The 72089-nt window shown below is 40.1% G+C and overlaps 1 long non-coding RNA gene and 2 pseudogenes across 1 annotated transcript; all 3 read left to right on the plus strand.

The window, feature by feature from the left end:
• The first annotated feature begins 5490 nt into the window (after positions 1 to 5490).
• On the plus strand, positions 5491 to 30652 carry LOC147915833 (uncharacterized). The gene is made up of 4 exons (XR_015553742.1): positions 5491 to 5672; positions 6604 to 6674; positions 26464 to 26553; positions 30554 to 30652. It is a non-coding gene; the product is annotated as an uncharacterized LOC147915833 (long non-coding RNA).
• A 29160-nt stretch (positions 30653 to 59812) lies between these two features.
• Positions 59813 to 60951, plus strand: LOC101391628 (oocyte-expressed protein homolog; annotated as a pseudogene).
• Positions 60952 to 70056: 9105 nt separating this feature from the next.
• Positions 70057 to 70486, plus strand: LOC101395554 (small ribosomal subunit protein uS12 pseudogene; annotated as a pseudogene).
• Positions 70487 to 72089: the final 1603 nt, after the last annotated feature.

A 72089-nucleotide genomic window follows, 5' to 3' on the forward strand; every position in this document is an offset into this window, starting at 1 on the left:
GTGCAGGACAGTGGTCAGAGTGAACAGATAAGCCCGGCTCTCCAGGGGTTCCAACAAAATAAAGGGAGTGGTTCTGTCACACTTTTCTTTATTTTGTGGGAGAATAATGATTGGCTTGATTGGGGCAAGAGAAAAATATGAGAAAGAGAAGATTAAAAGGGCTGTGTTAGCAATGTAATGCTCAGCCAGGATCCATTCCTGGATCCTTCTCTACTTGTTTCCATGAGATCCATGGTGTAGGGAATTTGGGAACTTTCTGGAATACAGCCACGAGAAACCCCTCTCCCAGATGCTTTTCAGAGAATCCATGAAACTGTCTTCAGAAGAACATTCTTTCGAATCAGATTCATAAATCTGAAGTGTCTATTCCAGATGCTGGTAGGAAACTATTCCATCCATCTTTCCCAGGCTCTCGGGTGACACTCAGCGTCTTATGGAAACTCCCATGGGCCATGTTCCACTACTTCTGTGGCTTGAGAATTAGTGATTCTGGCAACTCAGGCTGTGGGTGTTGAAACGTCTTTGGGATAAACGAAAATCCTTCTGATAAGATTTATATTTTACATCTTAAGAACAAATCGAGTGCCTCTCTCCTGAGGCCTCATGGGAGACAGTGTGTGGCGGCCATGAGAATCTGCCTGGCTGACCTCGAACTCCAGGCCCATCTGCTGCTCTCTGGACCCCATCGCTGCTTTTCTACGGAGGCCACGCTGCCACGGCTGCTCCCAGCCAATGACTGACTAAAGCAGACCTGCTCCTGTGTGACAGGGGACTCCTCTGAAAGCTGACTTTAACTCGGGAACTCCCTAAACTTCTCCAGACCATGTAATAGTCTAAGACCTTCCAACTGATCCCTCTCTCGCCTTCACTCGGGTTCAGACTTGCATCTGGATGGCTCTCCCAGCCTCTCTGGCTCTCTCCCCATTTTCACTCATTTAGGCATTTTCTCTGGAAAAAAAAAAATCCTTGCACGTTTGATAGCGTCTTAGTATCTACTTCTTGGAAGAGCTAGACTAAAACATATTGTATTTAAGAGGATAAGAGGGTAAGTGTTAAATAATTGGTCCTATCTCCAGAAAATATTAGAGAAATCCAAGTTAGATGTGACCAATTTCCATGAAAAAAATTCCAATTTACACTGTATATCTCTTTTTTTTTGCTGGGGAAGTTTCACCTTGAGCTAATATATTTTGCCAATCTTCCTTTTTTTGTTGTTTATGTGAGCCACTGCCACAGCATGGCCACTGACAGACGGGTGATGTAGGTTACACCTGGGAACTGAACCTAGGCCACCGAAGTGGAGCACGCTGAACCTAACCACTAGGCCACGGGTGAGGGGGGGGGGCTGGCCGTACAAACATTTTTAAAATCTTCATTTCAATATTAATTATGGAATATATAGTCAACAATGATATGATGGAAGAATTTAGAATGGATTACTGAGTTGTCAAAAACCTGTACCAAAAGCGATGTAAAGAATATTAAAGTATGGACAAATCATTATAATGCTAATGATGATGGTGATGAATGACAATGATGCATAAACTCATTAGCATTCGCTATGTATCTGGCCTTGTTATAAGTGTTTTACATAAATTCTTTACCTTGTTAGTGGGTGCAAACCTTATACAGAGACAACTAGCTTCTAATTTTTTCCTAGATGATGAGTGTCTACATTAATGCAATAAGTTAATAGATGAATATAAGTATGTACATATGCCCACAAATGCCATTTTACTGAAGTTCTAATGCCTGTGAGGAGATGAACTGAGTGGAAATTAAAGAGTAAGGATTTTTATATATGTACGTGAAATGGTATTCAGTACAGAGCACAATGCTGGCATATAATTTATTGGATGAATGAAATCTCTCAATGAAAGGAACAGCTATTAAAATAAGCATGTTTTTCCTGTCATTAAAACCAGAAAAAATACGTTCTCTAAGACAATGTTTCACAGACTAGTCTATTAGATTCTCTTCATGGTGATTACCTGAATTTTGAGAATTCAGCTTAATGAGAATACAGACCTCCTGAGAATCACTTTCCCAATAGTCTGTTTCAGCTGTCTCAGGTGGGGCACAGGAATTTGCATTGTACCAAGCTGACTTAGATGATTCCAATACACACTAAAATTTGAGTCACTGCTAAGAGTTAGGAAGCAGCAATTGTGACTTTTGAAAATGATGGCTGTTTTTTAAATTTAGATTTAGAGTTCAGTTATCTATGGGTTTACATTCACATCATTCACAAGAAAGGAAATTTCTTTTAGCGTGGGGGAGGAGGGCCCATCAGGATCATGACGAATCCGCAGTAGACATTCGTAGCAATGGGCTTCCATTCCTCTGGGGGTCAGAGAGGTGGACGCAGGGAAAGGTCCCTCAACCCAGCAGCTGGGCCCATTTAGTCTATTGTTTCTGTTTGTACCTTAATTAAACCACAGTTGTGGGGCAAAAATGTTCAATCTGTTCTCAGCTGTAAGCTAAAGGACATCGCCCAGACAGAACTAATATCATAAACAAACACGGTTGGCTGTAGAAGACAGTGCAGCCCAAAGACTCACTCACCATGGAAGTCATTTGGGAGAATTTGAGGGTTCATGAAGAAAGATCATGAGAGCAGTTGTCCTGACATGACATTCTGAAGAAACATCAGAAAATGTATGTGCTCTTACAACCATGGTTTCTAAAGAGAGATCAATGACTCAGGTAGAAAATGAAAACAAGGGGCCTGTTACTTGTTCAGACATCTCTTCATTGTTGGGGTCTTTAGTGGGGAGTAACACCGCTGATAAAACAAAGGACGTAAAAGCGTGTATTTTTTAAAGGAGTTGAAAAAAAGTACAAAGTGAGAAAAACAAAGGGAGATAAGGATTAGGAAAATGAGAGAACAAGGAAGAAAATCTGGTTGCTTTGAGATTTTTGTTTTTTAGATGCATCATTATTAGCAGTTTTCCGTAAAGAATTGTGATCCTATGTTTTAATTAAATAATTTTCCATCCATTTTTTCCTTGAATATAAGGAAACAATCCTAAGACATCTGATTAAATTATAAGCATCTTCCTGCATCTTGTATAGCTGATGGTTTAAGCTGAAAATCTAGGTCACAGAGGAAAAATTTTAGAAAGGAGTCTCCTGATGCACTTAACATGTTTCTATTGAGACATTTCCCTTTCTAGGGCCTTCTGAAGATAAATTATTACAATCATGGAATTTACAGCTCTGGCTACAACCCTGAAGGTAAATTTACATGACTCTAGGAAGCAGTGCAGCATTTGCAGGGACATATAGGATAAATGGCACTTTTCTAGGGCTGGAGGAAGTGCCCAAAGAGGCTACTGTCCCTGGAAATTACCTTGTATTCTATTATGGGAATTCATCAGGTCCATTTGGAACATGCTTAAAAATTCCTTGGCAAAACTTACAGTGGTACCAACTGCTTTTACTGTTATTTTGTACCCTGAGGAGCAGTAGTTGGAAACATAAGTGCTTACATGGGCCAGGCTGAAAACACATCGGAGTAAAGCAGGCCATGACTAAGAGTATTAGAAACTACAGAGAACTGGAGAACATGGGCTCAGTCTGAAAGCCCGGCAAATCTACATCCATGAATCAATTCAGCTTCCCCCATCCCCCCTTTCTGATACCCAGGGGCAGGAATGATGGAGAAAACAACAGGGTTGTTAGGAATCCTAAGCCATCCGAATCATGCTGCATCCAGACCATTACTTTGTAAATTCTGAGATAGGCCAAATCAAGATTACACAAATTCCTAGGTTTTCCTCTTTCTCTCTGATTTCTATCCTCATATTTTCATTTATCTTTTAAACCAGTATATCAAGAGCAAGTTATAAACGTCCACCATATGGAGGTACGCACCCTATGAATCTCTAAAGAATAAAATAGAGTCTCTGACCTTAGGGAAGTTTGGAATGTCTAGAGAAGGCAAGAAATAAACAAGAGAAAAAGCAATATGGAATACATAACCCAAGAGATGTCTCCAGGTGGTTAGCAAATGTATTGCCATGACTCCAGAGGAATTACAGATCAAAGTGAAATGAACTGCAGTGCTCTCAAATTTCTTAAACAAGATGTGACTTGAAAAACTTTGAAAAGGAAGTAAGATTTAGCTAGTTAGAGGAGATAAGAGAGGAGAGGACAGTTTAGGTGATAGGGACAGAGTGAGCAGAGGAATACAAGAAGGTCAAACTTTCATCTTTCCTTTCCTTCCTTCCCCTTACCCAAACTCTAAGGAACCAAAGATGATTGGAAAATGTTGGGGGAAGGCGTTGTCCTGACGGGATGGGGAAAAGCATTTCTTGTCCTCATAAGTCTGGAAAGTCCTTACGAGATTGTCTTATTGTAGATTCTGGATTACTAAATGCTTTGTGGCTCTGGCCTGGGACTATGCCAAGGAAAGCACTAACTCCACATTTTGGAGCAGGAATTAATTCTTATACAGAATATGAAGTAACACAGTCTTTGAAAATAACAGAAAACACAGCTCAAAATGTCTTAAACAATAAAGAACCATAATATCTCATGTAACAAGAAGTGCAGAGGTTGGGAATATTCTCCAGGGTTGGTTAGTGCAGTGACCTGACAACACCATCAAGACCTAGATTCTCAGGGGCCGGCCCCATGGCTTAGCGGCTATGTGCGCACGCTCTGCTACTGGCGGCCCGAGTTCGGATCCCAGGCGCTCACTGACACACCGCTTGTCTGGCCATGCTGTGGCCGCGTCCCACATACAGCAACTAGAAGGATTTGCAACTATGACATACAACTATCTACTAGGGCTTTGGGGAGAAAAGGAAAAAAAAAAAAAGGAGAATTGGCAATAGATGTTAGCTCAGGGCTAGTCTTCCTCAGCAAAAAGAGGAGGATTGGCATGGATGTTAGCTCCGGGCTGATCTTCCTCAAAAAAAAAAAAAAAAAAAGACCTAGATTCTCTCTGGTTTTCCTGTCTGCCATCCTCTGAGCATGTTATCTTTGTCCTCAGACTAGCTTTCCTGATGGTTGCAAGATGGCTACAGCAATTTCAGGTGTCGCAACAAGACATGAAAGGGACCCATGAGGGAAGAGTTAATCTCCTCCTCTGTGCCTCTTTTTAAGAGTAAGGAATCTTTCTCATAAAGGCTGCAACAGACCTCCCCTGATGTATTCTTGCCAAAATTGGGTCATTATGTCCCTTAAAAACCAATCATTGTTAAGAGGAATGTGCCTGCCACAGTTGACTCAGACTAATCAGGATTTATCTCTAAGTCACATTGGAGGAGGGAGGGACATCAGACAAAACAAAGGCTCTTTTAGCAAAAAAAAAAGAAGAAGAAAAGAAAAGAAGAAGGAGGAGGAGGAAGAGAAGGAGGGGGAATCAGCTAGGTAGATGTGGTTTTAAAATCTGTCCACAAATTCTTTGATACTCCTCCTTTCAAGAATTCCCCTCCCCTTGAGCACCATGCCACCTAAGCAGCCAATGGAGAGGCCCACTTAGCGAGGAACTGAAGCCTCCTTCCCACAGCCATGTGAGTGCGCCATCTTGGAAGTAGATCCTCCAGGCCCAGTCAAGCCTTCAGATGCCTGCAGCCTCCACCAACAGCCTGACCACAAGTAAACGAGAGACTCTGAGCCAGGACAACCCAGGCCCAACTCCTGAATTCCCACATACAAAGACAGTAAGACAATAAATCTTTGTTGTTCTAAACCACTAAGTTCTGAGGTAATATGTAACTTATAGGTTAGGTAACCAATTGTGACTGGTATTTCTTTAGGGAACTTGAGTATTCGTTTTGTATATGGAAATCATACCATGTCTTAAAATTGTTTTACTAAAGGGAGAAGAGATTGCCTTGAGTCACTGGATGAGGTGGAAAGAATTTGGATGTAGAAACAAATAGAATTCTGGCCTTGGATCTGTCACTAACAAACCTTATAAGTAATTTCACTTCTCTTGATCTTGTGCTCATTATCTATAACATAAAGGAACTGAGCTAAACGCTACCTGATGCCTTTTCCAGCTCTCAAATTCCATGGATATGTGAAATGCTTAAATTTTGCTATGTTTTAGGTTGTATAGCACAGTGTTAAGAACACCAGCACTAGAATTAGATGCCTTGGGTTTAAATCTCAATTTGGTCACTTATTAAATAATTGTTCTTGGATGAGTGATGTTACCATTTTAAGCCTCAGTTTCTTCATAGGTTTGTTGAGAGAATTAAATAACATAATCCAGGTAAAGCTCTTAGCACGTGGTAGCACTCAGTATGTGCTCAATAAATGCAGGCAATTGTTGTTATCTATAGTATAGCAGCACATTTTTAAAAATAAACGAACTTTTGAAATGACAGAGTTGTATTTTTTAGGTACTTTATGGTTAGTTTATAGTTCACTGGGCCTCTGGATAATCCATATGTAAAGTGCATTTTATAGGAACTTGGAGCATATTTTTATTATTTTTAAAAGTATAGAAATTTATATATGGAGCTTTGCCTTATAATTTATTGCTGGCCATACCCTGGATCAGGAATTCAACCCCAAATTACAATCTCATCCATACAGGAAGGTACAGTCTGAGGTATAATGATCCATTTTTATATGTGTTTCTAGGCCTGCTTCGCAGTGGAAAGTTTGGTGGCCTGTGCTTCCTTGATTCTCCCGTGTGGCACAGCCTGTAGTAGGTACTCCATTATATTTTTTATTAGTATAAAGATTAATAGAAATCTAAGTCAGTTTCTGCTTGTGCCTTAGGGTCTGATCATCAATAAAGTTCATTGTCCACCAGGTGCTCTGGGCCTGGTTCTGCCAAGTTGGAAGTCTCCCTTCTCAGGTCTCCCTGACTTGAGCTGCTGGCTGGACAGACAGTCAGCAGTCCTCTGACAGGTTTCTGCCTTCCTTATTCATGTCCAGAATGTTAAGACCCCTTTGGCCCAGAACAGTTTTCTGGGATAAGTTTCCAAAATCAATATCTGATGTCTCTATTTGCTTTGGCACCTGACAGTGACTTAGGTAGTGGCAAACAGGGTTAGAATATTCTGAGCTTTCCATTTTCCTGTTGTACAGCCAGGGTCACCTGAGGCTCCAGACTGACTTTCCAGCTGGAAGCACAGAGTATTCTGGGCAGAATTCTTTGCCAATGGGCGTGGGCTGGGCTTGGCAATCAAGAGCCAAGAAGCATCCAGTTCCCAATGCTCTTAGCTTCTGAATTTTTAAATAAAGCTTTGTTTTATAGACAAAGATTTAAAAATATAAAATAATTTTTGTTGTTTCTTTTTCCTATGATATTTTGCTATCATTAATTCCTTTAGAGCTACAATGCAGCCACCCAGAAGCCTATTGTTCTCCTACCAGTCTTAACGGGGCTATCCTCCAAACATCCCTGACTGACCTTGTTGTGATCTGCAAGCATGAATTACTTGAACAAATTTATGTCTTGAATCGGTTTCTATTGCTGCTGTTCTCTTGTCCGTATTCTTCATGATTTTATGTAAGTTGATTAAGGTCCCTCTTCTTGCCTTAGGTTTCCAGATTAGAATCCGGATTTTTTATACAACAGTATTTACACAGTTGGCTCTGCTTTCCTTTTGCTATTTCAGGTGCCCACCTGCTTCAGGATCTGCACCTGCTTGCTTATCTTACATCTTTTACATACCACTTCTCTTTTATCAGGCAAAACCATGCTCTCTATGGGGAAAAATCACTGTGCTTTACATATGTGGAAAATTTCCAAACCCTGAGGTCTGGTCTCCTAATCTTGGCATTCCATAGTTTTCAGGAAATTCAGAAACAGACTTGTTTGTATGAGGAATGAATCTGTTTTCTATAATATTCAGGAAATTTAAAATCCTAGATCTGGGGATTCCCTTATTGTAATTGTATTCATATTTAATATTGGACACAGTCAAAAGAGTGAAAAGGCAAGCTACAGAATGGGAGAAAATATTTGCAAATCATGTATCTAATAAGGGGTTAATATCCAGAATATATAAAGAACTCCTAAAACTCAACAACACCAAAAAAACAAGTAAACCAACTGAAAAATTGGCCAAAAGACTTGGATAGACATTTCTCCAACGATGATATACAAATAGCCAACAAGTATATGAAAAGATGCTCAACATCACTAATCACTAGGGAAATGCAAATCAAAACCACAATGATGTATCACCTTATACCCATTAGGAGGGCCACTATCAAAAAAACAGAAAATGTCAAGTGTTGGTGAGATGTGGAGAAATTGGAATTCTTGTGCACTGTTGGTAAGAATGTAAAATGATATAGCTGCTATGGAAAACAGTATAGTAGCTCCTCAAAAAACTAAAAATAGAATTACCATGTGATCCAGCAATTCCATTTCTGGATGGAACAATTGAGAACAGGATCTCGAAGAGATATTTGCACACCCATGTTCACAGCAGCACTATTCACAATAGCTAAGAGGTGAAGCAACTCAAGTGTCCAATGACAGATGAATGGATAAACAATATATGGTATATCCATACAATGGAACATTATCCAGCCTTAAAAAGGAAGGAAATTCTGACACATGGTACAACATGGATGAACATTGAGGACATTATGCTAAGTAAAATAAGCCAGTAACAAAAAGACAAATACTGTATGATTCTACTATATGAGATATCTAGAGTGGTCACATTCATAGAAACAGAAAGTAGAATGGTGGTTGTCAGGGGCTGGGGGAGGGGGAAATGGGGAGCTGTTATTTAATGGGCATAGAGTTTCAGTTTTGCAAGATGAAAAAGTTGTGGACACTGGTTGCACAACAATGTGAATATACCTAATACCATTGAACTATGCACCTAGAAATGGTTAAGATAGTAAATTTTATATTATATGTTTTTTTACCACAATAAAAAAATTAATATTTGTATTTCACATACCTGCAGTATATAATATGTACTAATTTTTCTTAGGAATATCATGTCTTATCAAGGGTCATATCTTTATTTACCCAGCTTTACAGCCAAATGGACTTGGTCCTCCACTCCTAACCAGTGTCTCAGCCAGAACAGGCATAAAATAAGATACCAACACCCAAAAGTAGCTAAGTTAATTATTGATGATGACCTTGTAGCACTAAATACATATTTTTATTGAATACCTCTTATGTAGCCTGGATTATACTCAGTGGGGAATTACAAGAGTACTGCCCTCCTTTTCTCCTTTGAGCACAGGAAATGGATTTGGCCAAGCAAGACTAAAGTTCTGGAGGGGTGGAAGGGTGGAGAGATTGAGTGTTGGTGTGCCTCTATGTTGCGTAATTTTCACAATGGGCTTTCCTATGTGTACAAGAGGGCAGTGGCAATGCACTTACGCCACACTTGCCAGCCATGGCATAGGCTAGATGGGTCTATGGCCAACCACTGGGGAAGAGGAGGAAGGCTGTTTCCTGCCTGCAGAGCCCTTCAAAAACAGGGATAGAGGCTCAGCAGGTGCATGGGGCAGGAAAGGTATTCTTAGCAGAGGGAAACTACAGGAGAAGACATGTGGAAGTGTGAAACACTAGGTGGTATTTATCGAACATATGAGAACCAGGCATGAATTTCAAAGGATGAGTGATAGGAACGAATACTTCTTAGTCTTCTTCGTATCCCCAGTTCTTGACAATAAATTCTGTTGAACTGAACTGGGTTCAAGAACTTGAAAACATTTAGATGTGTATGTCTTGGGTTGAAGAGGAAATAAGTTGGGAGGGTTTACATATAATTATACACATACATATACCTACAGAAAGAAAGATTATTATCTTCAGAAAAATCAAAACACTGTAGTCTGCCAAGCTGACTTATCTGGCAAGATGTCTGTCAGTAATTATTTTTCCCAATCACATTCGTGGTCACTTTATTCGTTTCTTCTAAGACACTCAATATCAATTTTTTTTGTAGGAATTTCAGGTCATTTGAAAGGCCAGACAGTAAGTATTTCAATTAAACAAAAGACACTACAACAATGCCAAAAAGTTCCTACCATATTTAACTACAGCAGAAACATCCAGAATAAATGTTAGGGGTTATGATGGGAAGAGAGTTTTCTTTTCAGAAGAGCTGAGAGAAATAATTGTCTTTATACCCTGATCCTTTGGACCCAGAAGAACACATGCCAAGAGGAGGTCAAGAGGGCTGAAGGTGAAAGCCAAGTGGAAAGGTGTGAAGGAGATAGCTGCCTTCCCACAAGGAGCAGTTGTTGCACTTGCTGCCACCTTTCTTGACACTCTCCAATGGCTGGTTAAGCTGAAAGCTGCCAGCTCCTGCCTTACAGGACTCTGCAGCCAGGACTATCAGGTTCAAGGGGGCCTGGGGCTCTTGAAGAATTTTACAGACCTTGAGGAACTCTCTCCACTTTCTGTGTGTGTGTGTGTGTGTGTGTGTGTGTGTGTGTGTTGTTGCCAGAGCTACCAGAGTGGACGCTATCCTGACTCATGGAATCTTTGCCACTCACCGTTTCTCAAATCCTCAATAAGTGCTTGGAGCAGTTGTAGCCCCCAATTCTGCACTTCAGGAGGAAGCATTGGTCTAAAATAAGGGGGAAAGCCATCCACAATGTTTGCAGAAGCCATCAGGAGAGCTCAATGAGAAGTCTCTTTCTACCTGTTTAGCCACGTCCCTTTATAACAGAGTAACTTCTGAGACTTTTGTTTTTGCTGAGGAAGATTTGCCCTGAGCTAACATTTGTTGCCAATCTTCCTCTTTTTTTTTTTTTTCTTGCTTGAGGAAGATTTTCCCTGAGCTAACATCTGTGCCAGTCTTCCTCTATTTTATATGTGGGTTGTCACCACAGTATGGCCGATGAGTGGTGTAGGTCTGCGCCTGGGAACTGAACCTGGGCTACCGAAGCAGAGTGCACCAAACTTAACCACTATGCCACAGGGCCGGCCCCCTGAGACTTTTTAAGAATAAAATCAACCCATCTTTTACCTCTCCTACCACTGGCTCTCCCAGCTGATAAACTGATAGAAATTCTGCAGGAGGCCCAGCTTGTTCCAGCATAGCTCTCCACTTCTCTTCTTCACATCAGGTATGTTCAAGTTTATCTTAAATTGAGAAAACTCAGATTGAGATTAAGTGCTGAGATTCCTCCTTCAATGCCTCATTCTGGCTTCTGTGATGATTTTTATTAGCCTCACAGCTTTAACTGCAGGGCAGCTGCTGCAAGATTTTAGACTTTTGAGGGTGTTGCATAGGGGTGTTTGAATTTGATTGGGGAAACTTATGATAGTTTGTATGGGCATGCTCACAGTTTTTCTTTGTTCAAAGAACAAGCAGCATATTTGTGCATGTTGAGTGAGAAAGTAAAGATAGAATCATTTATAATTGTTCTTATTGCTTTTGATCACATAGTAAATGTGGCAAAACAACAAGATGTTGTCTTATTATTGTCATATCTCTCCTTTTGGTCTATAAGTTGTTTAAAGGCAATGTCTGTGTCTGATGCATTTTTGGCATCTTACAAGACTAGTTCTATACCTTACAAACAGTAAATTATCAAGTGAATAATATTAATAAGAAAAAATAAGCCCTGGGTGTCCCAAAGTTGCTTTTAGCCAACAGTGCACGAGGCTGAGGGAACTATCTCCATCTGGATATTATTTTCATAAGTCTGCCTATCTGCCTCTCAACCTTAAAAGAAAAGGATCTGATAATCAGAAGTTTTGTCCTTATCTGAAAGAAGTTAAATATTTTTGTCATTTATTCTGAATCGACTTCTGCACCCAACAAGCTGTTTTGAAAAGTAAGTTGTATTTCTAAATCTGGAAAGAAAGTTGGGCTTTACATGCTAGCTTTGAGGAGTGAAGATCTACCCATCTCTTGACCCAACAGCAGTGGGTCAGAATTCTGAGCTGCTTTTCCAGGAGCAGTAATGGTTTTGCGTCTATCCATCTACAATCCCACACTCAGACATTTGCCCCATCACCATTGTGCTAAATGACTAATTAAAAGCATTTTTGAGGCAACGGCTGGACTTAGGGGTACACTCTGGGCAGTTAGACAAGATCAGTATAATTGGTCTATCTGAAGATTGAACCTGCAGTCATGACCTCATCAACAACATGTTCTAGCAAATAAAGCTCTTTACATAAATATCTATCTATCTATCTATCTATCTATCTATCTATCTATCTATCTATCTATCATGTTCCTTGCCTTTCCATGAAGAAATATACATTAAAGGACATAAACACACAAATATATACGTAATGCAAAGATTTAAGTGTGTATTTGATCATGTATGTCTATAGTTTCTGTGGCTGTTTCTAAGGTCTGGGAATCTGATTTGTCCTAAAAACTCCTAGGTTCTTATCCACATATCTATTAATGTCTCTCTTAACATAGACTCAAACCTTCAGAGAAGGCCAAAACAACAATCCTCTCTTCCATTAGTGCTTCTCTGAGGCTATCAGTTCCCTGCCGTGAACTCCCCTTCCTGAACTCCTTGCATCCCTCCTCCCTCCTTTCTCTCTTCCCCTCTACCTACTTTTCCTCCCTCCTTCCTTCCTTCCTTCCTTCTTTCATGCCTTCCTGCCTTCCTTCTTTCCTTCCATCCACAAATAGTGTTGAACCAGACACTAAAATGTCACTGCGACTACAGTGGTGAACAAGAGACCCCAAATTTGCCTTCCTGGAATTTATATTGTCTCATGGAAGAGAAACAATAAAGAAGGTAAGTAAATTACATTTATAGCAGATCAGATGATGATGAGTGCTATGGATAAAAGTAAAGAGAAGGGGGCAGAGATTCCTAGGAGGGAGGTGGTGACATTGGATAGTGTGTTCCAGGAGGGCCTCACTGAGCAGAGAGCATTTAAGCAAAGAACTGAAGAAGATGAAGGAGCAAGCCCCAAAGTAGAGTCATTGTGTTGAAAGCTAAAACTGAATGGCCCATGGGAATAGATGGCAGCACCTCTTTACTTGACTCTGTGGTGATCAGTGAGTTAATTATGCATCAAAAAGTATCTAATGACTTATCTTTGGTAGAAAGACAAAAAATATACACCTGAATCTCCTCTCCTTCCCCCAATTTAATCCTCAAAGGCAGTGGTGAAGACTGTACACTCTGATTCTCAGTGTAAAGAGAATTTCTTAGACAATGAGGTGAAATGACCCCTATGGTCATGGGTCCAAAGCCTGAATGGCCCTCCCCCTCACAGAGCACCCAGACAAAACTCAAGGGTGAATTTAAACTCCTTCACACAGGAAATAGTCTTACTTGCCTGAGGCACAAGTATTTAAAGAAGTTCTCAAAATTTCAACCAACAAAAGAAAAGAGTAGAGAGGGAGAAAGAGAGAAAACTTGAGTATCTGCAGAGGAGAATGTAGGTTTTGCTGAGCAAGTCTAGATAGGCCTACAGCAACCAGGAGAAGCTCTCAGGATAATCCTGCAGATGAGGTCCGTGTTTACCTGCATGGCCTGATGTGCAGATGTTAGCAAGAGAGCCCCTCCAAGGGAAGGAAGGCATCCTTGCCACCGCTGCTATCAATATTTTAGTATTTAAGAACATTGGTGAATGACTACTATATGCTAGATCCTGTGATAAATGCTAGAAATGCAAACATAAATAAAACACAATTTTATTGAGCTCACCCACTATGAGTTTTTATGGTTCCCAGCCAAGCTGCACTGAATGCCACTAACTGCTCTTCTTTGGTTTAGTCTTCTTAAATCTATATAACCACAAATTAGGATAAGATTGGGAAGTATAATGTCTGTGTCAGATATATGTAAAATACTACCAAATATAATTTGAATGGAAGATGGAATCCAGGATAAGTGGGGTCTTACACCCCAAAGGTCTGATTATACACAAGGCAAGAAAGCCTGTCTTATATTTTTGCTTGGCATGAACATGAATATCAAGATGAATACTTTAGGTAAATATGTGAATGTCCTGCTGAGTTATCCACCTTGAATCTGGAAGAGGGCTGATAACCATGTGCTCTGGGAAGAATTTACTTCTAGACCCAACAACTATCAATAATTTATCAAAGCCACTTTTACTTCGGAGCACCCATTTCCCGTCAAGAGTCAGGTTCAAGTCTTGGAACCAAAACACAGCCAAAGAAGGAGGTCAAAATCCTTTTTCTGCTTTTACGCACATGCCAGATGACATTCGTAGCTGTTGAGAAGGAAAAAACTTTTCCCCTATGGCCTCCTATGTCTCTGCCTGGGGCCCTGTAAATTAGATGGACAAAAGGCAGATTAACAAGAGAAAAACAGCAGTTTATTAACATGTGCGTTGTGCATACACACAGCAATATCTAGCAATGAGTAACTCGAAGTGGTTAGACCTTAGGCTTATATACCATCTTAATGAAAGAACAATACATTTTTAGAGAACTGATGAGACTTTGTTTCTAGGATAGAAAATTGTTGCAAGGTAAATACATAGGGGAAGTAATGGAAGACAAGGGCTAGTTAGTAAGGCTTGTTATGTAGATTCCTCTAGTGCTCTCTGGGCTGATAAGGGTCTAGAGATATTTCTGGTGATTAACTTTTGTCTTTCCTAGTAGAGAGGGGAAGGGGGACACCTTCACAAATTTATGTCCTGCTTTTAGGCAAATAGGAGGAGGGCAGATAATTTTTCCTGTATCTGCTTCTTCTCAACTGCCTTCAGCTCAAAATAATTCTTATGCCAGCATGGCATATTTCGGACTGGCATATTCTGCTACCCTTCATATCATGACACATTCCTACAGTTATGACCCTATGGCCAACCAAGTATTTTTCCTGCCTCTGCAAAGAATTCAACACATTTGTAGTGATGGTGCTCAGGGCAAGCTGCCCCAGGAAGCACCACTCTGGTATGCGGATTATTTCGAGCTGAAGACAATAAGGATATTTGACCTCCCCCACTAACTGCCTAGAGAATCTGGCATGGTGGCTCATTCCTGGAACAGATCTTCTATCATGATGGCTATAAAGATAATGTAAAATAGATGTTGCAATGGGAGGGGCACCAAGCCCCTTTTATCAAAAAACTCTATCTCTCCCTGACCAAATTATCAATAGATGACCCTGAAAAGAATTGTCCTTCTGCCTTCTGAAGTCCCAGGACACTACCCACCCCCAACACGTTCCTTCGCCTTTAGCTGCAATACTTAAGCAAGCAGCTTAGACAGAGGGACGAGTTGCTCATTTTTGAGCTTCTCCCATGTACACATGTTATTAAACTTGGTATTATTTTCTCCTGCTAACCTGTCTTGTTGATTGTTTGGCCAGCCAGAAGAGCCTTAAGGGAAAGGGCAGAGGGAGATTCTCCCTCTTCCCCTGACAGTTTATATATCCGCTGAGTTCTGGGTTTCCAATACTTGAAAACAATACAAAACAAAAGCACCATCTTGCCTATCTTTTCAGCACACCAATGAGTTACAAGGAGCTGTGCACATTCACCTAGTTATAGTCAAGTCTTGATTCTTGCACTGAATGGAGTAGGTCTATAGGCAACCTTAAATGACATGTTTAAAATTATTTATATTTGACTTCAAAATATATTCTGGAATGTACTTGATAGAACTAGCTGATATTCTAGTAATAAATTCTATTTGAATTTATTTCAAAGATGGTAGTGAATATTTACCAGGAAGATCTGATTCTAAAACTTCTTAGTTTCCCAAACTCCCTTGATCAGTTCTTCTCAGTTCTCTATTCCATGTTCTCTCACCAAAGGTTGAGTTTGCTTTCCCTGAAACTTTCATAGAGTAAGGGAGATGGTGAAGTACTTGGGTATCAGTTTTCCTGATTGTGAAATAAATAGAAGGAAATTAGATATTGGGCAGCAGTGCGAACCAATAGAAAGTAACAATGAAAATTTTTGATAAATTAACAGAAAAAAAAGGAAAAGAAAGTTTTCAAGATTTGTTCTGGTCTAGCAGAAAGTGCTATGCAATCAAATAATCATAAAGTTCCTTGCCTGTATTAGCTGTCTGACTTTGGGCAAGTTGGAAGAATAATCCCCACTTTTCCATGTTGTTGTGAGGATTAGACATAGCTGTAAAGCACCTTGCTCAGTGACAATCAGTGGTAGCTCCTAGAATAGTAAGCATTTAATAAATAGTTATTGAATGAATGGCAGCTATAGCAACAACAATAATATACAAAACTTTGTAAAAAGAAAAATAATTGTATATAAAATAAAATTATTATTTCTATTATTACTATTTTATGCAATCAGAAATAACCTGGGTCATGTTATTTGGGGCAGGAGACACTAAAAGACAAACAGCTTCATTTTAATACTGAGAGGATTGATTCCATCCTCTTCAAGAGAAATGTGTTATCCAAAATTGTGGTGTTTAATTCTTTCTTGCAGAAAGAATTGGAAGTTTTAAAGAATTCCAGGAAACCAGAGGCTTCCAGGTAATGAATCACAGAGAAAGGAATCACCATTTTCTGACTAGAGGTTGATTCTCTAATGTTAAAACAAGGTCACAGACTTTCCATTACCTTAACTTAAACTGACCTTTTCTAATGACAAAGCCAAGCATGACTCAAGGAAACCCTGAAGGCTTGGCTAGTGAGCCAGTGTCTCTTTCTGCCGTTGACATAGATCTCTCGTATGGGCTTGAACTTCTAGCTGCTTTACTCCGCTCTGGGTCTGCTTCCTAAAAGAAACTATTCTTTGGCCTTTTCTTTATTCCATTGTTAATTTCATTTGGGTATTTACGCTTCCTTTTCTAAGATTTACGTAACTAAAAGTAGTATATATACATAAATATATGCATATACTACTGTGTGTGTGTGTGTGTACCTCAGCATGTTTTAGTCTCTTGCTCTTTCTATTTCATAGCATAGAACCGTGACCATTCTCTACATGTAACTTCTGCTCCTTATGTGGAATTGGGGTGACCTTCAGCCCAGCACAGAGTTCCATGAACTTGTCCTAGTTTAGTATCTGAGTGTAATCCCTGAGCTTCCTCATGACAATAATTGCAAGTGCAGAGATCCATATCTCTTCTTCTTTATTTTTTTTGTGAGGAAGATCAGCCCTGAGCTAACATCCATGCCAATCCTCCTCTTTTTGCTGGGGAAGACTGGCCCTGAGCTAACATCTGGCCGATCTTCCTCTAGTTTATGAGGGACACCGCCACAGCATGGCCTGACAAGTGGTGCGGCGGTGCACGCCCCAGATCCAACCTCCGCCAGCAGCGGAGCGTGCACACTTAACCGCTATGCCACGGGCCAGCCCCCATCTCTCTTCTTCTAATAAACCTCTTTGGCATTCAAAGGCCCCACAGTGGACAGGAGTGACATGAGGAGGGGGGTCAAGTTGAAGTGACACCAAGGTCTGTGGTACAGGGGCCTTGACTGCTGAGTGGAAGCTCATCTTGGTGAGTTACAGCTAAAAGGAAGAGCTAGAGGAAGTACTTGATTCTTGTAGTAGCCAAGGGGCCTGGAGGCCTCAGCCCTATGGGTCAGTGTTACCCACAATGGAGGGGCTTTCAATCAAACTGGCCACGACCTGACTGTTTAAAGACCTTGTACTTCTCTATGGTTTCATAGAGCTGAGGCTTCACAAGTTCTGGCTCCAGAGAAGCAATGTGCTAAAGGCTGAGAGATCTGGGGTGAGAGGTGTCTCAGAACACTTGTGCTGAGTCCTCTGGGACAACATCAAGAAGATGAAGAGATGCCCACATCCTAGAAGCCGTCTCCAGGGCACTGCTAGAGCTGGCTGGAGGAGGCACTATCCTCTACTCCTGCCACTGCTACTGGTTCAAAGTCAAGGCCTTCCACAGCAGTTCTTTATGGGGAAAGGCTATGCCCCAGCATCTTGTCCCATTACAGGACCCTCATGCCTTGAGATTCCTAATCCCAAAGATCTCTTAGTGATCAGAGTCTCTTAGTTCATGTTTAGAGTCACTTCTCAGAATGCAACATGGCCCCAGGAGTGCTTGGCCAAGGAAGTTCCCACTTTTTTCTGCAGTGATAGCCTCACAACTTTTTTAAGACACTTAAAACATCAAGGTTCTGGTTACACTCCTCTCCCAGAATAACACCCTGCACTTAAGTGACTCAGTAAGGTCTCCTAAGTGAGTCTTCCCAGAACAAGGAAAATCTTTTCAAAGTGATACTGCCCACCAGGACAATGGAGTTTATTCACATCCTACTTACGTAAGTGAGGAGACCACTTAAGTGATTCTTCCCCAAACAATGGTGATCTGCCTCACTGCATGTTCTGCCCTACACTCATTATGCACTGAAACAGCTGCCAACTTCTGTCTTTGAAAATGGGAGAAAAAATTAAAATGCTCAAATTTAATTGCAAAGGGGGCATCAGTTTGATAGGGTACCCACAACAGATGCCCCGATGCTTTGTTGGTTTATTTCTCACTTGCATCCTGTGTGTTAGCTTCTCAATTCTGTACATTAAGTGCGAAGCTAAATGCACTTATTCCTTTGCCTTCAATCACTAAAAATGTTAGCATGTTTAAATATATAAACACACACACACACACACACGATGTTGATATATATCCCACTGCCAAAATCTGAAATGTAGTTTACCTTCACTTTGCAAAGCTGCCTGAAAGCCATGATCTTAACCTTATTTGATAGAATATATTTCAAGAGTAGGGAAAAGATATGTGAGCTGAAGAGCTAATGTCATGCTACACTTATCTGAGTTCTACAATGCTAAGGAACCCTCAATCACATTTTAATAGAAAGTAGGGAGCTATGGTAGAATCCCATCATAATATGACAAGTGGGGTCCAAAAAGACTTACTATAGACTATGATAAATAAATGACAAGCAATAAGATATACTGGAGTATATGAGGAAGCCATTTGGGTTAAAACTAATGTGGCTTGGCCTTGTTTTTCCAAAGGGCCTGACACGGCCTGTTGAGCATGCATTGTATATCTGCTTTAAGTCTTCACTATGTCTCAATGACAAGAACAAGGCCCTTAAAGATGAGGATGTAACTTCCCCCACATCAACATTTCCTCAAGGATAACCATCTCTCCCTAGACTAAGGATTAATTGCTGACCTGCTGCATTCACCTTGTGCCACCACCTTGCAACCACCAACCTACTGTGTTCACTGAATTGCTGTGCCAGCAAAACAATCTCATGACTATTGTAAAAAGGACATTCCAATCATATGTGATGGATGTTCTTTGACAGCATATAACTACTCTGTATACCCACCTTCTTTGCAGTGTTCCCTTCCTTTGTGTAAGGACTCTGCCAGGCTATATGGTCCTCAGGGTTGGCTCATAATAAACTCACCCCAATTTTGATTTATAGATTGTTTATGGATTATTTGTGTTGACAACTGTATAACATGTGGAGTTGTATTACCACAAGATTAATAAAATTACCTAGCCTGTCATCCAGGAGTTATCCTAGGGAATTCTTAGTGTGATCCAAATCCATCCAGATCCCTGCTGCATTTTGGAGCCACTTGGTGGGAGTTCTTCCTGCACCCATCCCCCCAGTAGCCAAATGTCAGTGGGGATGATTCTGGATCTCATCTTGGCTGGGACTTCCAGGACAGTGAGAGTGACTCTAGGAACCTCCTGCTCTGTTGAAAGCTATTCTGTCAACCCAACCTGAAAGACTGAACCAATGGAATAGTGTAGACCTATGCTCTGGTTTCCTGCTTCCTGGTCAGGATTGCCTACTGTTTCCCCATCAAACTTCATGCTCCCTTTCATAATCTCAGCCTACTTCCCAGAACATAGGAACATTCACACACTTGCATTTGGCAATTGAGACTGGACAGAGGATAGAAGCTAATTGGATTATATGCAAACTGGCATTATCCTGGGGTGTGTTATCATGGGGTTTTATTCTACTATAGCATTGTGTGCTTGTCTCCCCCACCCATGTCCTAAGCTCCCACCTAAGAGCAGAGGCAAATAAATATTTTAAAAGTCATTGTAGAGCTTCCTTTATTCCACATTCTACAGTCATACATATGATCCCACAATAAACCAACAACAGCAAGGCCAAGGGTATATGTCAAGTGTGTTGGTCCTATGAATAATACCACATTTTCTGATGGCTAATATGAACATTTAACTTTATAGAGGAATAGGTGTCCTCCTGCTCTTCAAAAGCTCCTGAAATCACACAATATTAAATGGATGGTTTCTTAGAAGCCAAAGACGATTATCAGAAAAACATTTCATACTGGAAATTTTTGAGCAGTGGCTGGCAGTAAGGGGTTTTGTCTGGAAAGGGATTGCATTACATTATTGCAATAATAATTAGGCACAAAAATGTCATTTCTGTGCCAGTGGTGAAACTAAAATGTCTGAATGTCAATATAAATAGACATCAGGATATGGTACAAGGGGTTGAAAATATCATTGAGATTGCAGGTGTTTTGTTGGCAAAATAAAGACATTGAGCAAACACACGTGTTATTCCAGTAAGCCACAGACTGCAAGAAATCAAAGCTCAAGTGCGTGTTTTCTCTTCAGTGAGGGGGCAAAAACAAGGGTACTTTCCAAGCTGGTAAACCAAACATTTGTTAGTTGGGAACACCTGATACATATCAGCATAGGTGCAGTCAGAAATTTTTCTCCAGGGACAAGGGTGTGGAAAGAAAAATATGTGTTCCAGGGTGAAGAGGAGGCAAATAGAATTGATTCTTATCACAAATAGCCTGTTTAATTAAAGAGACATTACTGTCCAATCTGAGTGAGGTTTTCAACCTAAAGTGAGTTCGGACATAAGATATAACTGCAAATAGCTTATCACTTAGTGAATTTTTTGAAAGTAATTTTAAATGAACATAGTTTTAAAATAATATCTAAATGACTTTATTCTCTTCCATTACTCTGAACTACATCCTAAGTCTTGAGAGCCAGAAATGAAAACTGAGGAGCTTCATTCTGGGAAGATGGAGGCAGATTCTTACCTCCTCTCATGGACACAACAAATCTACAACTATCTGTGGAACAATTTCTTCTGAGAGAGATCTGGAAACTGGATAAAAAGAGACCCCACAACAGGGACAACACTGACAGGGGTGGAAGAGGCAGAAATACACCTCTGCTCAGGAAAAAACACATCCTAGCTGTGGTGCTTCATGACCAGGAGCAATCTTCAAGATATGAAGCTTTTCCCAGAGGACTAGGGGAGGTGGACGTCTGAATGGGATCTATGCCACAATAGGCATCCCAGCCTTTAGATTCAGCACAACCAAGATGAGATCCCATAATACCTGGCTTTCCTGGCTTTGAAAATCAACAGAGAATACTCCCATAAAAACGATCAAACTTCAGAGAAAACCAAGGAGCTTCACTTCTTTGTCATTGCTGAGAGAGTTCTATGTATAACTTCTGTGGATTAGCTTAAGGTTGTGGTGGGAGGTTTGGGATACCTCTTCCCTAGCTCTTTCACTTAGCATTGTACAGAAAAGGGCATGTGCAGTAGGTCACAGTGAGGTTGGATCATCATTAGCTTTACAGCTCCCAACTCCAGATTCTCAAAGCAAGTCAGAGGAAGACAGTGAAGAAGGGATGGTTTGGCCTGTTTCTCAGGGGTGTATGGATACTCTCCCACCAAAAAAAAAAAAGTCTCACTTTTTTATAAACAATTAAACATATTACCTACAAATATATGAACAATTCTCACTAATATACAGTTTAAACCATCACTTCAAAGTAATTGTTCACAAAGTCTGCTAATGAACAGCCTCCTGTGGCCTTCCCAATGGAACGATGACAAAATTTTATCAAGCTCCCATTAGGGGCCTAAAGCCAACCAAAGATTTTCTCTAGAGTGCCCGAAGAGAAAATGGAAAATGAAAATAAACTCTATGAGTTGCAATAATCAAATCTTAACACCCTAACTGCTCATGAATAAGTAACCCAGTTGATATAACCATATTCCAATTTACAAGCTCGTCAAACTATCCTATCCAATTCAGCAAACTTTGAGCAGTTCCTCTACGCCAGGTGCTGTTCTTGGTAAACAAGGACAGTATTATAATGGTCTGTAATATACTTTAAAATATTCTTAGGTTAAGCTATAGCATCTTAATAATGTATCAGCTCAGGGATGTTCAGCCCACATTCCAGAGGGGGCAACTACAGTTCATTCTGTTTTCTGTGTCTCAAGATCAACAGTCTACACTCTGCTCATCAGCATATTGAATGTCAGAAACAAATCTCTGGTTTTTAACAGTGTTGATTGGCATGATGAATGTTGAATGTTAGATATCAGACATCACTGGTGAAATTAAAAATATTCACGATGCATGGATTAGTTACAAATATTTGAGACTCTCTCCACTCCTGCATGAATAGGGTATAAGAAGCAAAGACTGAGCCTTTACCCTTAGAGGTGGAACTCAGGGTTTGATCCCTAAATAGTCTCACGTCTAGCTGTTGGTTATGAAGACTTCTGTGGCCTGATGACCGGAGGAGTAAAAGATTCCTGACTTTGGAGTGCTGTGTCAGCCTTTAAGCAGGGAAGGTAGTTTTCAGAGCATCTAAGATGACAGAAAGTTGGGACTTCATTAAACTTACAGAACTGCAGAAATGATTTTGAACTTGCTTGCTATCTCTTTGAACCTATCTCTTTGAATCTCTATCTCTTTGAACCTGTTTGGCTAGTAAATATCTCAAATCAAAACTTGGTTTGAGACCTGCTTTCATTATGACCTGGTAGCAAGGTTGAAGAGTAACTAACCCTCATCTACCTCAACTTCTTCAATGGCTATTGTTACCCTCCAGAATGAACCTAAGAATTGTGTGTGACCAAACTGACTTAGATCAGTTGCAATACATAGGCCCTACTTTCAAGGAATTCAAGGAATTCAGAGGAGTTTCTATGGGGCTAACTGCTGCTCAGCAGAGGCTACCCGAGTTCCAAGAGACTGACCAATCAATGGCCATGGTCCCCAATGAGAGGTGTATATATATTAGTCCACTAAGCCGTGATCCTCGATGAAAGATACTAATATATATATACTAGTCTACTAAGCTTCCTTTAATCAACAACGTAATGAAGATCAGTTACGCAGTTTTTCTTTTGTGGGTCAGGAACATACATCTTGGGAAAGTCCATTTATTTTCACATTACCTGAGAGATAACTAACTCTTCTTTTAAAAGTTCCTGGAGAGGGCAGCGTTACGGTTTGTTTTGGGCCCAATATTCAAAGTATGGGAGAGGATTTCTTGGTGTCTCCTCTAAACTTTGCTATTGACAGGTAAAGAAATAATTCAGAATAGCGAAGGTCTTGTATCTCAATGTTTAGTTCTGGGTTTCTCTCTCCTCAGAGGCTTTTGGTCTTGTTATGTTTTTTGTTTGTTTTTTTCCCCATCTTTAGAGTTGGGTCACTGGAGTCCCTTGCTGGGGGCTCTCCTGCCAGTTGCCCTTTGGAATAAATTGCTTGTTAGCATAAGTGTTAGTAAGAGAATACAGGCCAAAATGTAAGCCTTTTTATTGCACCCAAAATGCAACCTTAATTATACAAGTGTGAGTAACCGTCCTTTGGCTGACTCGCCCTCTGGCTGCGATTGGTGAGGCACCCTGGTCCTGCCACAAGCTGTAATTTACAGCACTGTAAACTTCACTTCCCTCCATTTCTTCCTCCTTTACCCATCCCACCAACCACCACAGTTTTTAAATATAGAGCTGCCCTTTTTGGTCATAGTTCATGGCTAGTTATAGCAAGACTCTCTTGATACTCAGCCAGACTTTGATGATTTTTTAAAGGTACCAGTTAAGAATACCAGAAGTTACGAATAAATTTCTCCACAAGTTCAGAGTAAAATTCTCCTGTTCCCTTTCCCATAAGTACTAAAATAAAGTTAAGAAATCCCTTTACTTTCCATCCCCATAAAACTACATTTTGCTTCCAATGGCTCTTCTTCCTAATGTTTGAAATCAGTAGCTAGTATTCATTTCTCATGCATTTTTCTAAACACTTATTCAGTGGTGGGTATTGCACTGGAGTGAACAAAAAAACATTGAGACATGTATGTATATACCTTCAAGGAGCTCACAAGTCTAGTGGAGGCGGAAGACTAGTATGCAAATAATTACCACCAATGACACGTGATGAGTGATTATGGTGTAATACGATGGAGCTTCCCAAACTCTAGGACATCTAGCTTCCTCCCTAGAATGCAGCATAGTATGATCATTAAGATCACTGGCTTTGGAGACAGACCATTTGCCTTCAAATCCACCCCCATAATTTATTCCTGTGTAGTCTTGGGCAAGTTACATAATCTCTCTGAGCCTCAGTCTCTGTAAAAGTCATCTGTAAAATGGAACTAATATTAATTCCTCTTTCATAGTGGATATACAGCACCTAGCACAGTGTCTGGTACATAGTAAGCTCTCAATAAATGTTAGCTGTTGCTTATTGCTTGTCTTTCAAGGTTTGATTCAAATGTGAAGACCTTTACGTTCCATCCATATCTTAACTCTCCAACTTTATTTTCTGTTAATTAAAAAAATAAATTTAAATTAAAATGAAAATGCATATAGACTACATACAGCAGCATTATATTATTTCTTTCTTTTTTTTTTTTTTTGTGAGGAAAACCAGCTCCGAGCTAACGTCCAATGCCAGTCCTCCTCTCTTTGCTGAGGAAGATTGGCCCTGAACTAACATCTGCCAATCCTTCTCTTTTTTTTGCTGAGGAAGATTGGCCCTGGGCTAACATCCATGCCCATCTTCCTCCACTTTATATGGGACGCCGCCACAGCATGACTTGACAAGCGGTGCGTTGGTGCGGGCCCGAGATCTGAACCTGCGAACCCCAGGCCACTGCAGTGGAGCGCTTGCACTTAACTGCTGAGCCACCTGGCTGGCCCCTATTATTTCTTAATTTTAAAAAATTATTTCTTAATTACAAATACCTCAGCCTTCTAAGTGGTATGGAGTCCAGGAACAATCCAGCAGAATGATGCATAAGAATACAAATTTAAATTGATGAAGCTGAGAGAGGTGATTGCTCTACATATGAAAAAGGCTGGATGCTTAGTTAAATATTGGAGATTGGGAGTTTATTTTCTCCCCAAGACTCTGCTAACATGATAATAAGTAGATTTTAAAGTTTCAGAAATTCAAAAGCAAACACAAATAAAACAGATCACAAGGGGAGATATTGCAGATGAGAGAGTTAAACAAATTTTTGGAAGATATAAATTAAATCAAAGAGTGGTGACTGACTTAGCTACAGTTTAAAGTGCCTAAAAAAGAGGCACCTGATCAAAGACAAGCTCTGCGAGAGAGGCTCAAAAGAACTTGGAGGAACTTGGTAACACAAAGAGCAAGGAAGAGGAATTACCAAAAATAGGCGTATGGGTTGAATGTTTGAAAATGGAGCAGTGGGGCAGACAGAGCACTAGCTGTTTGCACTCCCACCTGCTCAAAGGAGAATGAGGCCAAGGACCCAATGTGAGAGTTACTCCAACTGCCAAGGATGTCAATCCCAATTATACACTTGGGGACCAGAGATATGCCCACCTAGTGGGTCAATGGACTATCACTGTAAGCCAGCCTTTGGCCAGAACTTCATTTATAACCTGACCTCCCTCCCACGTGCTCTCTCACTAACGGGGGGCTACGATGATGCTTTGTGTCTCTGGATACCAGTGTCGACTTGGGCCCTCTACGTCCAAGAAGACCTTACAATGACTGGCTATTCTCTTTTCCCCAATATACTATTACTCAAGTAAATGGTTGTGGGTCTCTGGGGAAAGACTAGTGTAAGCAATAAAGAGTATACTTACCATGGTGGAGTGTGTGTGTGTGTGTGTGTAAAAAGAGCTAGGTAGTAACTCCATAAAAAATAATAGATTATGAAAAAATATATATAATCATACTACATTACTTGACTCTATAGAAAACAATATTGACAGTCATAATATGTAAAACAAAAAGTTATTAATTTAGCCAAAGAAACTGATGTAATTATAATGATAGGGTGAGGGTGAGGGAGGAGAAGTATGGTCATAGTATTATCTATGAGCTGGAACTTCAGCTAATCCTTCAGCAGACCGTTCCAACACTCAGTCAACACTCTTGTGTGCTGGCTCTTAATGAGGAAGGGAAGCCACTTCTGCACAATCATAAAGTTCAGAATAGCCTGGGGAGTCAAAATCTATAGAGGCATCTGCCCAGATGTCCTTATCTCATGTGTCAGGGGCTAAGGTTTTCCCAACCAGAGTTGTGACTACCTTGGTTGAACTTTGAACCCTCTTTGAAGTTTAGCCAGTCTGAATATCTTGGTCTTCAGCTTTTACTGTGAACCCATTGCATGAGATGAGGGCTTCTTTGAAAGCTACCAAAGAGATCCTCTGGTTTTTACACTTAATTTTCAATTTGTTAATTGCTCTCAGCTTTTCATTATCAACCTGTACAGTTTCAATGCAACTTAGAAACAACCACCCAATTCCACTATCGTTGTATTTCTCATCCCTCCCACATGTACATTTCAAAGTCCTGAATGCTCTCATTGACTATTGCATTTCCCTCTGCAGGCACATCTCAGCTCACTACCATGAAAGTTTCATCTCTTGGCCCACCCACCACCTTGTGCCAGGGGCTGTCTGTACACCAACTGCCACCAGGTATTTGTTCCTCATTACCAGCCAGGGAGTGAGTGAACTGGCTTCTACCTTACTGCATGCTTTCTTGGATCCCTTCTGGCATCAATGGTCGCAAGTTGGATTCTCCAGAAAACAGATGTGAGCTTGATTGGGAAGTGCAAAAGTTTAAGAGAAGGAACAATTGTGAAGGAAGAGGGATGGAAACAGGATTAGGCAGGATAAGTATCAGACCACAATGCAGATGTGACAAATCTCTGCCAGCCCAATGGGAGGCCCGAGCTCCAGAGCAAAGATTATCTGTGAGAGGAGTCCTGAGAATGGCCAGGCCCTTTTGCTACCTCCTAATATGGTTATAAGCTAGGGGCTGCCTAAGGAGAGTATGAGCTCAGCCACCCTACTTTGCTCAGTCATTGGCTGAAAGCTGCCCTGAGAAAAGGATGACCTTGACTTCAATGCTGAGCTGATCTCGAAGGAGCTAACCGCAGTGAGTCCTTTCGTGAAGGGGGTCTGAGCCATACATCTCCATATCTGCCACTACATGGTTCTTATCCTGAGCTCATATTCTGGTGAGGGAAACAGACACTTGAGGCATATGATTTCTATTCAATATGGTATGCACAATGCACAGGGTCAACTCGGCATAGCTAAGTGAAGGAGTGGATGGGCTGGATAGAGTGGGAGTGAAGACTCTAATCAAGACCAATCCCTAGGGTCTTGACATCTTGTCCCCCTTAGTTAACATGTCAACTTGAAAGATTGAAGTAAGACCATACTGTGTATAATATGTGTATTCACAGAGGGTCAATTTATCTTTTAATCCCTAACTGAAAATAACTAAAATGATGCTTGCCATCTTCCAACCACAAATGGTGAAGTATTTAGCCAAAGTGGAAACTAATTTGATTTTTCATGGAGTTATAAAAGAAAGCCAAGAAAATGTCTTAGTGTAGAATGCTTTATGCTTACTCAATTTTAAAGGTTTAATAGATTTTTTAACAATCATCAAAAAGTTTTTATCAAGAGACTATACTTAGCATGGTCCTTGTAACAGAAAGAAACCTTACTGTGGAATGTATTTTGAGTTTGGGCTAGTCAATAAATCATTCTAACTTCCGGATAAACCATCATCTAGAAAAACTCTTGACCTATTTCATCAAAGTGCAACCGCTAGAGTCATTATAAACTTATTTAATCTATTTTTCTTCATTGGAACTTTTAGATTACAGAAAAAGAACATACTTTAGTCAAAGAAAAAAGAGAATAATACAGAAATAGTAACATATTATCTCTCCTTTAGAGGAAGAATATTAGTTTTGTGATTTCCAAGATGGTTTTCTGGATATCTTCATTTCAGTCTGGGCAACTTGCTTCACCTTACACATGTAGAAGAATCGCTAGACTTAGCATTCAAATCTATTTACTGAATAGATCACAATTCCCTACAATAACTTGTTTCATCATTGAATAATTACAATATCGCACACCAAAATGGAGATAAGTGAACTCCACTATCTGGTCAATCTTAATTAGCCACTATCAAGATCCCTTTGAATTGAACTATTAAATCACCTTGAAGGATACTCCCTAGAATGTTATGAAGAAATCATTCTCATCTTCGTTCCCCAGATTTGTTTTCCCTCCTGATTTATTGAACAGAATATACATATATATATTCTATAAAAATATCTATGGCTATAAATACATACTCCTTAAAGATTATAAACAATTCTATCAAGTGATAATGGATAGATAATTGATTTCAGGATCTGAAAAAGTCTCAAATGTTTGATTCTTGCAGGAAATTACTAAGAAAAACTACTCACAAATGAACAGTTTAGACCCTTCTACGGTAACAATATTCTAAGTCAGCTAGAAGCCAAGGTACAATGGCTAGCTTCCTCCGAGGAACCTCTGAGCCATGGTACTCAGAGAAAATTCCTCTACGAGTCCTTTAGCCAATGTGATGGAAACCGTCTATTATTTTCTTACTCATATATTCAATGACAAGTATTCTTTGGCCTTGAGGATTCTACTCGACTTTAATAGTGTGGCCTTTGTCAAGTGGTGTGCAAAAACACTGCTGAGATTCTACAGGGTCGCTTGTCCATCTGGATTTGATTTAGTTAATCTATCAAGTACTTGTGTGCAATTTTTCAGACACATGGTTTTGCTTCTCTATTTTTCAAGTAAGCTCTGTTTACTTAGGCAGATGTTGCAAATTAGCTCTTAAAATATTGCAAATGAAGTAAAGAAATCTTTTATAGTAGATCTGGGTCTAATGTGAATTTCATTACTGATTCACAAAGACAGACTAATCCCAGAATTCTATGCAAGTCCTCAAGAAAAGATTTTTCTTTAGCTTTAAAGACATTTTCCCCCTCCACTTTCTTGTTCCTTGCTATGTGGTGTCACCACTGCACATTGTGGGCATCCTGGATACAGTAGTCCCCGGTTATCTGTGGGGGATACCCTCCAAGACCCCCAGGTGATGCCTGAACCTGCAGATAATACCAAACCCTATATATACTATGTTTTTTCCTATGTATACATACATATCTCTGATAAAGTTTAATTTTTAAATTAGGCACAGTAAGAGATTAACAACAATAACTAATAATAAAATAGAACAATTATAACAATACACTGTAATAAAAGTTATGTGAATATTGTCTCTCTCAAAATCTCTTATTGTGCTGTACTCACCCTTCTTCTTGTGATGATGTGAGATGACACAATGCCTGCAATATGAGATGAAATGAGGTGAATGACGTAGGCATTGTGACATAGCGTCCCAGCAGGACGGAGTGGGAGGGCACGAGATTTCATCACGCTACTCAGAATGGCACACAATTTAAAACTTATGAATTGTTTATTTCTGGAATTTTCCATTTAATATTCTTGGACCTCGGTTGAATGTGGGTAACTGAAACCTTGGAAAGCGAAACCTCAGATAAGGGGGGACCTTATCTGAATGTATGTGGAAATTTTTGAGCTCAGATTCATTCTTGGCCATAGAAAATGTGAATACCCCTAGCCTTTTCCCAGTTTCTTTAGTTGCTCCATTAAACCAAAACTCTATTGTGAAAGGAGTACTATTAAAGAATTCACTTAAACTAGTTGTAAGGATTTCATTAATTAGGCATATGAGTCGGTTCATTGAATTCACCATGAGGGAACGTTAATTTATAGCGCTTAAACCTATCCAGTTAAGACATTTTAAAATGCTGCTTTAAGAATGTACATTATTGGGCTGGCCCCATGGCTTAGCGGTTAAGTGCGTGCGCTCTGCTGCTGGCGGCCCGGGTTTGGTCCCGGGCGTGCACCAACACACCCCTTCTCTGGCCATGCTGAGGCCGTGTCCCACATACAGCAACTAGAAGAATGTGCAGCTATGACATACAACTATCTACTGGGGCTTTGGGGGAAAAAATAAATAAATAAAATCTTTAAAAAAAAAAAGAATATACATTATGAACAGAAAATATTTTTCAATCATTATACAGAGAATACCTAGGTTTTCCCTTTCTTTATCAGTCCCTTTAAAAAGGAACAAACTATGAAAATTTTTAAGAAACAGAATAAATTCTCTCAGTTAGCTCACCCATTCACGTTTCCACCAGCTATGCTTTGCTGATGACCCCTAAAGCTATGCCTCCAACACTCATTTCTTCACAATAGTCCCGCCCCGTATTTTCAACCATCTGCACTATGACTCCACCTGGATACGACTAGAACTCATAATAATTACTCCAAAAGGAATCACATTATCAATTATATCATGTCAAGGAAGGCAAGATGCTTATACTCAATACTCAAAGAGTAATCTGATCATCAGCAGCAGGTTGGCATTATCAGGGAGCTTCTTAGAAATGCAGACTCTCAGGCTCCACCCCAGACCTACTGAAGCATGATCTACATTTTAACAAGATCCTTAGGTAATTTTCCTACACACGAACTTTGAGAAGCACTGGATTAGACTACACGGATTTTAGGGTCTGACAATTTTGAATTTGTTTTCCAGTTCCTGTGACTTATTGGCTGTGAGACCACGAGCGAATTAGCCTCTCTGAATCTCAATTTCCTCATCTGTAAAATAAAGATAATATTTCTAAAGGTTGTTGCAAACATATCCAAGAAAAGTGTTTTTGTGTGTGTGAGAGAGAGAAAATTAAATAAGTTATAGAAACTCTTAGGTTGAATGGTCAAATATTGACAATTTCTTACAGTTCAACCTCACCTGGAACAGTAAGCTCTTAATAAACTACAGGTAATAGGTATCTGTACTAGTTTCCTAGGGCTGCCATAACAAACTACTGCAAACTTAGTGGCTTAAAACAATAGAAATTTATTCTCTCACAGTTCTGGAGGCCGGAAGTCTAAGATCAAGGTGCTGGCAGGCTTGGTTCCTTCCGGAGGTTCTGAGGGAGAATCTGTTCCATCCTCTGTCCTTGCTTCTGATGGTTGCCTGAAATCCTTGCCATTTCTAGGCTTGTAAATACATTCCTCCAATCTCTGCCTCCATCTTCACACGGTGTTCTCCTCTGTCTGCCTCTATGTGTCTTCCCTCCTTCTTATAAGGATGCCTGTCTTCAGATTTAGGGCCACCCTAAATCCAGTCTAACCTTATCTCCAGCTCCTATTTGCAAATAAGGCCACATTCTGAGATTCTGATTGAATACAAATTTGCGGGGGTACACTATTCAACCCCACTACAGGACCATTCCTCCCTCCCTTTCAGTGATACTGGTAACTCCAATCTTAAAAACTGAGTTATTTTTGACTCTTCACGCTCCCATATTTCTTATATTCAGTTGTGCCTAGGTCTAATGGTTTCCTTCCTCAAAATGTTCCTCAGCTTTTAGTAATATGGAGAAAGGCTTGTATTTTAAAGCGAAGCAAAAATAGAGCAGATCACAACAGAGCCAAGGCTGAAAAAGTCTCCACCTTTGGATGAAAATGGCCCCAAGGACCCAGGACTCGATAAGCTGATAACATCTTTGTTAGCAAAAGTCATGCTTTCCTCTGGGCTCGTGCAGTCCTGCTTTCAGCACCCACTTACTTTTTCAGCAGAGTACTCTTGTACAGGAATAATCTTTATAATGGAGGTGGTATCCCTGAATTATGAGATATATTGGATGATAGCATTTACATAAAAATAGAGAGAGAAAATTTGTGGGAAATGCATCAAAATGGTAATAGTGGTTGTCCTTGAAGAGAAGGAATTAGTGGCAGACTCTAGCTCTGCCTCCCCATCATTTCCTAGAATGGGCATATATTAATTTACAATAGAAAAAACCCCACTAAACTCTGTTTCAATATCTTAGGAAAAAAGCATCACAAAAAATGAGTGAATAAATTATCTATCAAATGAAATAGAGTCAATTAGCTGATCGAAAACATAATATTTAAGCTAAAATCCTAGATGCCACTTAAAAAACTAGAAGAAAATATAGATAGTTTCATTGATAGCTGGATTTTCTCAGTATCAGAGCAATAGAAATGTGTCAGTTATCTACTGCTATTTAACAAACCCCCTCAAAATTTAGTGCCTTAAAACAATCACAATCTTACAAGAGTCTCTGAGTTGATTAGGATCAGCTGGGTAGTTCTGATGTTCCAAGTGGTGTTGACTAGAGCTGCAGAAACCTGGAGGCTCGACAGTGCCCAGACGTCCAGGATGTCTCTTTCATGTGGTTTGCGGTTGGTGTTGGCTGTTGGCTGGGAGGTCAACTGTAGTGCCTCAGTTCTCCCCTATGGGGCTTTTCCATGTGGCTTGGGCTTCCCACAACACAGCAGCTGGGTTCCAAGGAACCAATGAAGGTGAGAATTGCAGATCTCTGGAGGCCCAACTTTGAAAGTCATACGATATCTTCCCTATATTCTGTATGCTACATGTCAAAATAAGTCACAGGGCCAGCCCAGACTCAAGGGGAGGGGAAAGAGAAATATATACCAACTCTCAGTGGGAGGAGTGGCATCTTTCATTCACCACTAGCAGAAATAAGACAGGAAAAGATCAATTACTACAATGATAGAAAAAAACTCTGTCAGATGTCTCATAAAACAATAAAAATAAAGGATGAAATAAGAAAAAAATCTGGAATAAATATGATTATCAAAAGCTTACGTTAAAACTCTCGAGTGCAGAGATTTGAGTTATGCTCCTTGGTTCATAGCACATTATTTTTTTCCATCTATTAATGGTCTCTCTCTTATTTTCTCGTCCTTATTTTTAACGCCCACTTCTGTTTCTCTCCTTAGCATAGGCCACCAACAGGGCTACCGTGTTGCGTAATTCCAGGAATTGTACTGTGTGCAGCAGGCTCAGTACCTATTCTAATATATAATATCTGTATCTTCAAATATGTGTGCAACCTCAAACATGTAGTATTGTTGTGTTACAGTTTTATTCATTTATTTAATTTTTTTTTACTAGATTACCAATTTATTATAAAAGGACATAATTTAGGAAGAGCCCGATGGAAGAGATGCATAGGGCAAGGACAGGGAAAGGGAATGGAGTTCCATGCTCTCTGAGCGCTCCACTATCCCAGCATCTCCACATGTTCACCAACCTGGAAGCTTCTGTTATGGTTTTAAACGTACATATATAGTGGAGTACTTTAGATCTGATGCCTTTTCCTAATTTTTTCTCTCAACACTGTTTTCGGGATTTTTCCATGTTTCTTTCTTACATGTACTTGTCAGCTTCTCCCAGCTGCATATTCCATACTATGCATCCACAACGTTTTATTTCTTGTTCCCCCAGCAGTGGACACCTAGTTTGGCAGCAATCACCTGCAACCACAATGATACTCAGATGTAAGTCTTTTACTTATTGCCTCGCAGACTTGAGTCAATTCTTCTGAAGGTTGGGTTCTGCAAACTGCATTTCCCAGACTCCCTTGCCAGCTCTCTTCTAGCTATGTTCTTCCACTAGAAGGTATTGGCAGGAGATCACAAGGCACGTGGAGGGGAAAAGGGGCTCTTCCTGCTTACAGCTTCTACTGGTGTTCTTCCGTCAGCAGCACGCAGCCCAGCACTTCTTCAGAGCTCGCAGCAACGGCGGCAGCAGCACACCTCCTGGTAGTGGAAGATGAGCACTCTGGGCCGGCTGTATACCCAGTGGGCCATGCACCAGCCTTTTCACGCCTTCCTTTCCGAGGTCTGGGCACCAACCCCAAAGAGCCCCTCCTCAAAGCCTTTATATTGTGGTCAAACCACCTCTCTCCTGTTGTTTCCCCAGTTCTAGAAGTGGTAGTTGCTACCCACAGTTCCTCATCTCTGAGTTACCCCAATGTTTTCTTTGACCTCATTTATCCCTCCAACACTTTTTAAATCAGCCTTCTGTGTTAAATACCTCCATTTGAAATACTAGCATGATTTTTATTTTCTTGTTTGGATTCTGACTGACTCATCTCCTATATCCCTGTGCAATCATTTTAGAAAATTATATCTAGGAGTGGAATCATTGGTTTATAGGAAATTGCAAATATAATGTTTCAAAATACTGCTAAAGTCCTTGCCAGCATGGCTATCACACTTAAACTCCCTCATCAGTGAATGAGAGGCCCCAGACCCTCACATTCTCATCAATATTTGGTATTATCCACCTTCCTAATTTGGGGGCATAAAGTGGTGTTTCATCTTGGTTTTAATTTGCTTTTTTCCTGATTCTTAGAGAGTTTCAGTTTTTCTTCATAAAGTTATTACTCATTCAGGCTCCATGTTCTTGCCAGTGTGTCTCCTTTGCTCATTTTTTCATTGTATTCCCCGTCTTTTTACTGCTGATTTACAGAAGTTTGCTGTAGAATCTAGATATTAAACCCGTGTCAATTTTAGTCTTCACAAATGTTATCTCCCAGTCTATCATCCGTCCATTAACTTTGTCATGTTTATTTCTTTCGACAGAAATCCTTAATTTTATGTAGTCAAATCCAATGATTTTTTCCCGCATAATTTTTGTTTTTAAATCAGATTAATTTGGATCTAATTTTTATGTCCTCTAATAGAGTTCAACATTTTTTTCTGTAAAGACCTTGTGCATTCATTGTCAGGTTCCTTCCTAGTTTCTTTCTTGCTATTCCAGTTGTTTTATTTTACATTATATTTTCCAGTTAGTTATTGTTGAAGGAGAAGGAACATATTTGATATTTGTCATTTTGATCTTTGCTCTATTTCCTATTGCTGAAAACCAAGCCACTCAAAACTTAGTGGCGTAAGACAACCATTTTATTCTGCTCATGGATTTTGTTGGTCAGGAATTCCCAGAGAGAACGGGGAGGATGGTTTATTACTGCTTCACGATGTCTGGAACTCAGCTGAGAGGACTTAATGGCTCCTGGTGACTTCACAGCTGGGACTAGAATTATCTGGAGGTGCCTTCACTCAAATGTCCAGCAGTTGCTACCAGCTGTTGACTAGGACCTCATATGATCTTTCAGTCAGAAGACCTACAGGTGGCGGCTCTATTTGGTCTCTCCTTATGGGCTAGTTTGGGCTTCCTCACAATATGGTGTCTGAGTCCCAAGAGGCCAAAGGGGGAATGTGTAGGCTTTTTATGACCAAGCCTTGGATGTCACATAGCATCATTTCCACCATACTCTATGAGTCAAGGCAGCCAGCAAGGCCCACCCAGTGTAAGAGTAAGGGATATAGATCCCACCATTTGATGGGAAGACTATCAAAAAAATTTTAGGCACACTTCAAAACTACCAAAGTTTGCCCTCTGACCTCAATATTATTATTTACAATGATTTATGCTTCTCCCACATTCAAAATACACTCACACTCTCCCAAGAACTCCCCAAAGTCTCATCCCATTATATATCGGGTTCAGAATCCATCTGAATCAGGCCCAGGTGCACTTAAGGTTCTCAGATGTGGTTCCTTGAATGCAGCTCCTTGAGCACTGTTCTTATTGACCTAAAGAGTGGATTAGCAACAATTCATTGACTTGGGGCACTTTCTTAGGACACGGGATTTGATACTCTTGAAAGGACCCTATAGATGGGCCAAATCACTGCTAGGGTGGTCTCTAATAGCCTGGAGGAAGCAGTTTCCCACCCTGAGCAAAGTTGAAATGCCTGAGCTGCTATGAGGAACAATATAGGAAGGAACAAAAAGGCTGAGAGAAGTGGATATGCTGGAATGGATACATTATGCAAGGGCAAAAGAACCACCAGAAGATTATGTTCCATGAAAAGGCCCAGAGAACACCATTCAACAAGGCAATCAAGAATGTCCTGGTGAGAGAAAGATACCAGCATCACTAGCAAGTTTACTGATGGCTCTCTTCTGCAGGCCAGGGCTGGTGATCATGGAGCCAAGAGGTGGTCATGGAGCTGAGCTCTTTAATAGCAACAGAGACCATGTGATGATACTTAATCCCTAGAAGTCAGGTAAGAGGGGCAGTCAAGGGCCTTTAACCACAGAGTTGTTGAGATGGTTAATTGAATGTGATGTCCCTAGGGGCAAAATAGACAGGCAGCTAACAAGAGCACTGCTTAACATTTACAGTAAGAAGAAAGCAGGAATGGAGAAGCAAGAAGTTGGGGATGGCTGCCCCAATAAAAATTCATGATCCCTTGCTCAGTTCCCTACCTGAGCCAATTTTCAGATCTGGAACATAGTGACTAAAGAAATGTCTAGGTTCCCAGGAAGAAATACCCTGCAACACCATGGCAAGCACATCTTATATAGATTCCCTTGGTCCTTCCCCAAAGCAACGGACAGCCATGTACTTGAGGGGCTATACACTGTGGAAATGGAAATATCCAGACTTTTTAAGTACTGTGGGACAGAGAGTCCAAGTTGACATTGATTTACAGAGACCTGAAGCATCACTATGTCCTACCTGTTAGAGTGGGGACATATGGGGTAGTTAATAAATGGAGTCCTGGTCAAAGTCTGACTTAATATTCCTGTCCCTGAATGTGTTACTGGGATTGACATACCTGGAGCTCCATTGGGTTCCTGGCCTGTGGAGTAAAACTATCATAGTGAGGAAGGCCAAGTGGAAGCCTCTGAAATGCCACACCCACCTCTCTCCAGCCAAAAAAGTAAATCAAAACTAATATTGCATCCTAGGGGAGGATGCTGGAGATTAATGCTACCATTAAAGATCTAAAGGATTCAAGAATGGTGATTCCTACCATATCTCAATTTAATTTGCCAGTCCCACCACTGCAGAAACTGGATGGATCCTGGAAAATGACTGTAGACTACCACAAGATCCACTAAGTTACAGCCCCATCTGCAGCTGCTGTGCTAGCGGTGGTCTCTCTTTTCTCAAGTAGTTTAATATGGCCTTGGGAACATGTTATGCAGTTACCTGTTTGGTAAACTCATTCTTATATATCCCATTCAGGAGAGAGGATCAGAAACAAATTGCATTCACATGGAAGGGACAATATATAGTTTTTCCCCAAGGCTATGTGAACTCTCTCACCCTCAGTCATAATATAATCTGAAGTGATCTAGACCATTCAGACCTCTTGCAGAACATCACATCTATCCATTATATCAATGACATCATGCTGATAGAGCATAATGAACACGAGGTGATTAGTACACTGGAGGCTTTGGTAAGACACGTATGCTCCAGGGGATGGAAATAAACCCTATGAAGATTGAGGGGTCTGCCACTTCAGTAAAGTATTTAGGGGCCACATTGGTTAGGGACATTCTGTGATATCCCTCTAAACTAAATTGCTGTATCTAATATCTCCTACTGCAAATAAGGAAGCATAACACTTACTATGCTTCTTTGGGTTCCAGAGCACCATATTCCACGCCTAGGAATGAATACTGCTTCAGTCTAATAACTAGGTGCACAGAGTACTGCCATATTTGAGTGAGATCAAGATCAAGATATGGCTCTGCATCAGGTCTAGAATGCAGTGCTCTGCCACTTGAGGCATATGATCTGGCAGACACCATGATGATGGAGATATCAGTGATGAAAAAGATATATAGGGTAGAGTTTATGACAAGCCAAAGTGGGAGAATCTCAGTGCAGACTCTAGGGTTCTGAAGCAACACCATTCCCTCCACAATGGAGATTACACACACACCTTTTGAAAACAGCTCTTAGAGTGCTACAGAGCCATGATAGAGAGCTGGAATGTTTGAGCATGGAACACCAAAGTGATTATGCATCCCGAACTGTACAACAAGAGCTGGAACCTATTGAACCTGCCAAACTGTAAAATCATGAGGGCCCAGCAGCAATCCATCATAAAACAGAAATATACATCCAAGTTTGAGCATCAGCAGAACTAGAGGGCACAGCAAGCTGCATGAGCAGGGAGCTCAGAACTCCATGTCATTCGTCAGAGTTGTACCAGCATCCTGCCCCCAGCTCATACCTCTGGTTGTATCGGGGGAGAGAGAGGAAGTCCTGTATGGTCCAATGAAAGAGAAGGAAAATGCCCAAACTAAGTTTACAGATGGATTGGTTCAGCATGTGCAAGCCAAAAATTATATGGCGGCTGTATTACATTCCCACTCAAGAGTGGCCTTGAGAGACAATTGCAAAGGAAAAATCTTCTCAATGAGTAAAGTATTAGGTGATGCACATGGTCATATTCACTTTGTATGAAAGGAGACATAGCTTGAGAATATATATGAATCCATGGGAGTGGAAAATGGCTTGTCTGGCTAGTCAGAGACCTAGAAGGAAAAAGATTGAAAGCTTGAATTCAGTCTTCAAAGCAAGGAATTCTAGGGTAGAGGAATGGGATAAGTATATGGAAAGGCATGTGAAGTATGTAAATAGCCAAGTAGACAGAATGAGTTGGCCAGTTTATGTTAGCTAGCCTTTATCAGTGTCTACTGCAGTGCTGGCAAAAGACATATACAAATTGGCACAAACAACAGCTGAATTAGAGTTTATATAGGGCCCAACAGCACAGACTCCCACTAACCAAGGCCAACCTAGCTAACAATGTCCAATATCCAACCTGCCAACAAGTGACCAATGCTAAGCCCCTGATATGGCAGTGTTTCTCAAGGAGACCAACTGCCACTTGGTAGCAAGCTGACTTCATTGAGATTCTTCCATCTTGGAAATTCCAGCAGTTTCTTCTCACAGGAATAGACACTTATTCCTGGTATGAGTTTGCCTTTCCTGCGCATAGGGAAGCACTGCTGCCTGGAAATTTATGGAATGCCCGATTTATAGATATGGAATTCCACATAACATAACACCAAACCAGGGAACCCCCTTTATCACAATAGAGGAGAAAAAAGAGGGCACATGGTCACAGGATTGACAAGTCATATCATGTACTATTTCATCCACGTCACCCAGAAGCTGCTGGCCTGTTAGAGCACTGAACAGCCTGCGGAAGGGGCAGCTGAAGCACCAGCGCAGAAGCAATGCCTTGTAAGGATATAGCACTATCCTCCAGGAAGCACTACATTTATTGAATCAGAGACCTCTCTGTGGCACTACGTTCCCATCAGGGAGAATACATGGGTCTGGAACCAAGGGATAGAAGTAGAATTGGCCCACTTATTACAACTCCCAGCCTACTGGGGTATTCTGTAGATTCCTGTCTCCACAGCTCTGGGCTCTGCAGGATGAGAAGCCCTTTCTCACACAGGGGGGTGTGGTCTCACCGGAGGACACAGCATGGGTCTCATTGAAGTACAGGCTACAGCTGCCCCCTGAGCACTTTGGGATCTTTGCTTTCAGGGACCAGTAAGCAAGACAAAGAGTTACTATCTTGTCAGAAGTCAATTGACCCGGCCCGGCCTGGTGGTGCAAGAGGTTAAATGCGCGTGCTCCGCTGCAGCGGCCCGGGGTTCGCAGGTTTGGATCCCGGGCATCCCATATAAAGTGGAGGATGATGGGCATGGATGTTAGCCCAGGGCCAGTCTTCCTCAGCAAAAAGAGGAAGATTGGCAGATGTTAGCTCAGGGCAGATCTTCCTCACAAAAAAAAAAAAAAAAAAGTAATTGACCCTGAACTGCGTGAGGAAGAAAGCTTCCTGGTACACAATAGAGACAAGGAGAAACATGTGGGATAATCAGGTGACCCAATTTGAGCACCTCTTGGTACTCTTTGCCCACATGAATGGAAACATGCAATAAGTCTGGCCAGAGAAATTTATGCTTAATAGGGAGTCAGACTCTTCAGAAAACTGCCAAGACCAACATAGGTGGTAGCTGAGGGTGAAGAGAAGTTAGAATGGAGAGTAGAGGAAGGAGATGATGAGTACCAGCTATGGCCTTGATACCAACTGCAGAGATAAGGGCTCTATTTTGTCACACTAACCTCCCTCTATCTAAGTTTCCCCTCAGGAAGTGAGGTCCACTGGAGCCCCTGAGGAGCTGTTTCCAAATATCATGGAGCAGTAGATCTGTGTGGCACAAGTAGTGGACTATGGCAGACATGGAGATGTGCTGCTCAGCTCCCCATTCAAGAAAGGACTTGCCAACCAGGAAAAGAAAGGTGGTTACCTGACAGATTCCAGCTGTTAGCTTCTTCAGGATTCACCTCAGCATTCAAGCTCTCCACAGACAAGACCCTGGTTAATGACTGAGCAAGGTGGTGGTAAAGAGGTCAGGCTCTTCTTGGGGAGGCCCCCAGCCAAGAACCGAGGTATAACACCTAGCCCTTTATACACAATGCAGGCCTCCTCCAATGAGAAATCTGCTCTGGAACTTCCTGTTGGGCTGGCCGAGACATTTTCAGGTCTTTACCATGAGCCGATGATCCTCTCTGCTCAGTCCTGCCTCTTCAACTTCTCCTTCACAGGGGTTACTCTCCTGTGAAAAATTTTTGTGCTCTTAACTCCATCTCAGTTTTTGCTCTCCAAAGAACCCAACCTGCCACACATGTTTTATTCATTTTTGTAACCAGATTACCTAGCATAACGCCTAGAACATAATAAGTACTCAATAAATATTTGGCAAACAGGGCAGAACTGTCTACTGCATTCTGTGATAAACTATGTGTTTAGTCATGGTCAGGTAATGTGGCAGATGCAAACAAAGTTTCTTTTCTTCTTTTTCACTTTTATCTTCTAATTCATAAAACTGTTAGGGATTTGAATGCAGCAAAGATGAAGATGTTTCTGCTGGCTTCTTATTTGCTAACATGAGACACAGTCTAATTCTTCCAAGTCTTTTGCAGTTTTCTGAGGCAGAAAATTTTCCATGCTGGGAAAAGAAGACACATTTGTATTTATAACACAAGAAATTTTCACTAAATATTTCTCTCAAATGACTAAAGATGTGTTCATCAGAGCCAGTCAAATTTGAGATGCTACCCATAAGGACAAGGCAGTTGAAACAGCCCATCAGCCAAAAAAAAACACATAAAAGCCCTCAGTGCAACTCTGAAGCCACCCACGTAGCCGCTGAGCCATCAGTCAAGGCACAGAGGCAGGAACTAACTCATGTGGTAGCTAAAAGACTATTTGAAGAGCTTGGCAAAAGCTTGTAGATTTTATGAGGGGGCCTTTAAGATGAGAAACAAAAAGTGATTTAGATCAGCTGCCCCCACTATGAATCAAATTTCCTGTGTCACTTTGTAGATGGCTTTGCAGCTATATATAATGCTTTGCTCCAGAGAACTAATATAAATAGCACTATCCAAATGTACTCCATAGAGTGAGAGCAATTCCAATAGTGCCTCTGGATAGATGAGAATTGTCTCTCCCCAGGTCAAAGAGGTATTTAAAAGGAAAGAACTTGGGCCAATTGTTTTATCTCAGGAATGGGAAGAAATGCCTCAATAAATTTTCTTTGAGTGTATCAGTGGCGAAGTCAGTGAAAAGCTGACCTCTGCACTAAAAGCCTGACACATTCTCCACAACAATACTTCCCCAGGGTCTCGACTTAGTTTATCTCATAAAGCAGAATCGAAATTTGAAGAAGCTTAAAAAACTACTGTAAATTCCCACTAAACCTTTTCTATTTCTACTAAAAGTCCTCCAACCATTTTTGAGTATGAATTTTGGAGTGACTTGTAGCATCATTTGAGTCCCACACTATACAAAGCCCCCATGAAGCCTGCTAATACCCATATCTGCCTCTTAGCTTAGCCCAGATGCCAATCTTGAACTTTCTCTTGGGCTTCCATTAATATAAGTTGTGCTGAAGCCTGTAGTGGTTTTGTAATTGAAAATAAATGCAGTTGAAGATCAGGGCTGTGAACTCCTTTTCACCTGAGACAGGAAGTACATGTATAAGTAAGCCCTTCATTATACCATTTTAAGAGACATGGAATAATTTGGTAGTCTTCTACCACTTAATTTATATTCAAGTGAAAAATACAACAATTTTCCTTGTGCAGAATTTTCTCACCTCTTTGTTTTGTCAAAGCATAAAAGACTCATTTAATAAAAGGGACCCTTAAACATGCAAAGCGCAACTGACTTCATCTAAAGAGAATTAGTTTCACATGTTCCTGTGGATGTTTGTAATTTGTTTACACTAAATACAAACAAACACCCCAGTTTGTTGGCACACTAAACAACTGTTCCCATATGTCTGACATAATTCGGGGGATAGAGAGTGAATTTTAAAAGTAAACTCAATTTCATGTGCTAAGTACCTCTCTTTTAAAAGGAAAATGAATTGCCTTCAATGGAAGCTTCTAATATAGGCTCTTTAAATGCAAATTGCTAGAGGAACCTTGCAAATCCCTTGCCAATAATATACTTTACTTCTAATTTCTCTTTAACTGCTAGCCACAAAAACAGTTGCTTTTTTTAAGACCACATTACCAATTGTTAAAATATATGTGTGCAATAGACTATGGTTTTAAATGGTATTAGGTTTCCAAAAGTATGAATATTATATAGCAACCAAAAGCAAAAAAAAGGAAATGGTGGTGATAAATAGTATTTATTGAAAATTGAATATATGCCCATCAATTTTGAGGCACATTACATATTTTCTGGTAGCCACACAATATTGTATGTATAATATATAATATGTACACACACACATATTATATTGTACTTCTTGGAAGCCAACAGCAATGTTTTTAATATTCTGTTGGTGCTAACAAGAAGTCTACTTTTTCGTAATGTCAATTTAAAAAAATCTCCATGAGCAGAGACACAAATTCTTTCTTCTAAATAATTTAGTAAGCCTAATTGTGCATGCCATGCCAAGAGAAAAAAATACACAAAACAGTGTTTTTGCTTCAAATAAAGGGCACAATAGTTTGAACAGATGATTACTGAGTGACAGGAAATTCATCAATGTATTCTGGACTGGGGGGCATAATATAACTAAAGAAGAAATTCTAATTTTGAAGACTGGAGGTATTATTAGATGCCATAAAGGGAACACCTAGGTAGTTATAAGACATAACCTGAAACTATCTATACATGAAAGATGATGTTCCGGTTACCTACTGATACATAACAAACTACTCCAAAGATTAGTGGCTTAAAACAACAATTTATTATTATTATGTCTCACTCTTCTGTGAGTCAAGAATTTGGACAGGACACAGTGGGGACAGCTTGTCTTTGCTCTACAATGTCTGGGGCCTCAGCTGGGATGACTCAAATGGCTGGGAGCAGGAAGAGATGGGAAGGGGACCTGGCCATCTCTCTCTCTTTCCCTCAATCTCTCTCTCTCCTTCCCTCTCTCCACAGCCTCTCCGTGTGGCTACCTTGGGTCCCCTCACAGTATGGTGGCCTTGGGGCTATCCAACTTCTTCCATGATAACTGAAGGTCCAAGAGGACCAGACCAAAGCTTCTAGTCTCTTAAAGTCTAGGCCCGAGACTGGCATAGCATCACTGGTCAGCAAGGATCATGGGGAGGGGAACCAGATCACACCTCTCAAGTGGTAGAGTATCAAGAAATTTGCGGCCCTTTTTAGTCAACCACAGACAGATAATAGAGACATTTGAAATTTCAGGCATTAAAAAATAATCATGATTTCTTTTTAAAAATATTTCACATGGGAAAATAATTTACCTGAGTTGTCTGGACAATTACATCCATTCTGAACTCACATGAATAGGCACATTTCAAAAATATCACATTGGATCCCATTACTTTTATCCTATATCTTTGCCACTACTATTTTGGTTTTCTATGTCCTTGATATTTAATAGCAATGACGTTTAAAACATGATATTTTATTCCACAACAATAGCATTATTTTCTCCTTTGATGTAAAATAACCAACCAAGAAAGGCAATCTATTAGGAATACCTACTGTGGCTTCAAACAATCCTTCTGAAGAAAGAATGGTTTTGTATTCATATCAGCCTTTAAGAAAGTGAATTTTTTAGAAATGCAAGATAGTAATTTAACAACAGAATAACACATCTGAGTTTGAAGGAATGTTGAACCACCTGATTAAAGATAAAACAATTTTGTACCTTCCAGTAGTCCTAGAAATATGTCTTAAAGACCACACACTACATACCTAAATAAAGTGAAATCGAGTAACAACACAGAACTGTGGTAATCTGTGGGCACCGAGACTCCTGACGGTGTGAAATCAGGACAGTTAAATTGGTTAAGCTTCATGAATGCATCCAGAAGCAGCAGCCCAACCAACCTCTCCCACCTAAGATCACTTGCCTGACGTAGTGCCACCTGCTCTGCCTGATGTTCAGTTTGATTCAACAAATGTATACTGAGAAGCAGGTTCTGTGCTAGGAACTGAATATTAAATGACATGGTCACTGCCCTAGTGGAAATTATAATCTAGTGATGATTTTCTATTTCCCATCTTCCTTGCCCTCCTTGAAGCAGACTCATGGCATCATTTTCTCATTGCTCATTCAACATATATTTGTTGAGTGTGTGCCAATTATGTGAACCACTTGTAAGCAAAAATGAAGATGCCATGGTTATATGGGTCCCGCATTAGTTTTCTAGGATTGCCATTACAATGCACTGTGAACTGGGTGGCTTAAATAACAGACATTTATTGTCTCACAGCTATGGAAGCTAGAAGTCTGAGATGAAGGTATCATCAGAGTTGGTTCCTTCTGAGGGAGAATCTGTTCCATACCTCTCTCCTAGCTTCTGGTGGTTTGCTGGCGATCTTTGGCATACCTTGGCTTATAGATCTCTGTATTCATCTTGACATGGCATTCTCTCTGTATGTGTGTCTGTGTCCAAATTCCCTTTTTTTTATAAAGACACTAGTCATATAGGATTAGGGGTCTACCTTACTCCATTATCTTAACTAATTACCTCTGCAACAACCCTACTTCCACATACGGTCACATTCTGAGGTACTGCAGGCTAGGATTTCAACATATGAATTTTGGGGGAATACAGTTCAACCCATAACAGGTCCTTAGTGGTCAAATTTCCAGAGGACTATCCACTTTGCCCAATAAGTAAAGCAACTTTATTTCTACCTAAGAAATGAGAATAAGTACAGACACAAATACATCAGTACAATATTAAGACAATACGTTAAAAATTGATAACATTAGTTGCCTTAAGAAAGGGGTGGCTAGGAGCAGGAATAAGATTTTTCCCTGCCTCTTCTTTTGCATCTTTCAAATGTCAAGCCTTTGAAATATATTGTCTATTAATAAATACAATAAAAAATTTTAAACTATCCTGGCAGATGTGTGGAAGGAGCAGCTTGTCCAGAAGATATGTCCCAGGACAAGCTGCTGATTATTTTCTCCTTGAGTCTCCCTATTCTGATCTCCTGCTGGCCTCGGGTTGTCTCATGACTCCTCATTCTGAGGCAATGCTTAACTCAGCGGAATATAAGCCAAATTAGAATGACTCAGAGAATAGTACCCCTAAGCCTTAGAGCATATATCATTCTGCAGCAAATTTTTCCATGTAAGTTTCATTGGATCAGTTCAAACACAGTGCTTGCATTGCAAGGAACTGTAAGCTACTATTAACATCTGACTTAGGATGGTAGCCTATTTTCCTAAGCTAACTGATAGGTTTATACCCTGGTACTCTTGGTGAGTGGGATAGATTTCATTATATGGCTACTGTGTATATTGTGGGAGTAACTTTTATTAATGAAATGAACATATATCTTATCTGAATGATGATTATATTTTATTTTATATAAAACTTCATGCCATTCAGCATAGCTCAATTAACTTTGCAGTACATTTTTTATACATTAATCACACAGTCTTCTGAAATTCTAACACTCAGAGACCAATTTCAAGGACATACATTAATCCAAAATGTCTCCCATGATGTTCTCCAAACTTCAAGACTTTAAAAAACAGCTTTTTGGGAAAGATGTGAGTAAATCACTTTCCTCACCCTTTTGGGGGATCTAAAATCATCTGAACTTTTACATTTTTAATTTCTTGGTCTAGAAAACTAATCATAGAATAAACAAAGTTGAATTGACTGATTCACATGAAAACTATCATTTTTTGTTTGTTTTGGTTTTTTACCCAAATATGGGTAATCACCTAAGTTGCCGCCCCTATGCTTTAGGACCAAAACTTTCATTTTCTGCTTCAAGCTTGGAAATAAGACATTAAAGCAAAGTGAGTAGGTGCCACACTTAGCTATTTGGGTCAGTGTTTTCTGTGTGTCTAGCCAAGTATCAGCATCTGGCTTAGTAAAGAAATTATTAGGATCTTACCTTCTAAAGGTGACCTGCACAACTGTGTTAGTTATTGAAGCAAGTTTAATGGCAAAAGTTCATATGTGAGAATCAACCTTTATAAACTCTGGCTATACTGCTTACACATCTCAGACACTTATTCTGCATGAATAAAGTGAGAGAGTTTGATTGGACAGCCTTTAAGTGTACTTTTAGCTTTTAGATTCTAAAATTTTTAATTTTTTAGAGAGAAACACATGCGATTCTATTAATTTAGGATCTCAGTTTTACCCTATCCTAAAATTATTCATGAACCTATAAGTTAGTAAAGGGATTACTATTTTAAACACTATTAGTGTCCACTCAATATCTATTTCCCTTTCCTCCTTGCTAAAAGAACTCTGATTTCATGTATGCCCATACTGTGTTCAGCTACAATACTGCATTTTCAGATACCCTTGCCAATGCGGTGATGATGAGATGGAAGCAGAAGTTACTGAATGAGGCTTCCAGAAAAGCTCTTTCAAAGAGGGCAGACATCTGGAAGGTATCTTTCACTGCTTGGCCTTTCTCGTCCTCCTGCCTGAAACTTGGACACAATAGTAGAGGTAGAGCAGCCATCGTGTGAATACAAGGCAACAGGCACGGCTGAGCAGAAAAATGCCAGTTTCCTAGGACTGTGATGACAAAGAATCACAAACTGAATGGCTTAAACCTACAGAAATGTATTTTCTCACTGGAGGCTAGAAGTCTAAAATCAAGGTGTCCATAGGGCCATGTCCACTTTGAAGCCTCTAGGGGAGGATCCTTCGTTGGCTCTTTTGCTTCTGGTAGCCCCAGGTATTCCTCAGCTTGTGGCAGCATTACTCCGGTCTCTGCCTCTGTCATCACATGGCCATCTTCCTGTGTGTCTCTTCCTAAATTTCCCACTTCTTATAAGAACACCAGCCGTATTGACTTAGGGCCCACCCTAATGACCTCTTCTTAACTTGACTACATCTGCAAAGAAAGACTCTATATCCAAATAAGGTCACATTCACAGGTACTGGGGATTAGGACAGCAACATCTTTGTGGGGGTTGGGGGGGACACAATTCAACCCACAACAGTCCCGATGGCATTCTGGAGCTGCTTTACCAGCTCTGGATTTCTACTTCTGAACTTATTACATGAGAAAAATAAAGCCTGCAATTTGTTTAAGCCTGTATTTATTCAGAATTTTCTGTATTCACAACAGAACTCAATTCCTAACTGACACAGTAACTTCGAAGTGAAAGCTATGGTAATTAAAAAATTATCTGTCATGTAGAGCCTACTTATTCAGAGGACAGTTTGTAATTTTTTAAAGACAGAGACCATTATTCTCTTATTTAGGAGTGGGGCGATGGGTGGGAACCTGTGCTCGGCTAAGATTTTTCTGGTCATAATTTAAAGATCAAACCTGTTTTCAAAATATAGTTTGCCAGATACTGAAAAGGTCAGTGGACATGTATTCAGCAGCCAAATTTAGGCCCTAACCCTGCACTGGACTCACAGCCGTCTCAGATATGTCTTCATTAGTCACCGCTGCACACCTCAGTGAATGAGAACATAAATGCAGCTTTTGTGCTTAAATTACCAGAAGCACAGTTTACTTGTCCAACACAATCAGGTTCAATTTTATGGCACTATCTTTCTGCCAAGTGTGGTGCTCAGAAATATATATGCCAGAAAACACTTTAAGCAGCCAACACTGAAATTTGCCTTAATTTTGTGAGAGCTGCTAGGAGTCCGTAGACCATTTTCGTGGCATCCATACGAGGCACATAACCATGATTCATTCATCTTATTTTTGGGCTCCAGCAGTGGGGACAAGCAATTACTTCCATCATCTCTGTCAGTCAGAGAGCCCTGAATTGTTCACTTTATTGCTCAGTGGCCTCAGTAAAGACTGACATCACAATAAATAGATACTCCTATCACTTCTTCTTAAGAAAGATGAGAGCAAAGTTCATGTCAGAACTTTACATCCAAAAAACATTTATTGAGTGCCTATCTTGTGCCAGACTAATGCCAGGCATTGAGGATTAAACAAATAAGACACAATCTCTACCTTCAAGAAGCCTACAGTTTTGTTACAGAGATAGACAAGCCAACCGATAATTGCAAGACACTGAAATCAATCCTGAGACTGGTTTAAGAACAGACGTTAGGGAAGCACACAGACAGGGCAATTAACTCCTCTTTGGGCAGTCAGAGTCAAGTTTCTGATTAAACTGGTGTCAAAAGTTAGACCTGAGGAGTTAGCCAGGTGAGAGGGAACAGCAGATGCCAAGGCCCGGAAGTAAGAGAGCACATGACATATTTGGAGACCTGCATGGAGTTTGATATGGTGGAGTATGAGATGGAAAATGTCAGTAAAACTAAATGAAATGTGGTCCATATTCCAGAGGCATTAGGGAGTCACTAGAACAGTTGTGAGTCAGACAGTTACATGATCAGGTTTGTTGTGTTTTAGGAAATATCTTTCTGGCAACAGTATACAGAATGGAATAGAATAGAGCAGGACCAGACATGGAGAAACCACTAGGAGTCTGCTGTAGTCCTCTATGGGCAGAGGAGTAGAGAGAAAAGAATGAAGAGACACAATTAAGGAGTAAAATTGCCAGCACTTGATGAGTTATCAGACTTAGCAGGAACCCAAAGATGACATTAAAATTTATGGTATAGTTAACTGGTGTGTGTGGTTGTGAGAAGGTGTTCCTATAGGTTAAAAATTAGGAAACAACAAAAATTGTTAATTCCCTAGTACTGATGCTAAAAATCCGTATTCAAATTTCATCTTCATATTTAATGAGGTAAATGAATTCTGATCCTAATCAAATTTCTAATATAATAACATTGAATTTTTTAAAATATGAAAATCAAATTTACTTTAGAAACTAGATATTGATGGGGATGAATGATGAAACTAAAATATGTAGAGTATAAAAGTCATAATGCATGAATCGATAGTTCTCAATTATTTCCATCTCACAGTTTTCTTGAGTCCCACACCTTCCCACACCTCAACTCTAGTGAATGGTCCGTATAACCTTGTACTGCTAATGTAGGGCATGGCAATATTTCTTTTTTGTAGCAAATGAAAATGATATTTTGGATCCAAAAGGAGCTTCGGAGATAATGAAACATGGAATCTTTAAGTTGGAACTGTTGTATAACAACATTAAAAGATTTTAAGATAAAATCTCAGAATACCATTATGCAACACAAGGAGCACATGTTTGATAACTATTATAAGTGAGAGGGCCTCAGACATGCAGTTGTGTGACTTAAATGAGGCCGTGTTTGTAAGTCACCAAGCACAGTTCTCAGTGATTGATATAACAGGGGAGACTATCAACCAAAATCCATTCTCTGTTTTGTTCTGGTTACAAGGTTGCCCAGCCAGACTGCATTTCCCAGCTTTCTCTGCTGTTAGGTATAGCAACAGGACAATATTCACCAAAGGAACGTGAGCAGAAATAATGAGTGCCACTTCTAAACCTGGACCTTATGATATGCAGAAATTCCTCCACATTGTCTCTTTTCTTCAAACTGAACACAGGCATGACTGCAACCCAGCAGATGAGGACAATGCCTTAGGGAATGGCATGAGAATAGGCAGAGGGAGCTTGGGTCCCTGGGTGGCCCCGTGGAGCAGAGTTGCCTGCCTCCCTGCCTGGACTGATGTGAAGGAAAATAAACATTTTGTCCCTTAAGCCACTGTACTGCCAGGTGTATCTGTTACAGCAGGTTTGTCTTTGTCCCAAATAATACAACTTCTTTCTTTTTCTTGGTCTTTGCCAACCCAACTATTTCATTTTTGCAATGTTATCTTCCATGGGTATAAATATTTTGTATTTATAAATATAAAGCTATATTTATAGCTGCAATCACAGTGTACATGTTATTTTACACTCTGTTATTCTCATTTCTCATATCACAACCATTTCCAGGATCAAAATTATCTTCAATTATTTATTTTAAAACAGAAAATGAAATCACTCAGAGAAGATTAGCACAAGGCAAAAATAGTTTGGGTTCTTTGAGATTCTTCCTTTACATAATGACTGTTGTATCCACAGGTGTATGTAGTGATTAGAGAAGGTTAGAGGAAGTGACATCATCAAGATGGCACCATTGGTCATTCCCGACTTCAGTCTCTTCACAAGAAGACCAGCTATCAACTATACACAGACAAGACACCATTATGAAAATCTCAGAACTGGGGCTTGAGGCTGAAGCACCTCCTGGACCACAGAGACCTGGAAGGACTTCATTAGAAGGGTAAGAGAAGCGGCTACATTCTGACTGCATCACCCCTGCCCCAGGTCAGCAGGGGGCCCACCTCAGCCTAAGGTTTCTCCAGTGGGTGAAGAGACCCCAAGGTGGACATCCAGTCCCCCCCCCAGCATTGTGAAATGCTTCCCAGGGGACTCACTCAGGTCTAGCCTCTCAGGGATCACTGTGGGAATCTGTGGGGTTCACCAACGGGGATCAGATAGAGACAGAGAAGGGGGGCAGGGCTTACAGAAACCAGCACTGAGATCTTGGCAAACCACATTCTTTCTTGAAGTGGTCCCCCAGCATAGATCCCAGCCAGGAGCTCTGCCCATCTGCATGGCTAGTAGTCCTGTCTAGCCAGGGAGCTCAGTGGTAGTTCTGCCTAATTTGGCTCCCCAGTCAACAGGCCATAGTGGCCTTGGAGCCCATTCTACCGACCTGCCCAGATAGGGAAGCAAATTCATAGCCCTGCCCAATTGCTGAGCATAGCCTCCAGTCCCCGCCCATCCAGGAAGCCTGGCCAGAAAACCAGGCAATCTTGGAGCTCAATGTATAGACCTGTTAGGGCAGAAAGCCAAGGTGGCAGACTGGCCCAGCTGTTGGGCATAGCCTCTGGCCCCACAAAACCAGAGAGCCTAAACAGTGACCCTGGGCTGCTTTGGAGCCTACCCTACACTACCATCAAGCTGCAGAGCCCAGACTACAGTCCTGGTGTTGGAATTTAAACATTTCGCTACAAAAAACCAACTAAACACAAAAGAAGACAGTAATGCAATAAATGAGGAACAAAAAACCTATGAGGCTTATAGAAAACAAATAACAAAATGACAGAAGTAACCTACCAAGTGTGACTCATGAAGAAACAGAAAATTTGAACAGACCGATGACAAGTAAGGAGATTAATTCAGTAATCAAAAATCTCCCAACAAAGAAAAGTCCCGGACCTAAGTGAATGTTACCAAACATTTAAAGAAGATTTAATGCCAATCCATCTCAAACTCTTCCAAAAGTCTAAGAGAAGGGAATACTCCCAAACTTATTTTATGAAGCCAGCATTACCCTGGTGCCAAAGCCAGACAAGGACACTACAAGAAAAGAAAATTACAAGTCAATATCCTTGATAAATATAGATAGCAAAAACTCTCAACAAAATACTAGCAAACCAAGTTCAACAGCACATTATAGGCATGTGATGCAGTCAGAGTGTAGGAATACGCCATGATCAAGTGGGATTTATCCCTGGGATGCAAGAATTGTTCAACATATGCACATCAATAAATGTGACATACATTAAAAGAATGAAATATAAAAATCACATGATCATCTCAATTGATGCAGAAAAAGCATTTGGCAAAATTCAGCATCCATTCATGATAAAAATTCTCAACAAATTGGGTATTAAAGGAACGTACCTAAACATAATAGAGAGTCATATATGACCAGCTCAGAGCTAACATCATACTCAATGGTGAAAGGTTGAAAACTTTTCCTCTAAGATCAGGAACAAGACAAGGGTGCCCACTCTCTCAACTGTTATTCAACATAGTAATAGAAGTCCTAGCCAGAGCAATCAGGCAAGAAAAAGAAATAAAAGGCATCCAAATCAGAAAGGAAAAAGTAAAATTGTCTGTTTGCAGATGATCTGATCTTCTGTATAGAAGATCCTAAAGACTCCACCAAAACAATTAGAAGTAATAAACAAATTCAGTAAAGTTGCAGGATACAAAATCAACAAACAAAAATCAGTTGCCTTTCTATATACTACCAATAAACTACCTGAAAAAAGAAATAAAGAAAACAATCTCATCTACAATAGTATCAAAAACAATAAAATACTTAGGAATAATTTTAACTAAGGAGGTTAAATATCTGTACACTGAAAACTATAAGACATTATAGTCTATAGATGAAAGAAATTGAAGAAAACACAAATAAATGGAAAGATATCCCATATTCATGGACTGGAAGAATTAATATTGTTAAAATGTCCATACTACCCAAAGCCATATAGATTGCATAGATTCAATGTAATCTCTATCAAGATTCCAATGGCATTGTTTACAGAAATAGAAAAAACAATCCTAAAATTCAGATGGAATCACAAAAGACACTGAATAGCCAAAGCAATCCTGAAAAAGAAGAACAAAGCTGGAAGCATCACACTTCCCTATTTCAAACCATATTTCAAAGCAATAGCAATGAAAACAGTATGGTACCAGCATAAAAATAGACACAATGATAAATGGAACAGAATCAAGAGCCCAGAAATAAGCCAATACATGTATAGTCAAATAATATTTGACAAGGGAGCCAAGAATACTCAATCGGGAAAAGATAGTCTCTTCAATAAATGGTGTTGGGAAAACTGGATATTACATGCAAAAGAATGAAACTGGACCCCTATCTTACACCACTCACAAAAATCAACGCAAAATGGATTAAAGACTTAAATGTGAGATCTGAAACCATAAAACTCCTGGAAGAAAACATAAGGGAAAAGCTCCTTGACATTGATTTTGGCAATGATTTTTTGGATATAACACCAAAAGCCCAAGCAAGAAAAGCAAAAATAAATAAGTGGGACTATATCAAACTAAAAGTTCCTGCATGCAAAAGAAATAATCAACAAAATCAAATGACAACCTTCAGAATGGGAGAAAATATTTGCAAGCCACATATCTGATAAGGGATTATTATCCAAAATATAAAACCAACTCATACAACTCAATAGCAAAAAAACAAATGACCTGATTAAAAAATAGGCAAAGGGTCTGAATAGACATTTTTCCAAAGAAGATATTCAAATGGCCAACAAGTACGTGAAAAGGTGCAATATCACTAATTATTAGGAATACGCAAATCAAAACCATAATGAGATATCATGTCACACCTGTCAGAATGGCTATTCTGAAAAAGACAAGAGATAATGTGCTGGTGAGGATGTGGTGAAAGGGAACCTTTGTGAACTGTTGGTGGGAATGTAAATTGGTACAGCACTAAAGAAAACAGTATGGAGGTTCCTCAAAAAATTAAAAATAGAACTATCATATGATCCAGCAATTCTGCTTCTGGATATATATTGGAAGGAAATGAAATCACTATCTTGAAGAGGTATGTGCACTCCCATGTTCATTGCAGTGTTATTTATAATAGCCAAGACATTGAAACAACCTAAGTGTCCAACAATGGATGAATGGATAAAGAAGATGTGGTATGTACATATACAGTATTAGTTTTTCTCTGTCTGATTTATTTCACATAGCATAATACCCTCAAGGTTCATGCATGTTGTTACAAATAGCAGAATTTCCTTCTTTTTTATGGTTGAATAACATTTCATTATATGAAATATTATATATATATATACACTCACACACACGTATGTTGTTTGTCAAGCAGAAAATTTTTTTTTGTGTGTGTGAGGAGATCAGCCCTGTGCTAACATCCGCCAATCCTCCTCTTTTTTTTTTTTTTTTGCTGAGGAAGACGGCCCTGGGCTAACATCTGTGCCCATCTTTCTCCACTTTATATGGGACGCCGCCACAGCATGGCTTGCCAAGCAGTGCGTCGGTGCGCGCCCGGGATCCGAACCAGCGAACCCCGGGCCGCCACAGCGGAGCGCGCGCACTCAACCGCTTGCGCCACCGGGCCGGCCCCCAGAAAATTTTTAAAGTATCAATTTCTCAATAGCTGACTCCTCTGGGTTGGACCACTAGAAAACCTAACTCCCCTTACCCAACAATTGCTCTCTTCCTAAAACTGCCTAATTTCCTAAGCGGAAGTTGAAATCATCCTAAAAGTCTCAAGAATTTTCCTGAAGAGCAAATGACCTATTGTGATTTTTCTCTTTATGGAAGAACAATGTATATCTTTAATTTTCTGACACCTGAAAGATTGTGATTTTGCTTCCCTGAGAAGCTTAGCAAGAAATAATTCAATTTAGTATTATTTCAAAATGGTAAAACTTATTAAAATACTCTGGATAATATGGCAATTTAAGGGTACACACAGGATTAGACTGGAACTTCGTGGCTCTTGTAGAAAAGGAAACCAACTAAGTAAACCATTTTCAAATCATTTTAAAAGCGTTTATTAAGCACCTACAATATGCAAAGCTCTGTCTCAGATACTCTCCCTCTCCCATGAGCAAGTCATAGTCATTGTCTTTGCAATCTAGTGGGGATAACAGACATATAACTAACTAATAAAAATTCATAGTAGAATAAAATGAGCTCTATAATACTGGCATAAGCAAAGTACATTTGGATCATCTTGGAAGGAGAAAGTAATAAATAATAAATTTTGAGGAAGAGGGTGGGGGAAAAAGAAAGAAAGAGTCTAATAGTGGAGAATAAAATCAGTGTTTACCTCCCCACCACCACCACCATTCCCATTTCTCAACCCCCAAGAATCACCTTCCTCTAAGATGTTTGAGAAAAAGGATGTTTGCCTTACATTTGCTCCTGAGTCACCCTCTTGGCAGCTGCTTCTCTGAGTCACTTGCTCCTCTCCCTTGCCCTTATCTCTGACTTGATTCTCCATCCTGGTCCCCACCAGGAGGATCTGGGGTTCCTTTTCTCATGATACAATGATGATTTCCATGGAAGGATATAAGGTCACACTTCCTTTTATTACTCTTCTCTTTAATTTCCCACAAAAACACTAACACAGAACTTACGCATATCTAGTAGACAATTAAAGAGTTGGCGAAAACTAAGGTGATTCATAATATAGGAGGAGAAAACTTAAAAGTTGATGACAAATAAGACAATTCTCACAGCCCAAGAGGAAAAGTTATAAGTTCTTTTCAGGTGTCCTTTTGTGGAAACATCCTAGTTCCTAACTTTGCTCCCTTTGCATGAAGTCCAGCCTCCTCTTGCCCCTTCCAAGAATGGCTTAGTCCTTCAGTCCTCCAAATGCAAATCCTTACTACCACTGTATAAACCCCACCCTTACCCCTGAGCCTCTACCTGGATAGCTCAAGGACACGATAGCAATAGCAGCGCATTGTTTTAATGGGGAGACTCAGAAACCAGCCGAGATGAGCTTTGCACTTCAAGTTCAATCTCTCTTTTGAGGTCTCTGTGCCAATCTATGTAAACCTGTGCATCCTCATCATTCTTGCACCTCTCCTAGTGGATAACTATTGGACTAAACACACCTCATACACGTTTTCTAGTAGAAACATTACTTTCCAAAGATAATACACTCTAAACTCATATTAAAGAAGATAAACTTTCTAAATGTGAAGCTATCTGCCTATATTCCCCTGCCCACAAAGGAAAGAACACTTTACAAGGTTGTGCCAAGAAGTTTTGGTTTCTTTTTCCTACTTCCAAGTAATTTCCAGAGGCCTACCTGTGCTTCACAAATAAAGACTACCTTTCCAAGAAACAGAACCATCTACCCTGATGGCCAACGTTAGTTACATAAAGATGAAGAAGAAGCTTTCCAAGTTCTTTCTTTCTTGAATTCATGGGTAGGCCTTTTCCTCTCAATGATTCCTGTTAGAGTAAGGGAGACAGTGGAAGGATGGCAATAGACAGAAACTGGTAGAGTTGCCTGGTGTACAATGACCCCATACTCTTCCTTAGGATAACAGACTCCACCCCCTTAATCTCAGGAATGCACATGTAACCAGCCTGAGCCAACCTTGGTACTTCCTATTCTCAGCCATGGGAATTCATCCAAGGGTTGGAAACATGAATTAAGTCCAGCCGATCAGAGTCTTGCCCCAGGATTTTTTAACCTAAAAATGGATGAGAGAAGCCCCTTTTCTTCTAAAAACGATGAAAGCCCAGGACTTACTAAAACCCTTTTTTCTACCATAAAGAAAGAGGCTCCGCTCCACAGTAAAATAGAATAAAACCAGTATGCATAGGAAAGCAGAAATGAGATTCGGAAGAGTGTGCTATTTGGTGTTTGAGTGCCTGGTTCCAGTCACTGAGGTCTTCAAAATTGCTGTACTTCCTAAGAATCATGCTTCAATTCTCTGAGTTATTCCAGTATTCTCTTAATTTAGTTCAAATTTCACTTAAACTAGATTGAATTGAGTTTCTCTTCCTGCAAACAAAATGTTCCTAAGACTATACCCTGTCCAGACCAAATTACCTTCCCTAAGGGTGGGGATGAAGATAGGAAAAGTTACCCTTCCAGTAAACATACATAAATCCTACATGTGCAATCAGAAAACACCTTTCTGGCTCATGGCATTATTCTACATATAGCCAAATGTGACTCTTCGGAAAAGGATTTTCTAGCATGCTAATATGATATCTCTGATCCTGTATATCCTAATCAATCAGTTGTTGAATAGAGCTCTGTGGGAGACCCTGGCCAGTCCTGCTGGGCCTAGCCCCTCCTAAGTATTGAACCAATTGCATATGCCATGGAATTGTCTTCAAAACACAACTGCAATACATCTATGCATGCAGTGTCTAGTAATTATTGACTAACCTATGGTCAATGAAGCAAAATGGTGATGAGGCACACCAAAAATCGTCCTTGAAATCAGTTTTATCCAAGCCATAAAGCTTGCTAAAGTCTTTTTCTCTTCTTCCAACTTTACAAAAAGCATGATAGAGTTTAAAGTAGCACAATTGATGAGAAGTTTTGTAAGCCTCTAATGGAGGCTTCCCTGGTCTGAGAGAACTAACCGTGGTCATGCAGGATGCCATTGCCACTAACCCAAGCCCACCTCCTATGAAGACCTAGGGAGACTCAAGGAACTACATTCAACAAATATCCCCCCACCTGATATTTCCTGATGCTTTGCTGCATGTATTTTCTTTGGGAATATCACAATAGCACATAACTTCTGTAACATTTGTGTGTCAATTCACAAATCCTCTGACCCGGTCGTATGAAGAACTACTTCAGGACCATAGAAATCAAGAAAAACTGGGAAATGTAGAATCTAGTGAAGTCTTTACCAATGTCTAGACCAGAGAGAGCTGGGTACCTTCTAGACATTCAGGCAAAGGCCCTAGTTGTTACCAAGGAGTGAGAGCCCTCAGTGTCTACATTATGTATCTTCACTACAATCATACACTTCAAAAGCAATATAAGTTATTAACATGTAACCCAGATGTCAGATGAGTCCCTTTGCCTCTTAAGATGGTTCAAACTCCCATTCCATATTTCTCTGGTAAGAGTCCAGTGCCCATCCCCAAATTCCTGGAAGTTCCCAGAGCACTTTCATTCTTATTGTTGATTCTGGCTCTGAATGCTGCTTCTTCTGATTAGTTTAATTGACAGATTATCTTGCCCTGTGGCACACGCTGTCTTTATTCTGCATCACATTAACCCAAACATGGAACTCATCCTCTGATTCCCCCAGGACACATGTTCACACATGCACTACATTTGTACAAGGCATCTATGCATATAGCAGAATTTACTAAAAATTTGGGACAGTGAAGGTGGAGTTTACATCACAGAAACAAAAAGATCATAAAACTAAACACTGCATATTCTACACCTTAACAGATTTTAAGATATATCACTGTACTGCTCCAGCAGTCCCTCTCTCACACTCCCCATCGACTCAGTTTTCTCCACCTCCAGGCCTTTACTGTAGAGTTTAGCTATGACTGTTCTTTCTTTGTCTCCAGCTATCCATGCCCTCGGGATGCACCATCCACCCAAGTAACGTATGGAGTACTTCCCTAAAACAGATTCTGATCCCAGCTGTCAAGATTTTCTTCCCCCTAGTATACATAGAATGAATTAAATCCTGAAACTGAAAGATTCTAAAGCATTCTAGCTTTTTCTTGCACTAAATTTCACAGGTTCTTACATGGGAATAAGAAAAGCTCTCAACTTACTTCACATCTCTTACAGGTGAAGAGCATTGTGCTGCCCAGTTCATTCACTGCAGGTAAGTCCCATCAAGCAATGATATTTTTACTATATGATATTTTTACTATACTCTTGGAAATTGGTCTCTGAGAACATTTAGGTTTTTAATAATGCATAATAAATTAATTTAATCCCAAATTAAATTTGAAAAGACATATTCGCAAAAACGGAAAGTAAGTTAGATTCCTTCCTGTAGCAGAACATGTGGGATTGAAGAATTTAAATGACATCAGGAAACAGCTGTCTCCAGATAGATGTGTGTATCATCTAAAGTGATTAATAACCACATTATTTTGAACATTAAAATGGCTGTTTTCCCAATTCTGCAAGATCATTCCAGTCAAAGAAATTGTTTATTTTCTATTTTGATGTGAGTGTTGGTATAGGGAGCAGGCATCACTCCTCCCCTGGAGAGAGTGGATAATGAATATGGCCAAATGATCCATGGATTTGAATTCTTTCCTTTGAGTCCAGAAATATGCTCTCGTGGGCTGTTCCAGGGCATAGAGGGCTGGAGTTTTAATGCTGTGGCCTAGGCTCCCAGCTACCTAGAGCCAATTCAAGACTAGGAGAATCGGGTGGCGTGTGGTTAGCCACCTTTCCTCCTCAGAACTGTGGAGGTGATGTCAATTCCACCAGTGTTGCTGGCTTCAACTGTGTCTCTGATCTCTAACTCCTCCCACCCCCAGAATCTGCTTAGACTGACTCATAGACTCAGCACAAACCTTCTCTCCCATATCTCAGTGCACTCCAGCCCCAGTCACCTCTGTGCAGTTCCGCAAACACACGAGGCATGTTCTGGTCTCAGAGCCTTTGTACTGCTGCTTCTGTGACTGGAGAGTCTGTCCCCCATATATCCCCATGGCAACTTCACTCACTTCATCTCCTCAGAAAGGCTGTCTCTGACCACCTTACCTAACACGGGATCCTTGTCATCCTTCATCCCTCTTTCTTGCTTGATCTTTCTTCATAGAACTTATCACTATCTGACAGTATATGGTAACTTATGGTCTGTCTCCACACTAGAAAGTCTCTGAGGTCAAAGACTTTGTTCAGTTCACCACTGTGTCTTGTGTGCCTAGAACAGTGCCTCTCACTCACACAGTATATCGAATTAACCGATAAATGAGTGAATGGGTGATAGCCCTGGAAGAAACTGTGCAGCTTAGTACATGGCCTTTTGAGATAACAAATCTAGTTCAAGTTCTGGCTCCTCGATTTACAAGCTGTCTGGACTTCCCCACGTCACTTATGCTGTCTCACAGGACTATGTACAGACTAAATGAGGTAACATATGAAAGTCATGTAGCATGATAAGCATTGTTTTCACATTCTTTCAGCCATCTTATTTTATAGATGAGGAACCAGAGGTAGACTGAGGCGGAGTGACTGGGCAGCATCTCTAATCTTGGGGATATCTTGTGCAGAGAAGGACACAAATCTCCCATGCCCTCATAAAGGCATCCTCAACCGGTATCAAAACCCTTAAAAACCGGAAACGGTAAAGTGGGCGGGGCCGCGAGCCAATCGGGAGTCCGGGACAGCTGGTCCGGTGCGCTCCTGGGCAGCTGTGCTCGCATGGCGGGCGACGCAGGTGCTGCTGAGGCCCGAGGGGCGAATGGACGCCTGCTCAGTCCCTGACCGTGTCGCTGAGGTGACCGCTGCTGCCACCACGGGCTCGCACCTGGCCATGGTAGTTTCCTGTGCAGGAGCTGAGAGACCCGTTGGTGTTTTACCTGGAGGCTTGGCTGGCTCACCCGATCTTCGGCCCAGACCAAGCCGTGATTCCAGAAATGGAGTGGATGAGCCATGCCCTGCTGATGGTGGACATAGTTAAGCCCGGGAACTTAGTTGAAATCACCATCTTTGGACAGCCCCATGTACAAAATTGGGTGGAGAGAGTACCCCTGAGCCTCACATCCTGGCACCGGGAACACCGGGCCCAAGGTGAGGGTCTTTGAAAACCTGCATGAGGAGGGAGCCACAGGTCAACCACTTGGCTGTACCTGGCTTCCTTACAGCCTCTCTCACCTTCCCAAAACTTTTTGCACTTTTCTAACTCCAGTATGCTGCATGCAGCCCCCAGGCATCCCTTTGTGAGAGGAATCCAAGTAGGACCTTGGTAACATTAAGCTGAGATCTGATGCATTCAGGCCCATCACTAGCCATGCCAGCCTCAGCTTGGTTATGCCACTATTTCTAGATCCCAGGTCCAGAGCCTCCACCCTGAAAAATGATGTTGCCACCTCCCCACCCCACTCCACCCCAATAATGGAGTAGTTTAAAACAACAAGCATTGGTGCCGGCCTGGTAGTGCGAGTGGTTAAGTGCGTGCCCTCTGCTGCGGCGAACTGGTTCGGATCCCAGGCGCACACCGAAGCTCTGCTTGGCAAGCCATGTTGTGGCGGCGTCCCATACAAAGTGGAGGAAGACGGGCACGGATGTTAGCCCAGGGCCAGTCTTCCTGAGCAAAAAAAGAGGAGGATTGGCAGATGTTAGCACAGGGCTGATCTCCTCACAAAAAAAAAGAAAAAAAAAAAACAGCAAGCATTTTTCTTTATCCAGTTGAGAAGATGGAACAACTTGAGGAGTTCTTGAAGGTCCATGCATCTTGTCCCCAGACTCCCCAGCATCCTGTTGTGTTAAGTATTGTCAGGAGCATTGTGAGAACAGTCCTGCTTCTGCTACTAAAGTTCAAGAGAAGCAAGTATTCATAATCTCTACATTCCTTTTTCCTGTGTCTCGATGGGTAGTGGTTTATTTTGATGCAAATATGAATTTGTACTGCCATTCTAGTAAAGAAATGAATTTCCTTTTTGTTAGTGGCCGAAAGATCTTTGCTCACTTAAAATTAAGCAAATTTATGAAAGATTGACTCTGTTCATTCATGTCCTGATGTTACGGGTAGGTAAAAGGCTGATAAGTAGTGGTTTTATTTTGGGGTTTTTCCCTTAGTTTCTACCATTTTGAAACTACTAACCCTTTTATGATTTTATGGTCAGAGTCAGGCCCTCAAGTACAGGGGGCAGAGATGCAGGGGCAATCTGCTTTGGGTTTTTTACATCATTTGTTCTCAAACTTTAAAATCTGTAAGAATCACCTTGAGAGCTTGCTAAAACACAATTTCCTAGGCTTCTTCTCCAGTGATTCTGATTCAGTACATTGGGCTCATGAATTTGCATACCTAACAAGCTCGTGGTTAATACCAATGCTTCTCCTCTGAGGCCCTCACCTTGAAGCTGGTCTTCTTGGAATGGAGCCTCACTCAGTGCATGTGGGCGGGTGTTGCAATACACAAGCTGAGTCTATCCGCATTAATTCTGCTGGTGCTTGGATTCACCAGGGGGGAGTTGGTGTACTGAGCAGCTTGGCTGTAGGAAGGTGTCCTGCTGCCAAGCCCGCTGTCTCCTTTTCCCCCCGAGGCCTGCACAGGTGTCCTGCATGGGCTAGGTTGTCTTCCCATTACCCATTACAATGTTGTGGGCAATTTGTGCAGAACAGCTCCAACCCTTTGCTGCCTCCACTTTCAGGAAGCAGAATTCTTAGAGGAGAGGTTGCCAAGAGCTCTGTGGCTTCGGGCACAATGTTGGAGTTGATTTAACTCATGCAGTTTCTTCACCCGTTAGCAGTAATGGATTCTAGCCGTTTGCAAGTGTTTTAAACACACACATACACAAGTCTTTTAAAATGTGCTTCTTTGATTATAAATGACATTGAATGTTTCCTACTTTGCTTCACATTTTTGTAAAATGCCTTTACATTTTTCTTTATTCATTCTTATCATTACTTCTTTCAACTCTGAAAATAAGGATTTTTATTATCTCCATAACCTTTTGTAACAAATAATTGTCCATTACAACCAATATTTTCCACCCCTTTGCTTCTCAAAGTTTTTGCATGCAAAAAATTTTTAGTGTGTGTAGCTAAACCAATATTGTTCTCTGGGTGATTTCGCCCTCATCCCCACCCCTTACTTTTAAACTTAGGAATTCCTGCTTTTTCTCCTTCTGTAGAAATTTGATAAATATGTCTACAGGTTTTTTTCTAGTAGGATTTCTACAAAACCATTGAACATTTTGACTATTACTTGGAGGAAGAGGATTATGTTTAAACTTATTCCAATTCTCCAAAAATTATCCAAAATTAAATTACTAAATGATCCTGCACTCCTTCCATTCTTTATACACATTAACATGTTGATGTGATAACTCCAGTCCCTCAGAATGTTGACTGTATTTGGAGGTAGGGCCCTTAAAGAGGTAATTAAGGTAAAATGAGGTCATGTGGGTGGGCCTTATCCGATGTGACTGACATCTTTATGAGAAGAGGAAATATGAACACAGATATGTGAGTGCACAGAGGAAAGAGCCACAGTGAGAAGGCAGCCATCTGCAAGCTAAGGAGAAAGGCCTTAGAAGAAACCAAACCTGCTGACACCTTGATCTTGGACTTCTAGCCTCCAGAACCTTGAGAAAATAAATATCTGTTGTTTAAGCCAAAAACAACAACAAAAACCCTTAAAAACATAGGTTCACTTTGACTCAGCAATTTTATTGCTGCAAATGTATCCCAAGGAAATAATCACCTATGTGGGCAAAGATTTAGCTACACAGATCTTTATCACAGTCTTGTTTATAATTACAAGAAATTAGAAATATACTGTGTGTCCAGTAGGGAATTGACTTGATAAATTATGGCATAGTCATATGATGTAATATTACATGGCCTTTTAGAATGAAATTGTAGAAGAATAGTTAATAAGATGAGAAAACATCTACTCAAATAAAAATGACTAACATACACAAAAAGGTCTGGGTGGTTGGAATCAGAATGAATTGTATTTTCTTTATGCTTCTCTGAATTTCCCATATTTTCTTCAGTGAATAGGCATTATTTTCATAATCAGTCTTTTAAATAAAAACAATAGTAGCTTGTTAGTGTCTCCACAATAAAGTGTTACTACATTTTATGGGAAGAACAATGAGAGATGCCTAAACTTGAGGAAGTTTCCTGAGTCCTGAGGAATGAAATTCTTTCCCAAATGTCACAATTTTAAGTAAGTAATCCCCCTAAAGGCTTTGGCACACAGCAGATTCCAGAGTATTCTAGCTTCGTGACCGTTAGGACCGACTGAGCGTGTGTTCTGAACATCTACATTACTCTGTATTAGCACATTTAACTGATGATCTAGCTATGCTGCATTTTTAAAAACCAAATTGACTTATAGCATTACTCATTAGATTTAAATACTAGGGTGATTCATCATTACAGTAAATCTATTAGATAGATTACACTGCAAAATTCACCATTGCCAGTGTGGCAGGCCTGCCTGGAAATTAAGAATGGGAAGGGAAATTGAAGGAGAGAGATTCCTATCCATGATTTAAAATTTAAACTTGGATAGCTATGGTAAGCATCTGAGCCTCAGCCAAAGAGACCAAGGCATCTGTCACATGTCTGAGATATTCCACTCTAATAATAGCCTAGGACTTCTTTTGGAACAGGTTAGTGCCTTGCTTCATAAGGAAAAATCTTGTATGTTAAAATACTTTTAGCAGTATTTTCTTACCCCTTAAAGTATTTTTCACAATATAACTGGACTGCATATGTGATACATGCAACAATGGTTGAGTTTCTGATGGTTAAATATAGTCTGAAACCAAGAGCATGTTCAGCAGGGGGCCCTGGCTCACCAGATGTTATTCCACTAATAGTGAGTGAGCTCATCCTTGGTGTGGAAGGTTATTCATTTGGGAGAGAATAATGAAAGTGAGACAATCATTACGTCACCTTTTCCTGTACATTATTCTCCCCTGCAGCTAACAAGGAAAACAGGCTGCAGTGTTAGTTGTAAGCTAACTCATGTTCTTGCTTTCTCAGATCTGCATAAAGTGAATCACGGGGTACTTCTAATCCAAATTAATTTTTAATACATTATCTGATCATTTACAATTGGAGAGTTAGACTTTGGGATGGTCTTTGTCTCAGACTCAACATTATGACTCTTTGAGGAGTGATTATCAGCACGTGACGCCCAGAGGCACTGTCCTCTCTCCAGCCCCTACAGGGCGTATCTCATTTTCCTCAGGTGGCCATTTGGGAGGCAGACTGTTGTTTCTAGAAACATGAAGTCTTCTGAAGAATGGAGTAAACTTTTAAAATAATGCTCATGAGATCATGTCTTTTCTTGTTTGAATGACTCATTTGGTGCTACCTATCAAATCACAAGCTCAAGTTCAGAGTAAAATTAATTTATAGGTAATACAGCAAATAGGGGCAATATATATCTCCCACATATATATATATATATACACACACACACATATATACGTTTTCTAATAAACAAAAGCAATCTTTATGTCAGAAATCTTTTTTTTTTGAAAATACGTATTTCTCAGGTGAGAACTTGAACTCATTCCTGAATTTTATTGCAACCTTCCTTCACATACAGGAACAATTTAGAGGCAAGCAATTTTACTAAATTTCTTTAAAAGGCTTTAACTCTCTGCAAGAGCTTAAATTGACCTTGTTTTTCTAGTGTCTTATTCATCTTTGTAGAACATGATTACAAAGGAAGGCAAAACATCTAGTAATAACCCACCCGGTGGAGCTGTCTGAGTGGGGTGTCCAGGACCATCTCTTCGTTTTCCCTCTTGAGCTCGATTGAGCTCCCTGCATCTTCCTTTAAGCACCTAAGTGTTATCTCAGGAAGAAAGTTTGGTGCCTGGGGAAATACTTGACCAATTATAAAGCCTTCCATATTTTAAATTTCGATTGTGTTCTTTTCCCGTATTGGTCTCTACTTCATATCTTCCACCTCCTGTGGCACACTGTGCAAAGAGCAGTGAATTGACTTCTGGGGCAGTTCCCAATTCCACTACTTTCTCTGTCCCACTTTCTTCCAGGTTTCAGAGTCCTCATTCGTAAAATTGGAATAATATTGTAAGTGGCAAAATGTCCTAGAATGCATGGCACAGACATGTTGAATAAATTTGAACATGTTGGGACATGCCACTGGATCCAGGGCCACATTGTGACTTTTGTGAGCCTTAGGCAGTTTTGCCTTCATCGGCCCCTTCCTCCATAAAAAGATACAGTATTAAAAATTGTGTTTTATGACTATGTTGATATAATGATAAATATATTAACATTATAAATTAAAACATTTTCCTTGACCTAAAGGTTCATTTATTTTTCTTCTTATGTTAGAGGAATTAAAATGCTTTCATGGAAAGTAGACCATTATCTTTCACCATACACAAGAACTAAATCAAAATGGATTAAAGACTTGAAGGTAAGACATGAAACCATAAAACTCCTAGAAGAAAATATAGACAGTACACTCTTTGACATCGGTCTTAGAAGCATCTTTTCGAATACCATGTCTACTTGGGCAAGGGAAACAAAAGAAACAATAAACAAATGGGACTACATCAGGCTAAAGAGCTTCTGCAAGGCAAAGGAAACCAGGAACAAAACAAAAAGACAACCCACCAACTGGGAGAAAATATTTGAAAATCATCTATGAGACAAGGAGTATGTCTCCAAAATATATAAAGAATTCATACAACTCAACAACAAAAAAAAAACTCAATCAAAAAATGGGCAGAGGATATGAACAGACATTTTTCCAAAGAAGATATATGGATGGCCAACAGGCATATGAAAAGATATTCAACATCACTAATCATTAGGGAAATGCAAAGTAAAGTTACAATGAGATATCACCTTACTCCTGTTAGAATGGCTATAATCACCAAGACAAAAAACAACAAATGCTGGAGAGGATGTGGAGAAAAGGGAACCCTCAAACACTGCTGGTGGGAATGCAAACTGGTATAGCCACTATGGAAAACAGTATGGAAATTTCTCAAAAAATTACAAATAGAAATACCCTATGACCCAGCTATCCCACTACTGGGTATTTATCCAAAGAATTTGAAATCAACAATTCAAAGAGACTTATGCACCCCTACATTCATTGCAGCATTATTCACAACAGCCGAGATGTGGAAGCAACCCAAGTGCCCAACAACTGAAGAATAGATAAAGATGTGGTATATATATACAATGGAATACTACTCAGCCATAAAAAAATACAAAATCCTCCCATTTGCAACAGCATGGATGGACCTTGAGAGTATTATGTTAAGTGAAATAAGCCAGACAGAGAAAGACAAACACCATATGATTTCACTCATATGTGGAAGATAAAGAAACACATGGACAAAGAGAACATGAAGGGAAAGGGGTTGGCGGGTGGGCATAAGGGGTACAGGTGTACATATATATATGGTGACTGACAAATAATAAAGTACAACTGAAATTTCACAAAGTTATAAACTGTTATGACCTCAATAAAATTTAAAAAAAAATTTTTTTTAAATGCTTTCATGGGTCCCCAAAAGTATTGTGGGCCCCCAGCATCGTGCCCCATAGATAAGTCAGCCCTGGCTGCGTCATCGAATCCCCACTGGTCTATCATACTTTACTCTCTCCTCTCCATCCTGGACAGCTTTTGTTGTTGTCCCCTTCTCTCTTCTCTTCCTTTTTTGCTGATTTTTTCAATGGATAAAGGTTGCCTCTTCCCCTTCTCTCCAACTTCTCTTAGGTTCTCTGACTCTGGTGAGTCAAAGCACACTGGCAAACAGACACACAGCTCAAAGAATTAAGAGTATTGAAAACTGTTCTAGGAGTGAAGGATGATTCAGGTTCAGTCCAGGCCGCCATCCTCTACCATCTCTGAAGACGCTTCCAAGTGGATCAGAACCACTTCTAAGTGGAGAGGTACATATGCAGAGAGGTTTCCGGAATCATGTGCACCAAACTTTAAGAATGTTTCTTATTAGATTGTGGGCTTTGGGTGATTTTTCTCTTTCTTCTTGGTAATTTCTATATTTCTTACATTTTTAAAATTAGCATGATTTTTAATAGAAAGGATAAAAATATTAAAATTAAAATTTAATAAAGGATGGACTACTGTATTTTTCCAGAATAGGTGCTGACCTAGATTCTATTTACCCATTCCAGAACAGTTCCTTGGTCTTGAAAGCACACCTCACTAAATCCACACCCTTGGATAGGCCATTTCCGGACAAACTCTGGGCTTGATCGTATGACTTGCTTTGGCCGGTAGGATAATAGCAAATATGCTGCAAGCAGAAGTTTAAATAACTGTTTTCTTGAAACCATGTTTTGAATTGGAGATTAAGGCACATCTTCCAGAAGACTTTCGTGTTTCTCTTAGTCAACACGATCACCAAAAAGAAAAAGAGAGAGAGCATTGTATTTTTCTTTGACACATTTTTCATTTGCTATCACCTGAAAGTGCATAAGAACTTCAAGTGCCTCAGTAATTAAAAGGGAGAAGTCAATAAGCTGAGACACAATAAGTTGAATATTTTTCTCAGTGGGTGGCCTAGCAAATACACACACACACACAGAGACAGACACACACACACAGAGTGGCTTTGATCTAGCCAACCATATGGTCTTCATTTTCTATATCTATTTCTATTTATGTTAACTCAAGAATTCTGCCACTGTGAGACAGCAGACTAACCTTTTGCCCCTTGTTTCTCTCTTGTATTAAACAGAGGGCTTAGCTTGAAACATGTCTTGGGTGCTGTTTCTTCAGTTTTCCTCACATAGGAAAAAGAATTCAAGGCTCAATTGATTAGTAAAAAAATTACATTTGCATTACTATTTTATTTTAAGGTGTCTCCCCATCTCTGCATTGGCTAAATCCTTTTCCTTTGGTATTTCATTTGTTTTAAGGCCATGGTCTTACGGTCTCCTTTTCCACCAAGAAAGAATGTAAAGGATCTTGAGCAATTTTAGCACATGAAGAATCAGAATCAGTAAATAATCAGGCCGTTACTGAGAGCTCACCGTGGGCTGTACAAACTACTGGACGTTCTAGGAAGTTATAAGTGGTTCCTGGGGAAACGGAGAAGTCTGCTGTCTGGATGTCCACAGCTCTCCAGCCTCGGGGCGGGTGGGGCCTGTGGAGAACTGGACAGCACAAGCCCAGGCTAAAAGGGCAGTTGCTGCTCAGCTCAAGCCAACTGTTGCCGCGTGGGAATGTCGGCCCGCTCTTGCCAGGTCAGCTAGTTTTCCCCAAAAAGCTAGAAATCAAGACTTTTGCATGAAATCTCTCCATTAAAAAAGTTGTCAACTAATTCAAATTTTTAAAAAACACTGTGTGGGCCAGCATACGTGCAGGCCAAATCAAATAAGTCTGCAGGCCTGATCTGGCCTGTGGCCTGCCAGTTTGCACCTTCTGCTTTACATTATAAACTCCTTCAGAATTTAAAAATGCTTACCACTCAAAATGACTTGGTGACATTTGTAATGATCTATGTACATTTTATGGAGAAAAACTTTAAATAAGGCTGCTTGTACACAAATTCTAAACAAGAAAACCTGCCACTCCAGTCATTTAGCACCACAGGGTAAACTAACTTCTTGACAGAATTTTTCATTTTTAAACAACCGTTTTGATGTCATGTAGATTCAGCCTAAATTACGTATGTATCACGTCTTAACATCCTATTTTCCAGGATTGAAAATATATCAGCATCCCCCCCACATACACACATATAAAATACCATCTCACAACAAAAATGACCCCTACAGAAGATTATTTTGGGTTCTTGCAGGATTATTATTGCTGGGAATAACAAGTGGTCGGTAAGGATGTGGAGAAATTGGAATCCTTGGACACTGTTGGTGGGAATGTAAAATGATACAGCCGCTATGTAAACAGTATGATGGTTCCTCAAAAAATTAAAAATAGAATTATCATATGATCCAGTAATTCCACTTCTGAATATATATATATTCAAATGAATTGAAAGCAAGGTCTTATTTGCATACACATGTTCATAGCAGCATTATTCACAACAGCCAAAAAAATGAAAGCAACCGAAGTGTCCACTGCTGGATGAAGGGATAAACAAAATGTGGTATATACCTACAATGGAGTATTATTCAGCCTTAAAAAGGAAAGAAATTCTGACACATGCTGCAACATGGATGAACCTTGATGACATTCTGCTAAATGAAGTAAGCCAGTTACAAAAAGACAAATACTATATGATTTCACTTATATAAGGCATCTAGAGTAGTCAAATTCATAGAAACAGAAAGTAGAATGGGGGTTGCCAGGGACTGCAGGGAGGGAAAAATGGGTATTATTTAATGGGTGTATTAATTAGGGTTCTCTAGAGAGACAGAACCAAGATGATGTTTATATATATAAACGGAGATTAATTTGAAGGATTTGGCTCATGCGATTATGGAGGTTGGCAAGTCCAAAATCTGCAGGGTAGGCCATCAGGTTGCAGACCCAGAGAAGAGCCAATGTTGCAGTTTAAGTCTGAAGGCTGTCTGCTGGCAGAATTCCCTCTTGCTTGGGGGAGGTCAATCTTTTGTTCTAGCCAAGCCTTCAACTGATTGGATGAGGCCCACCCACATTAAGGAGAACAGTCTGCTTTACTCAAAGTCTACCAATTTAAATGTAAATCTCATCCAAAAACACTCTCAAAGAAACATCCAGAATAATGTTTGACCAAACATCTAGCACTGTGGCCTGACCAAGTTGACATATAAAATTAACTGGCACAATGGGTATAGAGTTTCAGTTTTATAAGATGAAAAGTTCTGGAGATTCGTTGCATATCAATGTGAATATATTTAACACTACTGAAATTTACACTTTAAAATGGTTAAGATGGTAAATTTTACGGTATGTGTATTTTACCACGAGTTTTTTTGAAAAGTATATTAGATCTTTCACTCAGACTTGCAGCACAAGCAAGATGGGCAAGTGTGAAGGTCTTCATACTGCCAGGAACCTCCACAGCCACCGACAGGACCAGAGTGGCAAGACAAACAGTACAAGAAAGCCCATTTGGGCACAACCCTGAAGGCCCGCCCCCTTTTAGGCACTTCACGTGCAAAGGGAATTTTGCTGGAAAAAGTCAGTGTTGAAGCCAAACAGCTAAATTCTGCCAACAAGAAGTGTGTCAACGGCCAGCTGATGATGAATAGCAAGAAACTCACAGCTTTCATGCCCAATGATGGTTGCTTGAACTTTATTGTGGAAAACAATGAAGTTCTGGTTACTGGATTTGGTTGTAAAGGTCATACTGTTGGTGACATTCCTGGAGTCCACTTTAGGGTTGTCAAGTAGCCAATGTCTCTCTCTTGGCCTTATGCAAACGCGAGAAGAAAAGACCAAGATCATAAGTTTTGATGATGCAAACATGGTAGTAATAAACTTTTATATGCCAAAAAAAAAAAAAGTATATTCAAGAAAAAAATTTCCTTTCACTGAATACCAAAAGAAATCTTTCCATAAGGGACATTAGGATACAAACTGGATTATTGCTTAATTTTAGTGTTTTGCAAATGACCCCAAAATTGTTCTTTGTATAGCAAACTTCTATAAAAATTGAGCGGGTAAATTATTATATCTCAAAAAAGCTATTTCTGTGGGGAGTTCAGATTACATAATCCAAGTATATTGCTTCCTGGGGATATACTTTTCCACAGGGATAGAGCATACAGAGAAAGAGAAATAGAAGCTAATACATTCCTTTGATTGTCACTCTCAAATAAACTTTTCAATTGAAGTGTTGGTAATTGCTAAATAGCAGTCAGTTCATGGCTAATCATATGATAAATGCCTATAATTATAGTATTTTTGTGAACATTGCTATGTACGCAGGAAGAATTTGATCCAGAGGATAACCAAATTCATGCTTCCAATGCATTTCAAGTAGACATTCTGGAATTTTATGCTCATACTTGGGGATTCTTCACAAAGTAAGTGAGGTATCATTAAATGACTACTACAGTGATCTTAACTTGGGGACTCAGCTCATTCGTTCAATTTCTGTATGCTAGAGAAAGTCTTCCGAGTACAAATTTCTAAAACTCAAACTTAACAGATGTGACAAGAAGCATCCCTTCTTTGGTCCCACTAGAATTCAGCCATCAGTTTATCCCATTAACAAGATTATATGAGTAATAATTGTTCTGATCCTCATGCTGAGGGTCAAGGTATGATCATGGTAGTCAAATAATCATCAATTATAATAAGAAAGGCAATATAAATTCTAGTTACTCTAAATTCTGTAGGAAAGATCAGTTTAGTTTTTTATATTTTATTAACAGTTTCTCTAATGGCTTCCCCCCCACCCCCGGCGATAAAATTAGAGAGTTAAAGGAGATAATTTTTGCTGAGGCAAGAAGTGAGCTTTCCTTCTCTACAAGAAGGTAACCCCTTGACAAGCCTTCCAGTCTCCAGTAAAAGCTCTATCTCTTTGAGAAGCTCATTTAGGCCTAAACAGAGCAAGTCCAATGAGGCGATGACAGAGGTGCTGGCTAAAATGCTGAGCTCAGCCCATTGCAATTTCAGATTTTTGAGCCTCCATGTTCTGAAAATGAATTTATTATTTTCTTTCATTTTTACTTCATTTTTAAAAAATCCTCAACTATAAGCACAAACTTGGCAAACCAGTGAATCATGAATATGAAGGAAATCTCTAAAGGCCATCTCCCATATTTCTCTGCATCTGAGTAACACCAAACTTCAAACTTAGGTCTACGTTTTGAAATGTATCTCTAGGGAAGGTTTTTCCCTAAACTCCCAAACTAGGTTAGGTTTCTCTAGTGTACACTAGACTGAGATGATGAAAGAAATATAGCAATACAAATAAATCCATAACAGGAAGGGTACCAATAGACCAAAACAGTATGGAATTTCTAGAAGATTTAATCCAGGTAGGAGAAAACTTAGGGAGACAAAGAACCAGAACCCTCAGGTAAGTGAAAGAAGAGACTTCTC

Source organism: Ceratotherium simum, chromosome 12, assembly GCF_057802395.1.
Source record: "Ceratotherium simum simum isolate JZ-2026a chromosome 12, ASM5780239v1, whole genome shotgun sequence".
Taxonomy (NCBI): domain Eukaryota; kingdom Metazoa; phylum Chordata; class Mammalia; order Perissodactyla; family Rhinocerotidae; genus Ceratotherium; species Ceratotherium simum.